The 72,089-nt window shown below is 32.7% G+C and overlaps 3 protein-coding genes and 1 long non-coding RNA gene across 4 annotated transcripts; all 4 read left to right on the plus strand.

Moving 5' to 3' along the window:
• Positions 1 to 9,664: 9,664 nt before the first annotated feature.
• LOC120082168 (transcription factor PRE6-like) lies at positions 9,665 to 11,541 on the plus strand. Its single transcript, XM_039037423.2, has 2 exons — positions 9,665 to 9,846; positions 11,099 to 11,541. The coding sequence occupies exons 1-2, from the start codon at positions 9,712 to 9,714 to the stop codon at positions 11,249 to 11,251; spliced, it is 288 nt and encodes a 95-aa protein (XP_038893351.1). The 5' UTR covers positions 9,665 to 9,711; the 3' UTR covers positions 11,252 to 11,541.
• A 19,681-nt stretch (positions 11,542 to 31,222) lies between these two features.
• On the plus strand, positions 31,223 to 34,454 carry LOC120081345 (RNA-binding (RRM/RBD/RNP motifs) family protein). Its single transcript, XM_039036114.2, has 4 exons — positions 31,223 to 31,484; positions 31,755 to 31,830; positions 33,586 to 33,699; positions 33,850 to 34,454. Exons 1-4 carry the CDS (start codon positions 31,369 to 31,371, stop codon positions 34,276 to 34,278), a joined length of 735 nt encoding a protein of 244 aa, XP_038892042.1. The 5' UTR covers positions 31,223 to 31,368; the 3' UTR covers positions 34,279 to 34,454.
• A 76-nt stretch (positions 34,455 to 34,530) lies between these two features.
• On the plus strand, positions 34,531 to 43,692 carry ATHB13 (Homeobox-leucine zipper protein family). Its single transcript, XM_039036113.2, has 5 exons — positions 34,531 to 34,623; positions 34,716 to 34,870; positions 41,799 to 42,403; positions 42,483 to 42,862; positions 43,125 to 43,692. Exons 3-5 carry the CDS (start codon positions 42,262 to 42,264, stop codon positions 43,506 to 43,508), a joined length of 906 nt encoding a protein of 301 aa, XP_038892041.1. The 5' UTR covers positions 34,531 to 34,623; positions 34,716 to 34,870; positions 41,799 to 42,261; the 3' UTR covers positions 43,509 to 43,692.
• Positions 43,693 to 50,165: 6,473 nt separating this feature from the next.
• LOC120081978 (uncharacterized) lies at positions 50,166 to 52,916 on the plus strand. The gene is made up of 2 exons (XR_005483005.2): positions 50,166 to 50,607; positions 52,311 to 52,916. It is a non-coding gene; the product is annotated as an uncharacterized LOC120081978 (long non-coding RNA).
• Positions 52,917 to 72,089: the final 19,173 nt, after the last annotated feature.

The raw sequence follows: 72,089 nt of genomic DNA on the forward strand, positions 1-72,089 counted from the left end.
CAGCCAAGTGTATCAAGTTTATCAGTAGTATGAACGAGTGCATGGTTGACAATGATATCAAATATATCAGTCAAGCGCATTATTATCAAGTATATCAAGTATATCAATCAAGTGTATCAACTGAATCACCTATATATATATATATATATCAATAGCAAGAGTATTTGCGATAATTTACATCTTTTTGTAGTTGGATTTTGTTTTGTCATTTTTACAAACAATAACATGTGGGCTATGGGCCTAATTAATGTATTTTATTTACCTTTTCTGCAGGTGTCTTTTTTTTTACTACATTCATGTATTTGCATGTGAGACTTTCCTATTTAACATTTTGTCCGACAATTGCTTTAGTTTTTAATTTATAAAATAGTACTTCAAATGAGAATTATTGTAAAAACAAATGGTGAGAAATTGAGTACAATTTTCAAAAATCGAAAACCAAATGAGATAATGGTTTTTATTTTTTTAACCTTCAAAAATAAAGAGCAATTGGGATGGATGACTAAAAGGGTGGATTCATTTTGAACAATAACTATTTTAGATTTTAATGATAAATGTCACACCAACAAAACAAATTAATTTAGACCCTTCAATTTCGTTTTATTATAGTTTTTTTTTTTAAATACAAATTGGAGGGAGGAGATTTGAATCATGGATCTCTTGATCCTCAATACATATAAATATCAGTTGAGCTAAACTCTTGTTGGCTCAATTATGTATTTCTATCCAATCCTTTTATGGTTGATTTTTTTTTTAAAAAAGCTTATTTTATTATTATTTAATAGTCTTTTGACTCTATGTAAATTTGATAAAAATTGGTTTTGGTGAACAAAATTTAAGATTTATTGATAGTACTGAAACTAAAATTGGATATTTAAAAAGTAAAAAAAAATGAATTGGTAAAAGGTAAAGCCCAAGTCAAGTTCTAGAATGTCAATTTTTACTCTCTATTTTTTGTTGTGTACCCACTCGTGTATTTTTGCCTTTTTTTTAATACACAAGCGAGAGAATATGAAACCAATGATATATCTTTATTATTATAAATATATATATATTTTCAATAAAACACAAAAATTGAAATATACATACACATATAATGATCCATTGATAATTAGCAATCAAATTCACGTCCCAAATATTTATGCTAAGTTTCTAATGCGGTAGAGATTTATTTATAAGTGAGATCAGCAAGTAATGATGTAAAGATTATATTTTATTAATTTAAGGACTTCTAGACATAATCCACATGAAGTTTTGCAAAATTGCGTGTACCATAAGAATAATTATAACTAACTCATAAGATCTAATTTATTCAAACTTAATTAGCCCAATTTTGTTTCCTTCCTCTTTTCTTTTTGTCTACGTACATGCACTTTAAATCTCACTCTAATTATTTCATTTCAAAATAACTACATACAAATATATATTAGTGTAAATATATCGAGCCAAAAATCACACCTAACCTCTTCTACTTAATCACGACTCTAATTTATTTTCTAAAAAAATAATATATATTATATAAAATAGATTAAATTATATTAAAATTCTAAAACAAAAAGTATTTCAAATGTTGTTTGAATATAGACATTTCAAAAATTTCCACCATAAATTGAACACGTGTATCAAAATACGATTCTCTATTTATTATTAGAAATAAATAACTTGTGAAAGTAGGTTGAGAAAAAGGGCAAATAAATTATATATATGCATATAGTGTAATTAATTAGAAAGAAGCAACCAAAAAAGCAAAGCACGACAAATTCTTTCCTCTCTAGCTAGGAGAGCCAACTTTATTCTAGCACAAAAATATTTATATATGATTAAATTTGAAGTTGCTGTTGTTGGTTAATGGTGTATTTTAATTTTAGAATTACTTAAAAGAAAAAAGAAAAAAACTTTACGTGAAATAGAATCCATTCCAAAATGTGCACCTAACTGGACAAAGTTGAGGAGATGTATTATTTTTGTTTATCTTGTCTCAACCCCTTTTTTTGGGGTTTTCAGTTGCATCCATCTACACTTGAATTATTGGACCCATCTTTTTTTGGTTTACACTCATTTTATTATTATATATTAAACTGTCAGTAACGGGGCTACCTATCTATCATATTTTTCCCCTTTTAATATATTATATTCTATAGTTTAATTTCTCTTCATATATATTATATATATGAGTGCTTTTAATTAGTTGACAACAAAGACTTTAGCTTTCTTTCTTTAACGCTAATTCTGTAATCAGATCTCATCAATATTATGGAATCTTGTTTTAATTTGTTTGGTTTAAATCCTATTTTGGTCATCAATTTTTTAATCTTGTTCTATTTTGGTTTTTAAGACCCTGTTTGGTAACTATTTTATTTTTTAAAATTAAGTCTATTTCTTCTCTATTTCTTATAATGAATTGCATATTTCTTACTTAAAAATGACTGAATTCTTAGCCAAATTTCAAAGACAAAATCAAGTTTTTAAAATCTACATTTTTTAGTTTTCAAAATTTGGCTTAGTTCTTTAAACCATTGATAAGAAGTAGATAACAAAAGAAAAATTTTGGAGGTAAAAGTAGTGTTTATATGGTTGATTTTAAAAAACAAAAAATTAAAAAGTCAAAGTCAAATGGTTACTAAACATGATCTAAATTTTAAAAGTGCATACTTTGGTCTATGCTATTAAGATTATGTTAACTTGCTTGTATTTTTTGTATGACTAAACTGCCAAATAAGGAAGTCATATTTTATCTTTAAAGAGTTCATATAATGTTTACCAATTTTCTAAAAGTTTAGAGATGGAAATAGAAGAAGATTAAAAATAGAGGGAAGAAAATAGGATTTAAAGGTAATTGGTTTAAAATGAAGAAGACAATCTAGAAATATTAAATAAAATTAAGCTGAAGTTGAAACTCTCGTGGATCATGATTGAGAAAGAGAAAGGTGGAGGAAGAGGATGGGAAAGCCAATGATATAAAAAGAAAAAAATTAAAAGGAGAAAGAAAATGAGAGAAACGGAAGCAACTTTTTTGAGCCGCAAAAGAAAGGGATATATTTATTATATATGTATATTTGGTGAATGGGAAAGATTGAGTAATTGATATTTAGTTTTTGTTGGGTCGAAAAAGAAAGGCAATTTTGAATAGGTCTCTGCCTCTTGGAGTTAGTAGAGAGTTGAAAAAAATACCCTCTCTTTTTTGATAGCTATAGTTTTTTCTTTCCATGTGTCATTGTTTTATAATATATTTTTTTGTATATTAAATTTGACCAATCTGACTATTCTTACACCTCCAAATCTATAAACCCCTATTCTCTAGATAAGGAGATAGGGAGAAAATACATTTTCTTTTTCGGTAAGAGTCACATTTGTATGTTTTCGATATGATTATTTCTGACCAAACTTTGGCTCTTTTTTTATTTGTTTGGGAGAAAAAGCAATTCATAAGAAGGGGGGGGGGGGGGGGGGGGGGGGGGGGGGAATAATGTTCTTTTTAACCAATTGAAAGGTTGAGGACAAGGTGTTTGTTAAAAGTCCCGATCGAGATTTTTGGTTTTAGATTAAAGTGAAGAAGCAAAGAATATTGGGAGTGGAATATGGTTCTTGAAGAATAGTTTGATTTTGATTGAAAATGAATCTGAATATGGTGCAAATTAATGATGGAGAGAAGCCCAATGTTGTAGAATAATTTCATACTGCAAAAATGTGTCAATCTATGGCCCAAACACAACTCCCTTTTTCATATGCCTAAGGAATTGAAGCACATATGCGCATTATTTCATATTCCAAAACGCCACCTATGTACTTACTTCTCTTCATATTCACTATTAAATGCAACACAAATGGTAGATTAGTGGTTAAACAACTGCGTATGGTTGAAGTAGCCATTTTATAAAAAGAGATTTTTGTAAATGTATTTCATATAACTATATTCACGTTTCCTTCTAAAACTTTTCATAATGTTGAAAATACAATCAAAGTCTCATACTGATGGTGTAGGCTAGCTATGTAGAGGTTCATTGTCCCTACACACATATTTAAAAGTGATTTTAGAGTTAAGATTACTAAAAAAAATTGTATCTTGTATTTGATGATTATGTTAAATATCTATTTTTGTTAAATGACTGATATGTGAGTAAGAAAAACGTGTATGGTAAACATCGAATGAAAATTCAAAATATAGATCTCAGCCAATTTAGTCGTTTTATTATTACGATACTTAAATTGTTAGTATTAGCCAATCTTTGTATATCATCTGTTGGTCAAGGATTTAAATTTTTAAAAAATGGCTTCATGGATAACTAACCAAACAATGTTTTATTAACATTGAATTATATAGCTAGTTTAGGATAGATTCTTGGTCAATCACCTCAACAAAAATCACATATCAACTAATAATCCTTCCAAAATCAATCTAAAACGATTTTAGCTAGATATAAAATCTTATGCCAAACATTATCCTTTTAAGGAAAAGTGATTTTGGCAAGAGAAAATGTGATTTTGACTATTTCTTCCAAATCTAACCACTTCCACCTCTCTACCATAATTACAACCAAAATATATACAACACCATATTCTCCCTAATCTAGCAACTAATCCAATTCCGACTCATACAGAAATGCACCAAGATTTTCAAATTCCAAAGCTTAGGACACTGTTTAATTTCTAATATCTAGACTTAGTATTAAACAGTAGTAGTAATGTCCAGTGGTAGGGCGGGACCAAGCTAAGGATTTTGGTAGAGAAAAATTAAAAAAAAAAAAAAAAAGGTCCTAATTAAGTGGCCCATTGGCAGAAAGAAAAGGGTAGTTGGATTTTATTTGTAGGTGAATCAGAGTGGGCTGCCCATAAAAGAATCAAATATTGGGCTGTATTACTTGGATATGGTTGGCTCGAGGATGGACCTGTAATTACTAATTAAAATAGAGAGAGAGAGAGAGAGAAGTTAGAAGAAAGCATTAAGACAGTGATTGAGATGGTTGGTGGGCAAATATGTTTTAAGGTGACAATTGGAGGAAACCTTAAGATTGGGAAAGAGGAAAAAACAAGTTAAGGACATTGAAGGGAAATTGATTGAATGGACGGTCCAATCAAATATCAATGAGAGTGTTTATTTTTGAGGTTTTGAGTTGTCTTAAGCAAAGCCCAGGGAACATGGGCACATGCCTTATTATACTACTGTTCTAACCACATACTTACTTACATGGATTGTTACCTTTTATTTTGTTGCCTTTCTCCATATAATTACATCAACTACTTTTCTATCATTCAGTTTTTAATATTTTCATACCCAAAAAAAAAAAAAAAAAAAACCCAACACATGATTTTTCTTCTTAACTCTAAACATATACCCTTCCTTTCCCTTTTCTTTTTTTTTCCCTCTAATTTCTCATCAATTTTAATCTTCATCTCATTTTCTATTACCCCTCTTGGGATATGGGAATTATTCATGTATCCATATAATTGCTTACTTTTTGCAACTCTTAATCAGGAAATGCCCAAAAATCTTAATGCTTTTTATTCACTCAATTATCTTTTACACGTGTCAAACAAGTTTTTTTTTTTCTTTCTTTTTTTTTATTTAAGTTTCAAATGGCAACTTTTTTTGTGTTCAACAAAAGGTTTTAGTTTTTTTTTTTTTTCTTTTTTGGTCTAATATGTTCTCATGGATCTTATTCTTTGGATCTAGGAATATATGTTTGACCAATGATGGAGAGATGTTTTTAGAGTTGACAAATTTGAGTTAAAGTGGTATATGTGTTAATTATTTTGATAATATTGGAAAAGATCAATGAAATAATTTTAAAAATTCATATTTTGTAATCTATGCCTTTGGTAATTTAAAAATTATATCTATTTCATATTTGATTTTTTAATTTTTTTTTGTTTAATATAGATGCATGACAAATTCAATTTTCGTAAAAAAAAAAAAAAAAAAAAAAAAAAAACATTAACTGATTCATGACTAATGAAACTATAAATTAAAATATTTGGATACACCTTTTAGATATTTTTTTGTTTAAAGAAAATGAATCTCTAAACTCAAATTTATGTTGTCTATCCTATAAGTATACTATATTGTTTCTATCATTTATTGTTAATTTTTATTTCTCTTAAAAAAAAGAAAAGCAGAAAAGAAATTGTTTCCAAGATCTATTATAATGATAATATTTTGTTCTTTACAAAATAATAAATTTCATATAAATTCCAGCGATATGTGTAATGTTGAAGTTTAATAATTAAGCCCATTTATATGGTATATCCTGCAATATATGTAAGCGATTTCATGCTTTCCTTGTCTCTAATGTGGACTGGAGTCCCCACCCTAGGAGAAAAATATAATCAAATTAATAAATACGTTACATCTATATTTGTAATACTATTACAGATAGTAACTACATACTTTATAATAAAATAATGCAGTTAATTATTTTTCTTATTCTTTCAAAAAAAAAAAGAAAAAAAACCATATGCTTAAACTTATTAGAATTTAATGACTATATAGACATCATGCTTAAAAAGTGAGATCATACTAAATCTATAACTCAATGATGTTCTATTTCTTAATACAGAATTTTCTAGGTATAAACAAACAATGATACTTAAATTAAGGAAGGGTAGCAATCATATAATAATAATAATGATAATAATAGGAGTATGATGAGATTGTTAGAGATGATGGAAAGAAGAAGGGGAACAGCCGTAAACGGCTTATGACAGGCAATGTCCTTTGTTTACAAAGTTGTGTGCAGATGAAAGTTGGCTGGCGGGCCTCGCGGCACAACCATTAACCAACTTTCACTCCGATGACACCCATGTCGGAAACTTTTCTTAGTATTAACGGATTCCTATCAAATCGACAGATAAAGAACGCACAAAACATATAAAAATATAGTATCAACGTATAGATTTACGTGATTCACTAATAGTATGTTAATTACATCTATAAGACAAAGGAAGAATAATTTTATTAGAGAGAATAATACATAATTACCCAATGACGGCACATCTAGAGCTTAGAGAGTTTATATAACGCACTTCTCTAAATCCTTGGATTATAAATATAAATAATATTAAGATGACAAATATGTAAATAACAGATTCAAGATATTTCAACCGGTATTATAAATTTTTTTTTCATATTACCAACATTTAAAAATTATGTGAGACTCATATAAAATAATATATTGTTTAATGATGTGTTGTCAAATGCTAAGTGGAAGGAGTATATACTAATTGTTGGAAAAAACACCTCCCACTACTATTGCTATAATAAACAAAAAAAATAACAAAGAAATTAAAATAAAGCAATAAAATTGGAAACATATAAATTAATGTGGTAAAACTCCAAACTAAAGAAAAAACCAAGAACCAAAAAGAAATTTCGCTATATGTGAAAATTTATCATGATCATACAAAAGTATTTTCTCGATCCCAATTACATGAACACTGATCTCTTAAAGCATTATATCGTTCCTAAACTAGTATACCAAATTTAATGTGTTTTAAATAAGAATGATTAAAAATTAAAGTGCTTAGAATCTCTCCCTTTCCTGAATATTTCAGATATGTTACAATGACGTCATTTGTAGTATTTGGTTAAAAATACAACGCTATGATACTTAAAATCTCTATTTTTCACTCATTAACTGCATTACATTTAATTTAAATATTCTCTCTCTCATGATCTCCCATTTTAAGCGATCTTCTTTTTGTTCAAACCCTACTTTCAAGTTTCACCTATCCCACCCATCAAAATATTTAATTCCTTTCCTTCTGACCCATTTGTAATTTTGGTATATAACACAAAAATCCCCAATCCTCCACATGCGTTTCCAGTTATTAATTGCATGTGCCAAATTTATTTTTTATTTTTTTTTAAAAAAATATGTATTTTATTAACCTTAGTCAAATGATCTAAAGTTCGGCCTTCATATTTAATTTCAGGTGGTGGGGATATGGGGATGAAAAGATGAAACTATTATTATTATTATTATTATTATAGGAGATATTTAACAGACAAGCCCTCTTTCAATGATAGCAAACACTCAAAAGGGCAAAATAACCATAGAATAAGAAAATCATAAAACATAAAGTTAAAGACCATAGACATATAAATAAAGTTTCATCTCTCAAAACCAATTGCAATGGATAATGAGTGGAGTTATACATGTGGTATAGAAAATTTATGAAGTCTCTCCCTCTTTTTTAATATGGAATCCTCAATAATTTATATATCCCTTTAATTGCCATGTAATATAGATTCAAGATATTCTTAAGCTGCAAAATCAATTGACAACACGTGTTAAAAGGTTGATATAATTAAATCTATGATAATCGATGGACTTAATGTTATGAGTTAGTTAATTGTTAGAATGTTTTGAATTTGTTATTTGATCAAATATGAAACCTATTTAGAATTTATATTGAACGTATTTGATTATTTATGGTTATTCACAATTATGAAATACAGTATATAGAATCTCTGTTTACCTTTTTTATTATTTAGTAAACCACGTATACTCCACGAACATAGTTAAGAAATTGTTAGTAAACGAGGTGTGTGAATGTTTTATATTCTTTAGGAATCTGAACTTGTGTTAGAATATATATATATATATATATATATATATAATTAAATATTGAAAATCACTGGTAAGTTTTAAACATAGTATGAAGTGGAAGCTAGTGGGGGGTCTGTAGGAAAGAGAAAAGGGGAAAAAGAAGATTAAAAATAGGAAAATATAGGTTAGGGGATATTAATGAAGAGAGGTTAGAAGCGCTAGGCACGTGGTGTGTGAGGGGGGAATGAATCAAAGGGTAAGGCGGAATGTATGGATAATGCATCGCTAATCATGCTCAAAATTTGACCCTTCATCCTTCTCCTTTCATATCTCTTCTTCCATGTCGGACTAAACCTTCCATTTTAACCTCTGATTCTGACATTTTATTTTTATTTTTAATTTTAATTCCTCCAAAATAAAATATAAAAAAGGAAAAAAGGTAGTAGTAGTAATTAATTTCATAACATGGGTGTGCAGTACTCTGAAGCTGACACAGTGAGGCCCGCTTACACTTAGTAGATATATATACATACATTCGTAAATAATAAAACCCGTAAAACAAGTTGAAAGTTTTAGCCCCAGTTTGGAGACATAACGAGCAGGGACGGTATGGCTATGGCCTTATGCAGCTTTTTTATTCATTTTTTTTTATTATTATTATATAAATTATTTATATAAACGGTTATTATTTAATAAAGCAGTATTAGAGCATTGGGTAGAGTTGTCCGGTTCGACCCCAACAAATAGTGGATTACCAAATTCTAAAAACACTTGCCCTTCCTTTTCATGCCCTCCCATATCTCTCTGTCCAATAACATTACTATTATTTTTGGAGTGTCTCGTATCAAATTAACACCTACTTTCTTCTTAATACTATAAATTCCTCTCTTTTCAAATTTTTTTCAATCATTATAAAATTTTAATTCATGCTTTCTCTCTCTCTGTTTCCCTTTCCCCCATAATATAAATTGGTTATTTCTACCCTTGCCTTTCTCCAACAAAAGACATTATACTTCTTCTTCTTCTTCTCCTCTCTCAAATTCCCAGAGCTTACTTTATTATTATTATTAATATTTTATATAATAAAAAGAAAAGAAGGGGGGGCGCTAGGGGGGGGGGAATCTGACAAAGATTTATCTGGTTAATTTTGAAAGAAACAAAAACAATGTCCGGCAGAAGCTCGCGTTCTAGACGGTCGGGTGTTCCTTCTAGGAACATTTCTGACGACCAAATTGCTGATTTGATCTCTAAATTACAACAGCTCATCCCTGAGATTCGCAATGGACGTTCCTCCTCCAGGGTATTACTTTCTTCTTCTTCTTCTCTCTCTCTCTCTCTCTTTTCATTTTTATTATTTCAAATATATATATATACATACATTTATCTTACTTCATTAATATTATTGAATGAATTCAACATTGATTTTACCTAATTAAATCTCTGTTTCTGCTTGTCTGGACATTAGTTTGGATAGTCAAGTGTTGTGTGCTACTTTACGAGCTCCCAAGAGGAAGGAGAGAGTGATTAAGAAGGATGGTTATTATTGGACTTTCAATCCAAATTTATCCTACATTAATATTCTCAATTATTTCTCCTTCAAATAATGAAAACCAACGTGTTTAACGGCCTCTTCTTTTAATCACTTCTTAAAGTCAATTCAAAACATTGTTCTATTTAAAACTATTTCCAGGAACTGTTCTTTTTTCATTTCATTTTACAAAAGCGAACACGTGAATTCAAAAGTAAAGTACGAAACTAGAGATAGAATTAGTGTTTTTATAAGATTAATAAAAAAAAAAATGTGTTGAAATGAATTAAATCCGTTATTTGACGCTCTAAATGACTAATCTCATCTTAATGGGAGTTGTAACCTTAATTGTATACACATTTACGATTTTGGGCTAGGGTTTAGAGGAATGTCATATATATAAACCCTATAATTTTTATTGGTTTATAATATTCTCCTCTATTACAAAATGTATCTTTCCATGCTGATAGATGTAATTAACACATTGTTAGTGAACCACATCTATACTATTTATATGCGTGATTGTCAATTTTATTTCAACCACAAATTTTTTTATATCAAAATAAATAGAGCATCAATTAACTAGTCAGTCCAAAATATAACAATTAATTCCAAAAAAATAGCATATATAGCCCAATGCAAAAGAATTTGTAGATTTAGCAAAATTTATATCCAGCTCTTGAAGTGTATCAACAATAGAGGGTAATTGGTTGTTTGGATTGACTTGAGAAAAAAAGTGTTTTTCAAATACACTTTTGATAAAAACTTATTAAAATACACTTGAAAAGTTATCTTGAGTGGTTGTTAAGCACTTCAATTTCTTCCAAAAAGAAAAAGACTTATTTTTTTAAAATTAAACACTTGAGAATGTATTCGAAACACATTCATAGTCTATCACAGATAGATTTTGCTATATTTGAAAATTTTTAAAATTGTTGTTATTTAGTTAATTATTAGTTCTAAAAGTGTTACCCATTACAAATACCGTAATTAAAATTTGTGAATATGTATGGGGTTTGTTTAGGTATCAGCTTCAAAGGTTCTACAAGAGACATGTAACTACATAAGAAGCTTACAAAGAGAGGTGGATGATTTAAGCGATCGATTATCAGAGCTATTGGCATCAACAGATCCTGAAAGTGCTCAAGCAGCCATTATTAGAAGCTTACTTATGTAATATGAATCATTCCAAATTCCCCAACTCCGTTTCTTTTTCTATATACACAATTTGCTCTTCACCAAGCACACCTCTACCCACGCATGCAATTAAATTAATATAAAATATTATAAAGTCGTATAATAAAAGGGATTGTCTAGAGTTAATTACTTTAATTACTTTCATAATATAGTATATAATTAAATTTAGTTGCTAATGGTGAGAAGAAATTTTGTGTACGTATGAAAGCTGGGCGAATATCATATTATATTTGTTCCATAATATATATTATAATGTTAATTAATTTTGCATGTACTTGAGGTTTATTTTATTATCCTTTCTTGGTGCAAAACGTGGAACCTATTATTGTTGCTTTTTAAAGAAAGTCTATGTGTGAGCTTTAAAACCCTCAGTTTTGTTGCTGCCCACCAGGCCAAAATTTTGACTCTTGACGCCACATAACATGATCTGGACTTAACTTTCTTTCCCTTCAAAACAAAAATCAAGCATAATTACAATTTGAAACCAATCGAACACCAAAACCAAGGATAAGCCAAACTTGGGAGAGCCTACAAGAGGAAGCCAAAAAAAACTAAATTATGTAATTTTCCAAGCATGTGAAATTTTTTTTGCACGTGCTGATTATTGTTATATGCAATTTACATTCCTAATTCCTGCAGTTTTCTGAGTAATTTATTGGGAGTGACAGGGCCGGACGGCCATCTATTTAAGAAACTTTTTTCTACCTACCATCCTTTTGTTTTGAAACTGTGTTGAACCTGAAGCCTTTTCATTAGAGTTTTGGATTATATATAAAATTAAACGATGAAGAAAAAACAATATCTGTTTTTGGCATGAATGAAAAAAAGGATGTATAAACCCTTCAAGAGAAATGCAGCCTTGGAGGCAGTGTGACTTTTAAAGTATTTAAACAACTGTTTTAAAGTGCTTAAAAACTCACATTTGAAAACTGACCTTTTATTACTAAGTTGTTCTTTGATGATCATACCGATATATTCTTCTTCTCCTTATTATTTGATTTCTTCCCCTTGGCTTCCGCAAGAAATTTACAGAAAAAGGTTAGAGTACGACTTCCTCTTTTAGATAAGAAAGACAGACTTATAATTGCAAGCATGGGATTTTGCTGAATTCGTTCTAGGGTATTTATGTTGTTTACGTTATTTACGATTTTAACACTAGAGTCTATAAGATTGCGTGTTATACAATACTCTCTAATTCTTTTGGTGCATTTGAACATGTAATTTGATACTAACGTAGCTAACACATTGTTAGTGAACTACATAAATCTCCACGTCGATTCTCTATTGTTTACGTTTTTCTATTTATCTTTTGATTATCGATTTCTTAACATGTATAAACCAAAATTAAAAGCAACTGGTCCTATGGATGATTTGATCTGAAGCATAGATTATCTAGTTGATCTGGTCTCGATAGCCATTTGTTGTTTCCTTACTAGTATAATTCTATTAGTAAGTTATGAAAGACAAAACAATCCATTCCAAGGCTCATTAGTTTATCCCACATATATTCGAATGATTGGTCTCAACTAAAGAGGAAAAATAGGTAACAGATATAAAACCATCCATCTATATTAGTTCAAATAAAATGTTGAGTTAATTTCATATGTCTAACTAAAAAAGCTTCTATTCTTGAGACTTTCAATCTTTTTGTTCATTATACACGTTGGTCCTTCTTCATCTAATGCTTTTTATTTTACACGTGAATAGTCTATAATAAATCGCAAATTCAAATTAACGAATTGTTCTCACCTACTCCGGTAAAAATTTCTTGTAACAATGTCAACAATATATAGTCAACAAGATTCTTTATGCCAATGCATTAATTCATACAAATGGTTGAATATAAAGTTAATGGAACTCCTTTATTTAATGCGCAAAAATTGGATAGGAGCTGGAAAGAAGTCTCATGCAAAAATCATCAGTCAAAAGGAAACCCAATTAGTGTTACAAAGAAAATAATTTCACATGTGCTGCCAACTTTATAATTCCATAAGAAGAAACTACTACTTTCATCGATGAAAATTCAATAAAACTCCCATTTATTTTGGCACAATTGGAATGTGCTGGGTTTGCTTGATCTATATATCTTCCTCACGAGTCTATATCCAATTGGCTTAAACATTACAGCTAAACAAATTCCTTAATTAACGGAAAAAAAAAGGTGAAACTAAACAGCCTTGCTTAATCATAATCCACATGATTAACGTAAGTTAAACAGCGTGGGATGGAATTAATGATAAGAGGTAGCACAAATAATTGAGATGTAGATATATATAATATAAAGTAAGTTACTTTATGGCATATAGAAACGTCTAGACGATGGTAATAACAAACTTCAGATGATGTTCTAAGTCAAAGCGTCAGAGTGGAAGAAGCTCTCGTAAGTCGTGAAAGTTTGTAGCAGCGACAGAAAATCCCCACTGGCCACTAACTTAAGAGAGAAAAAGAAAAAACTACACTATTTTGTCCCTATAGTTTCTAAATAAAACCTAAAGTCTATTCTTCAAAATTCAGCTTTGCCATTATTAATTTTTTTTTTTTATGTCTTATTGCCCATCTTTTTCTTTCATTAAGTCATGTTTTATAAACTAAAAAAACAAAATAGTTTTCAAATGTTTGGTTTTTTTTTTTTTTTTTTTTTTTTTTTTTTTTTTTTTTTTTTTTTTTTTTTTTTTTGAAAAGATATCGTGAGAGCTTCATTAAATGAAAAAATGTATAAAATAATTATTTCAGAGAGTAGATTATTAATTATTAGCGAGAATAATATCATATTACCGATCAAGAGATGTCTCTAGGGTTAGAGAGTTTATATAATGCACTACTCTAGACCCTAGAGTCAAAATCGTAAATAATGTAAATAGGATAAGTATGAGTAATATCAAATTATGGATTAAGAAGCGACTCTAGCAAGACTTCGTACTTCACCATTTGATGCACTAGACAATAAAATAAAGGCATTCCAATGCAGAGAGGTTAGGGTTTAAAGTTTAGGAGTTTGTATCAAGTAGTTAGAATAATATTTCTGTTAAGTCTTCTGTTAGTTTGTTAATAAGGAAGTTGAGCTCATTCCTTTCCCACTTTACTCTTTTCTGCTCTGTATATAAAGAGCTCACATAATGAGAGATGATCAAAGATAAATCAATGGAGAAACACTCTGTTTTATTTAATGCGTGATATGGTATCAGATAGAATTTTTTTTTTCACATTCTCGCATTGAATTTTTTTTCTCCCTTCGATTGATCCTCTTTTAGATCAATTTCGATCGTGAGCTAGTCCTCGCCATGACTACAAAAGATGACTTAACACCTGTAAATTCGAGGAATCCATCTCCCACGAACATTGATCTGGAAGTGCAATTGAATCCATATCTTGTGCACCATTCGATTATTCCAACTGCTAATCCTGTATCTCAACCACTTGTTGAATCAAGCAATTACTCATCATGGAGTAAAACAATACGTCTGACACTCTCTGGTAAGAACTGAAGGAAATCAGACATGAAGATTTCCATGAGCAGTGGAATGATCGTTCCAAATTCCATTTGAAATTGAACACTTACAATTACAGTCAAGAAACGAAAACTAACTAGTCATGCACAATACGAAATTACTGCATGCTTTACCAGATAATCAAGGGAAAGATTAAACATACCTTTGAAGACTCATCTTCAAACTCCTTCGATCACGAACGGTCGTTCAATCTCCAAGACTGCAATACACGAACGCTTAAACACAACGACCACAACACAAAACAATCAAACAGCAACCACGAACTCAACGAACGACCTCCAAAACCTCGACCTCAATCGAGTTGAGTAAGACACCACCACAGTGGCTACCTTGGTATTTTCAGTGTGGGAATCCAGAAGTGTGGGCTCTGTGTGGAGTTGGTTAGAGGAAGAGACCGGACGAGTAACAATCGTATAAACGATTGAGCAAGTGGGAGATGAAAAAAGTCTATTGTATAGACGAATGCCCAATCGTTTAGAAGATGGCGAACTATCGTATAGCAAAAGCCCCACGATCGTTTAGAAGACAACCAACTGAGTGAACTATTGTGTAGTGTCACTCCACGATCGTTTAATCTCTCTTCAGTTATTGTTTAGTGAATCCTATTCACTTGATAGCAAACCGTGAGTGAGTTTCCGAGAATAGCAACTCTCACAACAACTACTAAAATTAGGAAAATATTTTTCCTTTTATCTCATGGTTACCATGAAACCACCAATAACCTCCCATTCAATTGGTTATTAGAGAAAAAAATAATTATCTAATAATTAATATTATTATAAATATATATGATAACCAAATTATCATATTATATTTATAACCTATAGTTTAATATTTCATCTCATTAAACATATAAACCATAGTTTTTTTTTCTATTTTATGGTACTTAATGTAAATCTCATTTACATTAATCCTCCACTTGATGTATCTCATACATCACACCGATCATATCATATATAATCGAATTTCCTCTTGTCAATTTGAACATTTCAAATCAACACCAAGAACTGATTTTCAACTTGAATCCATTGAGCTACCAAGGGGATCTTATAGACTTGTAGTTTGAAGCTCCAACGGTACGTGAATAACTGACTAAACTTTTTAATCAGGGGATCCACCATCCATTAACTGTCAGACACTCCAGTAAAGACCGACAGCTGCACTCTCCTTACTACAAATATATTTTGTATCCATATCAACCAATCAACAGTGCGATAACCTTTCACAGATCACTCGTCAGTACAACTGGGCCAATAACCGTTATGCCCCTGTAGTTACATCTAACTCCTTAAGTACCATTGATCCCTTTAATGAACATAAGTTATAGTCCTACTATGACTGAGTCCTCTCTTCCAAAGAGAAGCTGTGGCTATTATGTTCAAGACCCGGAATCAGCCTTTAAGGGAGCAATCTATCTATTTACCCCTGCTTTGGGGAAGAAGTGAATTCCATCTTGTGTAACTGAGTTCCCAGCTCCCAAATCAGACAACTCCACAAAAAGGTAGACATGTTAAGTTGGCAATCTGGCCACTCTCACCCATACTATTCAAATAACCGCCTTCAAAGGAAGGAGTTCTCAAAACACTCGAGATTGATGTCATGTCACCTATGGTCATTTAGGTGAGATGTAAGTCTCAAGTATCAACGACGTTATATAAAGAGACTAGTCATCTCATGGTCCGGTCTTATACAAACTCTTTGTATAAGACACTCCCGCTCACATGTCTCCACATGAATGGTCAGGATCTACCATCTGTAGTAGTTCATGACACTTGCAAACCTCTACAAAGCGGGTCGTATCTGTTATGTCACCAGGATCAGGTATCCCTTCTTAATCCTTATACTACAGACCTTTTTAGGTTATCACTTAAGGCATAATCCATTTGTATATCTCATATACATGCTTAAGTTTACATACACTAACCATGCAGCTTTGTTTATTGGATATGAGTAAATGCCAAATAAAATAACTCTTATTTTATTCATAACAATGTGTACAGTTTACAAACTACGAGACTCCGGGAGAATTAGGATACCAATCCCAACAAGGATAAATTAGGGTTTATCACTGGAATGATTCAAAAACCAACAATGGACGGAAGTCTGATGTCTGCCTGGCAATGTAACAACGATGTCATTAACGTCGAATTTATCATGATATTTCTTATGGGACCGAATGAGTCGTAGAATCAAATTCGAGCTCAAATCCTCTTGATTGATCCTTTACCAACTATTAATAAAGTTTTTTCACCAATAATTCAAGAAGAAAGACAGAGATCTATTGGTCAGAATTCTTCATCAATTGAATCTGTTACTTTATTGGCCAATACTGATGGAAACAAAAGAAATGAATCTGATAAATTCAAGAAGAAAGATGGAAAACACCCAATATATTCTAACCATGGTATTATGGACAAATGCTATAAACTGCATGGATATCCACCAGGCCAAAAATTATATCATCTATTCATTAAAAGAGTACTACCTTAAATTCATCTTCATTTGCTTCGACTGCTTGAGAGAAAAACATTGCTGAAGGCAAATCTGACCAATCGGCATTCTTTGCAAGTCTCATTGGTGATCAATACTTACAATTTATGAATATGTTGCAATCTCATCTCTCAATTTCTTAGAATGAAGATATTATAAAAACTGAAACCACTCATGTAGGAGGCACATGTCATTCTTCCTTCACAGCTACATACAATGATAATATTCTTTGGGTTTTAGACTCAGGTGCATCAAGTCACATATCCCATAATTGATCACTGTTTGTTAATATGAAACCTGCTCATAACATATCAGTTATTTTGCCTAACCGAAATAGATTCATAGTCGAATTCATTGGTGATGTCATTTTACAGAAGGAGGCTTCATAATGTCCTTTTTGTTCCAGAATTTGCATATAATCTGTTATCTGTCAGTGCATTACTTAAGAATTAACGTTATTTCATTCAATTTTCTAAGGATCATTGTTCAATTTAGGACAAGTTAAACTTGAAAATGATTAAGAAGGCCGATCTTGTTGATGGTCTTTACTTGCTACCAAACTTACTGACAGAGATAAAGGTAATATGCAACACGTCCTATCTTGTAAAGTATTTACTTTTATATGGCATCAATGTTTGAGGCATCCTTCAACTGCTCGAATGAAGGATCTGTCAAATATCTTGTCATTTTCTGATTTTGTCTCAAACCATGATCATTGTCATATTTTTCCATTAGCAAAACAACGTAGACTTTCATTTCCTGCATTGAATAATGTTGCTATGAAGTTTTTGATCTAGTTCATTGTGACATATGGGGGCCATTTCAAAACCCCACACATGCTGGATTTTCTTACTTTGTCATCTTAGTTAATGATAAATCTCGCTATACATGGGTTTATCTTTTGAAACATAAAATTATGTTTTACATGTCATTCCTTGTTTTTTTAACTTGTTGAAACACAATTATCCAAAACTATTAAAGTTTTTCGGTTTGACAATGCACCCGAACTCAACTTTAAGGATTTATTTGCTACAACTGGAACAATTCATCAGTTCTCTTGTTCCTACACACCTCAATAGAATTCAATTGTTGAATGAAAGCATCAATATCTCTTGAATGTAGTACGAGCTTTGATGTTTCAGTCTAAAGTGCCAATTATTTTTTGGGGAGAATGTGTTCTCACTGCAACCCATTTGATAAATAGAATCCTTATGCCACAGTTATCTCATAAAGCCCCATTTTCTATATTATTTGGAAAAGATGTTGATTACTCTTTGTTAAAAGTCTTTGGTTGCTTGACATATGCTTCAACCTTATCAATTAAGAGATCTACATTTGATCCAAGAGCTCATCCATGTATCTTTATGGGATATCCAACGGGTATCAAAGGATACAAATTATATGACATAGTTAAGAAAAGTTTCTTCATCTTCCGAGATGTCTTATTTTTTGAAGATTTGTTTCTGTTTCACACCATAGCTGACAGTTCATCTAAGAAATCGGATCATTTTGTACTTCCTTTTCCAATCCTTGTTGATGTTCCTATAACAAATACAAATCCTATTACTGATGTATCTACTGATATACCTATTGGTATGCCTACTGATTAGCTGGTCGAAACAGAAGCTATTACTTCAGTACCTGATATATAGTCAGAGATTGCTTGTCCTACTAAACCAGCTCCAAGACAATCCAAGAGGCAACACAATCCACCTTCTTATTTAAAGGACTTCCATTGCAACATTATAACTAATACGCCTACTCACTCCATATCTCCATTCTTTTTTGGTAAATATCTTTCATATGATACTTACTCATTGGCTCATAAAGCATATTTGCTTAATGCTGCTACAGTCTATGAACCTACTTTCTATCATCAAGTAGTAAAATTTAAGGAATGGAGAGATACAATGGACAATGAAATTGCTGCTATGGAAAGGAACAAAACTTGGACAATTATGTCTTTACCAAAATGGCAACACATAGTTGGTAGCAAATGGATATATCGTGTGTGTAATACCCACACCTTACTTCCCTCCCCTCCCATTTAATTATGTTTAATATTTAAGTTAAGCAAAATGTTGGGTTAATTATCTAACTTAGATTAGATTTGTACATTATGAGTAAAGGATGAGTTTGAAGAAGGAAAATAGTTAAGTATGGAAACTTAGCTCTCAGTACTTATTATTCTGGCCTTATAAGAGAAATTCTGGCTAAGTGTTGATCGTGCTGAAGAGTGCTTGAGCATCGAGTGAGCGCAAGACAAGCATCGAGTAAATGTTGTCGAGCGTCGAGTATAAGTAATCGAAGAAGGGTTGAGCATCGAGTAAAGGCTACCGAGTGTCGAGTATAGGTGATCGAGGAAGGGTCGAGTGTTGAGGGTGAGCGAGGAAGGGTCGCGCATCGAGTATGAGCAACCAAGTAGGAGCGTGCATCGAGCGAGCTCCCAGCGCCGAGTTCCCCCATCGAGTATCGAGTTCTTCCATTGAGTATTTGACAAAAAGTCACATAATTCTCCATCGAGTAACAGCTCTCTCCATCGAGTTTTTCCAGCAAGGATCGAGTTGCTCGAAATGCTCGATTTTAATATTCTCTTTTAGTTACCCAGACAGATGGCTCAATCTTGGCCTTTAATCTCCATTAGTGTGTGAGGTGACTTTAGGAGATTTCATGTAAAGGGTTGGACAGTAGTATAAAAAGAAGAGAACTTCAAGGGCTTGTTTTGGACGATTTGCTCGAGCAAACTAGACGAACTTGGTACCATTAGAAAGCTCTACGAGTCTAGTTTCTGAAATTGAGCTTTGGAAGGGAGTTCTCACCAGAAAGATGGTCGGAGAAGGAAGTAAGAGTTAAAGGTTCATTTTCGAGCATTTTCGGTCACTCGACGAAGAAACGTAGATCTAGACCAAATCACTTGAATTTTCAAGCTGAAACTTTAAGGTATTATTGTGAACACATTTCAAGTAAGTTTGTAGAAGAACCTTGGCAAGAAAAGGTCTAGGGTTCGATTTAAACCTAGAATCTTTACTCAAGCAGGGAGTTTCGGTTAGGGATGTCGGGAAATATTTGAAGGCATAGGTTAAACCAGAAGAAGTTTCACACTAAAACCTTGAGGTAACATTGTTAACAAAATTTTGAACATGTTTGGAGAAGGAACTTTCTTAAAATGAGTTCTAGTTTTCATGTAATTTAGGTTAGAAATTGAATCTAGAAAATATTGGACGAATAGGCAATCCCTTGCTAAGTGTGAGCTTAATTAAAAGAGTAGTCTCTAAAGGGAGGCTGAAGTAGCAACTAAACTCTTATTCTTTTATGTGTAGGAGCTACGTCCATTGGGGAGACCTAAAAAGGTTAGGAAGAACCTAAATGTTTTCAAATATGTCCACGAAAGAGGCATACGTTCCAAATGAATTTCATGCTAACCTTCATGGGTTTTCCAAACAACTAAAGTTTATATTTATGTTTTAAATGAGTTTTACTAATCTTAGCATATGTTAAGAATTTATGAAAAAGTAATGCAACTACGTGTTATTAATTGTGAAGTATGCATGTTGAATGGTAATGATGCTCTTAGGGAAAAAGCTAAGTAAGTGCTAAGCCTAAAGCTTATGATGCTCGAATCGTTTATGAATGTTACGTTTACCGAAGGTGTAGAAGGTATCCGAGGAAGTACCTAAGGTGTTGACAATACTTAGTATACTCTATGTACACGTAAGAAATTCTTTATGAGAGGCCGAAGTATGGGTCTCCTGGCTACAGTCTTTAAATGGGACCGAAGTATGGGTCTTACGGCCATGAATGGACGTCAAGAGCTTGAGCTATGAATGCTATTCTCAACTAAGGTTTGATAGCATGATTGATTATAATGCTATGATTAATGTATGATACTATGGAAGTTGCTTGAGATTATTTTTCAGCATGTCATATATTTCTATGTGTCACTCATTGGGCAACCAACTCAAAGTTTTCATATGTTTTCCTTTTTTCCAGGTAGTGGTTGGTTCCCTCGCAGTCGAATCCACTGCAACCTACCACCCAAAGTTTGGTGATCTTAGGAAGAAGCTTAGGTAAAGCTTGTTTTGATGTACACACATTTGGAAAGAAGTCGGGGACTTGTGAAACTTATTTTGTTTTTGGACACATGTTTATTTTGACCATGTTATTTTATTGGACATATGTTTGTTTTTGGAACTGTAATTAAAACTTGCATTGTTTAGTTTCATGGATGTGTTTTCGCCAAGTCGTTTGCATATTAAGGTTTCAAACAATTTCACTTAAGTTAGGCAGTAAGTGTTGGCATCTAGATTGAAAACTGCTGCCGTCATATCCTCGATTTTAGAGGGTAAACCGGGAGGGGGTATGACAGTGTGTGTTGAGGTTAATGCCCTAAATCTCGTAGGGTCCTATAGTTTGTAAACCTTGTATGAACAAACTTGTATGTGATTAATAATATTTGATATTTTTATTCACTTTGTCTATGAAATATGTGATATTTTAGTTGCATTAACCACAAACCAATAAACTAATATCCAAGGTTATCATTGTAACTTAAATATGTATGTAGAGACATACAGGTGGATCTGTTTAAGTGATAACCTAAATGGTCTGTAGTATATAGATAAGGCTGGGTACCTTATCCTTGTGACACTACGTGTATGACCCGCTTTGTAGATGTTACAAATGTTGTAAAGTGTTACAAATGATCTGATCATGATCATTCATGTATTAGACATGCAAGGGGGGGATATTTTATACACATTTGTATAAGATCGGACCACGAAAATACTTAATCTCATTACATAACACCGTTCATAATAGAGGCTTTAATTTCACTAGGATGAACATAGGTAACATGACTTTAATCCTGAGTGAGTTGTGAACTCCTGCCTATGAGGGTGGTCCTTTGATTTGTATAGGTGAAAGTGGCCAGATCGTCGACTCAACAAGTCTACCATTTTGGGGATTCCTCTGATTGGAGAACTAGGAACTCAGATACATAAGATGGAATTCACTACTTCCTTGAAGCAGAGGTAAGTAGATAAATTTCTTTTTTAAGGGCTGATTCCGGGTCTTGAACAATGTGGCGTCACACCATCTCCTGGCCCAAGAGGGGTTTAATCATAGTGGGACTATGATCTATTGTTCTTTAGAGAGATCGATGGTACTTAAAGAGTTAGAGGTAACTACAGGGGCAAAACGGTAATTTTGTCTAACTGTACTTATGACCAATTTGTGAAGGGTTATCGTACTGTTGATTGGTTATATCCAATAGACACAGAAATATATATGTAGTGTGAAGAGTACAGTTGTCGGTCTTTAGTGGAGTGCCCGACAGTTGACGGATGGTGGATAATGTAATTAAAGAGTTTAATTAATTATTCACGTACTGTTGGAGCTTCAACCTACAGGTCCATAAGATCGTCTTGGTAGCTCAAAAGGATTTAGTTGAGAATCAGTTTTTGGGTTAATTCAAATTGTTCAAATTAATAAGAGGGATTCAATTATATATGATATAATTGACATAATGTATTTGATATAATATAGTTTAATTGGAGGAATAAATATTTGAATGTGATTCAAATATATTTTTTATGAATGAAATTCATAGTTGTTAAATTTAATATAAATATGATTTATATTAAATGTCATAAAATAGAGAAAAAGAACTATAGTTTATATTGTATATGATGCAATATTAAAACGATAAACTATAAATATAATATGATACGTTGGTTATCATATTTATTTATATTATTTAATTATTTGGATAATTAATCCATTTTTCTCTCTAACCACTTTAGTGGGAGGTTGGTTGGTTTTTATGGCAAAATGGAATAAATAAAATATGATTTTATTATTTCATATCTAAGTTACAGGAATTGTGGAGAATCTATGATTTTATTATTCCATATCTAAGTTACAGGAATTGTGGAGAATCTACATGATCGATCAACAAAGAATATACGATAGAGCTTTTGTCTACACGATTGAAGACTTTCTCTATACAATAGTGTATTCTTCCTTAATCGTCTTCTTCCTCTAAACTCACAAACTCCCTCCTAACCAAAATAGTCAGAGCCCACCACTCATGGGTTCTCAGCCTAAGAATACCAAGATCTCTAAGTGGTAGTGTCCTCTCCTTTTGGTTCAAGTTTTGTTGTTGTTCGAGGAGTTCGTGAAAGTTCGAAGGATTTAAGTGAATAAGTGTTCTTCAAAGGTATAATCTCTAGACTATTTTTCTAGTTTAAAAGCTTACTGCAATTTTTATTAAGATGCATAATTTGAATGTTTACTGTAAATGTTTGTTTTCAATCAAAATGGAATTTGGACGATCCGCTTCCGCTTATGGATCTTGTAAATCAAGTCCTTTTATTGTGAAATACACTTTTGATGGTGCATTTGATCGCTACAAAGCTAGACTTGTGACCAAAGGATATAGTCAACAAGAAGGTATTAATTTCATTGATACCTTTTCAGTAGTAGCCAAAATTGTTACAATGAAAGAAGTTCTTACTTTGGCCACTCCATATAATTGGTCCTTGGCTCAAATGGACATCAACAATGCATTCTTAAATTGAGATCTATTTGAAGAAGTCTACGTGACCTTACCTTTAGGATACAAGACTTCTGAAGTACCAAAAGAGTGGGAGAACATTGTTTGCCAATTAAAGAAATCCATTTATGGATTTAAACCGGCTTCGAGACAATGGTTCATCAAATTTTCAAGTGCTTTGTCATCACATGGATTCAAACAGTCAAAATCTGATTATTCTCTGTTTACTAGAGGTAGTGATGATACTTTTATTGCATTATTAGTATACGTTGATGAAAATATCGGGTATGAGATACTTAATGGTAAAACTATGGGTATGGGATGCCCTAGTTTATTGTATTTCTTTGTAAAACTCAAAAACTCAATCTTTTATATCGGATATATAAGTTACCACTAGAGTTTTAGTCCAAATAAGAGTTTGTTTGGTTTTATGTCCTAAAACTTGTGGTTTGTAAACAATAGAACTTATTCTAAAAATTCAATAAAATAGTTATTGAATATATTGTTTTTTTAGAAATCTAGTAAACTAAAGTCCTTTGACTATTACATTAGTACTTGAACTTTATGTGGAGACATACAAGTGGATCAGGTTTAAGTAAATAATCAAAATGATCTATAGTATATGAATAAGATTGGGTGTCTTATTCTAGAAATACTATTAGATGCGGTCTACTCTGTAGTTGTTACATATAGTTGTAAAGTGCTACAAACGTAGTGGTCCTAATTTGTTCATTTTAAGACATGAGGAGTGGGGGTGTCCTGTGCAAATGAGTTTTGTGAAAGATCGGATCATAAAACCAGTCACTCTTACTTTATAACGTCGTTTACTGTTTAAGACTGACTATTTCAAAGCGATGACCTAGGTAAGTTGACCTTAATCCTGAGCTAACTACGAACTCCTGTTTGTTCGGGATTATCCTTTGATTTGCAAATGGTGAGAGTAGACCAACTGCCTCTATTCAATAAGCTTACCATTTTGGGGATAAGATCGGATGAATAGCTGGGAACATAGGGTGCAGGATGGAATTCACTCTACCCGATTAAGGTTAGTAGAGAGGTTGTTCCCTTCAAGTGCTGATTATGGGTCTTGAACAAGAGGCCTCACCCTCTCATTAGCATGAGAGGGGTTCGATTTGTTGATTGGATCATAAATCAATTGTTAATTAGAGGATAAGTGGGATTTAAGGAAAAAAAAGGTAATTTTCGAAGTAAAACAGAGATTCGACCCAACCGTTATTACGAGCAACATGTGAAGGGTTAACTTACTAACCATAGTTATATCGAGTGGACATAATATATCTACAGTGAGGGGAGTTCAGTTATGGGCTTTAGTAGAATCACCCATTAGTTAACGAATGGGGGTTAGATCGGTCTAATGAGTTTAGCCGATTAATCTCGGATCGTTGGAGCCCATGATCTGTAGGTTGCGAGGTCCCCTACTAGTTCGTAAATGGTTTAGCTCTAGAATAGCGTGATAAGTTAATTTGAAGTGTTCAGATTAAAATTAAATGAAATTAGAGAAGCAATATTTAAATATGATTTAAATATTTGAAGATGGAATTGTGTAAAAATTAATTTAATATTTGAAATTAAATTAATTAGAATTATTTAAATTGTTTAAATAATTATTTATTAATTTTATTAAGAAAATTAATTTATGAAATTAATTTTGTACAATTAATAATATTTTCAGGTTTATTAAATAAAATTTATTTATGAAATCAATTTATTAAAATTGAAAAAGAAGAAAAATCATAAAGTTGGAAAATGGGTTTTTCCATTATCTTCATGTAGTAGCTCACAAACAACCCATTTTAAGTCTTCATTAACTCCAAGCATGAGCTGCATCTCATGCAGCAAATCTCTTTGCATGAGTTTCTGCATTATGTTGAAGGGATTGGATTGTTTTGAAGAGAAGGCAATCGAACAATTTTTCTGAAAAAATTCGTGAGAGAAGAAGTTGTTCTTCTGCAAGGTTGTTACTATGAGTTTCTCCAAATTCCCTTAATTCAAGCTTATTTTGAGTCTCTCTACTCAATCTAGAGCACCAAGAGGATACTAGGGAAGATCTTGGGGTGGTCTACAACAAGATTGAGAGGAGATTTGTAGCTGAATTCAAGCTTAGAGGAAGTTCTTCAAAGATATATCATGAAACCCATTTATTTCTATTGAAGCATGTTTTCTTTTCTGCCAAAATTAATGATTTAGAGTACTTATGGATCCTGGTAACTTCCGCTGCGCATTGGTACCTTCCAACAACAAATAATTCTAATTAATTTAATATCAAATATTATATTAATTTTTACACAATTCTATCTTCAAATATTTAAATCATATTTAAATATTATTTCTCCAATTTAATTTAATTCTAATTTGAACACTTCAAATTAACTTATCACGCTATTCTAGAGTCAATCCATTTACAAACTAGTTGGGGGACCTCGCGGACTTACAGAACATGGACTCAAACGATCCGAGATTAATCGGCTAAACTCATTAGACTGATCTAACCCCATTCACTAACTAATGGGTGGTTCCACTAAAGCCCATAGCTAAACTCCCCTCATTGTAGATATATTATGTCCACTCGATATAACCGTGATTAGTAAGTTAACCCTTCACAGGTTGCTCGTAATAACGGCAGGGTCGATCTCTGTTTTACCCCCAAAATTACCTCTTGTTCTTTAAGTCCCACTGATCCCCTAATGAACAATTGATTTGTGATCCAATCAACAAACCGAATCCCTCTCAGGCCAATGAGAGGGTGACCTATTGTTCAAGACCCAGAATTAGCACTTGAAAGGAATAACCTCTCTACTAACCCTAATTGGGTAGAAGTGAATTCCGTCTTGCACCCTATGTTTCAGATATTCATCCGATCTTTTTCCCAAAATGGTAAGCTTATTGAACAGAGACAGTTGGTCTACTCTCACCGTTTTCAGATCAAAGGATAATCCCGAACAAACAAGAGTTCATAGTTAGCTCAGGATTAAGGTCAAGTTACCTAGGTCATTGCTTTGAAATAGTCAGTCTTAAACAGTATACAACGTTATAAAGTAAGAATGATTGGTTTCGTAGTCCGATCTTGCACATAACTCATTTGCACAGGACACTCTCACTCGTCATGTCCCAACATGAACGAATTAGGATCACTTCGTTTGTAGCACTTTACAACTTTTTGTTACAACTACAGAGTAGGCCGCATCCAATAGTGTTACCAGAATAAGGCACCCAACCTTATTCATATACTATAGATCATTTTGACTATTTACTTGAACCTGACCCACTTGTATGTCTCCACATAAAGTTCAAGTACTTATGTAATAGTCAAGGGACTTTGATTTATTAGATTTCTAAAAAAAACAATATATTCAATAACAACTTTATTGAATTTTTAGAATAAGTTCTATTGTTTACAAATCATGAGTTTTAGAACATAAAACCCAGCAGATGATATGATCATCACAAGTCCTTCATCTGATGAAATTGCCATAGTAAAAAACATAATTAAGATGCATTTCCTATTGAAAGACTTAGGGCAAGTGAAATACTTTATAGGTTTAGAACTATCTCATTCTAACCAAGGTCTGTTGTTGTCTCAAAGGCAATATTGTTTTCAAATCCTTGAAGATATAAGTTTTCTTGATGCCAAACCACTTTATTACATATGGATTCAAATCTTAAGCTTTCCAAAGATAATACTCCAAACAACATTGCCAAATATGCTGTGCACAGATTGAGTCAGTTCCTACAAAGTCCCACTACAGCTCATATAAATGCTATTCATCATCTATTGAAATATTTAAAACGATCATCGAGACAAGGAATTCTGATTAAACACATTTCTACTTTTCACCTTCAAACCTTTGTTGATGCTGATTGAGGGGCTTGTTTAGATACAAAACGATCTGTTTCTGGATTTTGCATCTTTTTGGAGACTCTTTGATCTCACGGAAATCCAAAAAGTAGCCAACTGTATCGAGGTCTTCTGCCAAAGTCGAATATAGAGCTTTAGCTTTTGTAACCAGTCAACTGATTTTGATTTCTTAGCTAATATTTGAAAGTTCAACAGTCACTTTCCTCTACTGTTTTTTTGTGACAATCAAGCTGCTATTTCAATTGTTTCCAATCCAACCTTCCATGAAAGAACGAAACATATTGAAATAGATTGTCACTTCGTCCATGATAAAATTGTTGATGACTTCCTTTAGGTGCTTCCAATTCGTTCCAATCTTTAACTAGCTGACATGTTCACGAAGGCCTTACCTTACTATGTTCGATAAGACGTCTTAGTCAAGTTGGGTGTCATCGATGTTCATCTTCCAACTTGAGGGCGAGTATATTAAGAAATTAGAATAATATTTCTATTATATGTTCTGTTAAGTCTTCTGTTAGTTTGTTAATAAGGAATGTGAGCTTATTCCTTTTCTACTTTACTCTTCTTTGCTCTGTATATAAAGAATACACATTGTATTTATAAAAGATGATCAAAGATCAATCAATGGAGAAACTTTATTTTATTCAATGCGTAATAGTTTCATCATCTATGTTTGTAATGTTTAAGCTAGTTAGATAGTCTTGTGAGGAAGATATAAACCCTATCTAATTTTAAATATCACATTTTTTGTAAGTATAATTCTCTACCATAGTTCTAAATTGAAAGACTTTCCTTTAACTTCTCCATGTTGATCTTTTGTATTCCTCATGTGCTTTTGCAACTCTCTTGTATATATTTTTTTTGTGGCAATTCAATCATTTTATTGAGACTGAGGTATGATGAGGGTGTTAAGAATATGTCAACTTAATTGAGATGTCTTGGTGCATTTACTAATCCCTCTATGTTCTAGTATTTTTTTTTTTTTTTAAAAAAAAGAATTAAGAACAAACAAGTATAATTTTTTTTTTTTAAAAAAAAAGAGACATTAACCAATCATACATAGGAACAAAGAAAATGAATGGAAATATAAATAAGAACAATCTTGATGATATAAAAGTAAGGATATTATAATGTTAATACAAACGTGAGTTTATGATTTAGTTGAAAGGATATCAATTAATTAAATGCCCACAAATGATCCTATTGAATCAATCATTTCGATCTTTTGAAGCATTGAGAATAATTTAATGGTTATTGTCTACTCAAGAGCATGGTCTAGATATGTGACGATTTTGGCTGCATCAAAAGTTGTCTTTTAAGAAACAATTCTACTTTATTCAATGTTAATATTGTCTCTCTGGAATAAAGAAATATTATTATTTATTTTTCAGATGTGTCGTTATGATATATAATGCTGCATGAATGACTCTTGAATCTCATCTACTCAAAAGAAGACATCTTACCACTACATTTAATTTCACATATTAATTATTCGTCATGACGACACTTAATTTATGCCAACCATATTTATGCTATATCTTTCAAATATATTCGAAAACTACTATACAACAAAGAATAAATTTAAAGTTTACGTTACGTACAAATTTTCAAGCAATTTGGTATTTAAGACTCCAACTACTCACTTATTATTGTAAACAGTGAACACAAGAGGATATCATTCTACAGAGAATTGTTGTTATTTAATAATTCAAATTAATTTAACTTTACCTTCAATCTAATGCCCGGCCCATGTTGTCCTTCAACCAATTAACGTCAAACTTCAACATGTTTTGTCCCTCTCACCCATGTACTTTCACAAACATTTGTTAAGACATTAGATGTACAACCGTTCCACATTTAAACGGTTCAAAAAAGTGATAGACTTTCAACACTATAAAAGGAGTCCATATCATTGATCTTTAGTCATCCAAATTTAAAATACTTTAAGCTTGATATACTAGTTCAGTGGTGTGAGTTATATAATACTTTAAGAGGGTGTTCTTACAATTGAGGTTAGAAAAAGATTTCCGTGTGATTGTAATAATTTCTCACATGGTGGAATTTTTATAGTCCATGATGTTTTCTTCAATTTGGAGTTTTTCAACGTTAATTCTTATGTTTTCTTTTAATTTCTCTATTATTTTCTTGCTTATTCATGCGATAGTATTTAGAGGTTTTTCCCAACATGACTAATCACCAAAGAAAAAAGTTATTCTTAAGCCACAAGAACTTAATCGAAACCAGTTTGAATATGGTTCAAAACTTTCTATATCATTTGAGAAATCAGGCGTAATCAACTAAATCCAATATGGTATTCCTTATCATATTCATGATGCTCCTAATAATTGTGGTAATGCGCAAATATGGCACATCTCTCTTTCTCCTATCTATCAGTACTCTATGAATCAATCGAAATTCCCATATTGATTTTGATGCAAAATGTGGAAATCAGAGAAATTCCGTTTGGAAGAAAATAAAGTGATGTTATTTGTTCTTATTTTTCAATTAATCGGTACATTATATTTTTTATTTGGAAAATAAATGAAATAGTGGTTGTGAAACAATTTCAAAATTAATTAATTGCTACAATCAAACTTTAGGGGGAAAAAGTAGTATATCGGAAACTTAATTTAAAGTTTAGCATAAACTAAAACTTTTTCATTTATGCCATGTGTTAGTACCTCTATTTTATACATCATTATCTTTTCATTGTTTTAGTACAATTGTGAGATGAGGAATTGAACCTCTATCTTTAGAATGAAAGATTATGTCAATTATCGATGATTTAAATCTTTTGTTTTTATTTTATTGAAAAAGTTGACATAATAATACTGAAAAAGTTCAAAGGATAATCAACTTTGGTTTCAAATATATATATATATATATATATATATATTCTTTTTTGTTTTCTCCTTATTTTTGTCCTCCTCTATTAGCTTCCATAATGTTAATGTTGGTAAAAGATGAAAGATTTTAAATAGTTTTGGTAGTGTGCAGAAGCTACCTGCTTCCTACTTTGAACCCTTTTCATAAATATATACAAATATACATACACTTTTGATGCTAAAAGAAAGGGTTGACTTCACTTTCTTTTCAAGCTTTTACTTTCTCCTTTGCTACATTTCTTTGTCCAAAAGCATTCCCTTCTTTTCTTCTGAATACCAAGTTGAGCACTTTATCGTTTAATACTCCAAACAACATTGCCAAATATGCTTTAAAGAAAGGATTTATTATTATTATTATTATCATTATTATTTTGGTTTCGACCATATGTACTTTTAGAGGACATTTTCCACTAACAAAAAAATGTACGGAAACAATGAAGTTGAAAATTTATAAATTCAAAAAAAAAAAAAAAAAAAAAGTCCCTTTAGAAATGGGCTTCCAGCGTAATAGCTTCTTTTTGTAGCCCAAATATTTATAGGCCCAAATCACTCATCAAAGAAGGCCCATTTCTCAATCCGCATAATGGACGGGCCCGGCCCAATTAATCTCACTGTGGTCTATTCAGTCCGGCGGCGGAGGCGTTGGCGCCTCCTTTTTTCGGGAGTTTTCTCAAGTTTTCTTCAGAAGTTTCATTCTCTGGAAGTCAATTCCTTTGTCTTCCTCTGCAAGTTTCACATTTCTACGAACGAATTGGCGAATTAAGTTACTGTTGCTGGGAAAATATGAATCCTGGTGGTTATACGGTTGAAGTGACGGGCTTGTCTCCTAAAGCAACAGAGAAAGATGTCCTCGATTTCTTCGCTTTCTCTGGCGCAATCGACCTCGTTGAGATTATTAGGTATTCATTTTATTCCGTATAGAGTATTTGATTTCATGTCATCGAGTCTGTAATTTCACGAGCTTTACATCTTTTGTAGTGAACAAGTCCTTTATTTGAAAGATGTCAATCGATCTTTCTAAACGTGAATAGGTTTGAGTTTGATTTTGAAGAAGCTGTTTAGTGGTGGACACCTTAAGTTTATGGGCTTTTTGTTAGCGTTTATATTTTGGTTTATTATCATTTTTTCGAAACCGCTTGGTGTAAGGATTTCTGGTTTCATGAAAGCAGATCTGGTGATGATGCCTGCACTGCCTATGTAACATTCAAAGATGCTTATTCTCAAGAGACTGCTTGCTTGCTGAGTGTGAGTATTTCAATTCCAAATACGCTTCAGGCCTACAGGTGCTACAATACAGTATTTGATTCAATTCTTCCATTACTCTTTATTTGGAGCTAAAGGGTGTGCCAGCGCGCGCACTCTAATACTATATCGACATGTGATCTTTATATTCTTTTTTATTTTATTTATGTTATTAATTTCTCTGACTTTTCGTTTTTTTTTTGTTTTTTATGAAGACGAGAATCTTATGGATGCTCAAATTTAAAAGTACCTTTCAAATTATTAATTTTGCTGAATAATATATTTATATGGATTTAATGCATTGCATCGATAGAATAGTGAAAATCGTATTCTTGGCGATTCTGATTGTAGGAAGAATGACACAGTGGCAATCTTTCTTTCTTTCTTTATTTTTTATTTTTTATTTTTTTCGATTTAAAATGCTATTCAATTTGCTCTGGCTTCCTTGGAGGAAGGAACTCTTCATCTGCTTGTGGTGAAGGATCTCTCTGTCTTTCCTCAATGAAGCAGCCGATTGCCTATGTAGAGGATTGAGACCCTCTCTTACTGGACTCCTATTAATAGTGAAGGATAGTTCAGTTTCCTCCAGTAAGGCCCTTTGTTAGAGAAGAAAACCTGAGTGCGGTTAGATCTTTGCTAAATAATAGTAACAAAAAACAGCAATAACTATCAGAATCAAAATAATGGATGGGAGAGAGAGAGAGAAATTGGATTTCAAATAATGAAAATTGCTTCATGAGCATTGAACCATAAAAGTATGGTTTTGGCATCATCAAATCTGAAGAATAAGCTATAATAGGAATATACCATTGGAATGTTCTAAGAAACATGAACGTGGATATAACTACGCATTCTGTCATCATTGTATAGACATGGCATTTAAATGTTATAGGCATGTGACAAATCTGAATCTTCTTATACAAAAAAAGTAATTAAAAATAATAATAATGAAGGAATATAAGTTTGAACCATAGACATATCACATATGGCAGATCTGAATCTGTGATTAGAGGAACAATAACATTGTTGTTTTTGTTACTGCTGCTGCTGAGTCTGCGATTATAGATAATAACATTGTTGATTTTGTTGTTGAATTTGTGATAACTAGAAAGAAACACATTGTTGGTGTTGTTGAGTACACTGTGATTTGAGATAAATAACATTGTTGTTGTTTCTGAATCCATAGTTATGAGGGTGCTAAGGGAGTGTCAACCTAGTTGAGACGTCCGGGTGCATCTCCTGATCCTTTTACAAGCACTTGTATTCTCGCTTTGCTCTTTGTATAACTCTCTTGTATTTAGAGCTTTCGCTCCTCTCTATTTATTAATACAATGAATCGTTTCCTTTTAAAAAAAGATAATCTGCTAGATACATTTTTCTCTCCTTATTTTCTGTTGCTACAAATTTGTGGTGTTTTAGGTATGAACTATTAATCGATTTTCAACCATATCAGATGAATATCCTCTTGGATTCAAATGATAAAGGAATTTCTATACGGATAGTCGGATGCTAAATTTCAGTTTGTGAGTACCAACAGTTCTGGTTTGATTATCCTGTTTATGTTTTGGTCTACTATTAGGTTTTCAATCAACGTTCATTTCTGTTTATGTGCTTAATGATGGTGGACCTTTATCCACCTGATCGGACTTCATCATACCATTATTTTTCTCCAAGGATGGTGGTTGTTACTTTTCATCCTGTGTTTTCCACCTGATAATAATGATCACGCTTTTAGAGTTCAATATCTGATTCTTGCAGGGTGCAAAAATTATAGATCAAAGAGTATGTATAACACGGTGGGGATATTTTGATGACGAATTTGGTTTTTGGAGTAGGTCTTCCGGTCACCATGAAGAAGACAGTACTCCTGCTGTAAGTGTCAAAAATGATATTTATCGATATTTCCTACCTGTTGCAATGTGCAAATGTTTTCTTCCTAATAGATTTTTTGTTTATATATATATATATATATATATATATATATATATATTATTATTAATTGATGAGTTCTCCATCTTGCAGTCGGCACAAAGAAGTCAGTTTATTTCCAGTGCTGGTAACGCAGTGACCATGGCTCAGGAAGTAGTCAAAACCATGCTGGCCATGGGTTACGTGCTGGGTAAAGATACATTAACCAAAGCCAAAGCCCTTGATGAATCTCATCAGGTTTCAACAACGGCAGCAGCTAAGGTAGCAGACTTGAGTCATAGAATTGGCCTTACTGACATGATAGGTGCGGGCTTTGAAGCGGTTAAAACTATGGATGAGAAGTACCACGTATTGCAGACCACCAAATCAGCTATATCAGCCACAGGAAAAACAGCTGCTGCCGCTGCCGATACCGTGGTCAGGAGTAGCTACTTCTCTAGGGGAGCTCTTTTCATGTCTGATGCCTTGAATCGAGCAGCCAAAGTTGCAGCTGACTTGGGTAGCCGTGGTCTTGAACATTAGTGCGAGAGAGTGCTTCTACTCATCCGTTGTAAATAAAGAAATTTAAATGCATACCTTAAAATTTTCAAGTATTACGATATTTTATCAGAGCGTACATTCATCTAAAAGCTGTATGTATAAGTTTAAACTTTACATTTCATAGATTTCAATCACACGTACTAGTTCATTTGACCCCACAGGTTTGCTAAATTTTAACACCAAATTCGGTAAAATTCAATCAGAGATGGTCTTTATTGAGTCATTTGTCAGTTTGTAAATTCAGTATCCTTTGGAGTCAAATCTATTCTTTTAGCACTCTTGGAAACGTCTCCTAAATTGTACTTTTTACAATCCTTCCGCTCACAGGTTGTCTTTTCCTTCGTTAGTTGAAGACTTGAAGTTTCTCTCGAATTTGATAAACTTGATTTGGTTCATTTAGATTGTTGATTGTCTAATAGGGAGGCCATATGGATGGATGCTTGATTTGGGCGCAACAAGAATGAAGTGCCGCATGCAATTTCATGATGTTGCCGCCTTGGATGGTTCCGTCCAGCTGTAATTGTCTGAGACTTGCAACTCGCTCCAGCAGGCAGTAGCTCCCTGCAAGTTACAGGTCGGTCTAGTCTTCAATTTTGTGCTGTGGACTGCGGTCTCATCAACTAGACATAGAACATGCATTTTTATTGTATGATTCTTGGCATTTAGGCAACACAAGGAACAAACACGAATGTTATATCTAAGCTGTTAATTAAATGATTAACTTTCAGCCATAACATTTGAATCATGCATTGCACAATATTCCCACACACCATGGCTGTATTGTCGTGGTTGGAGTCAATCACATCGTCTGCTGCAAGTACATAAATAGTTTCAATAGAAATGATCAAGGACCCTTCTTTATTAAAAAGCATCTTCCCTGTATGGATCAACCATTTTCTAGTACGTTGAAAAGCATCCCATCCAACAAAATAGAAACTTGAATATTTTACTCGGATTGAAACAGCCATTACTGTTGATAAACTAAAACACGATCCGGGAAATATTGAACGTGAGTTAGTCGAGTCAAAACGTTATTAACTGAGAATTATGGAATTGGAAAAGGAAATAAACAACATAAAAAGAAAATAGAAGAAGGAGCTTGTGTATATTCTGACTTTTGCAGAAAATGATGATAGAAAGGACCAATTATGTTGGGGCAATTGTAGTGTACAAATTTTTGTTTTTGGGGGTATCTGAAATAATTGTCCTTTTGGAACTGTTTGGACCTTTTTGTTGCTGTGATGGGTTAAGAGACAGACCCCCTTTGAATGGTGGGTCAGTCATAGTGTGCGATTGTTGGTGTGGGTCTTAGCAAATAACAGTGTTTTTGAAACTGACTGAGCACGTAGGAGGGAAGTCATTGTTTCTCCAAAGGAAACTCCTTCATTTCCTACACTTCTTAACCAACACACAGCAGCTTTCTCTTCCTTTTATCCACTGCGCCTACCTTTACGTTTATCTTCCATAAACCATCAACTATCAAGGGAGATCTGACTTTAGACCTATGTTTTTAGATCTATAGATTTCAATTCTTTTGCAGCTTGTTACTTTAGTTTGTCTAGACTACTGATTTGGTTAATTAGTCAAAAATCCTGAAGTTATCTTAGCTTCTTAAATGAAATTAGTCTCTGTTTGGGTGATAAAAGTCCAAAGAATGCTGTGTCATGTGTATTTGTTTGTCGCTCTATTTTTCTGGAGATGAAAGAATCCCGAGGCCTAAGAGTGATTGATTCGTCTTCCTTTATGTTAGTGAAGGAAGGATATGACGTCCTTCATCACTATTGAGGACAAAATTTGAGGTTCACATCATACCTTATTTTAATATTTATTAGATATATACACATGTATTAATCAATCTTATCCTATCCTTCTTTTCTTTTCTATTCCCTCCCTCTCCTCTCTTACGTCTTACGTTATGTTTGTAAAGGATTCCAAATCCTTTGTCAAAGCAAAGGGCCCAACGGTATGTATGGCCATCTCTTCACAGATGGCCAGAGTGCAGCTGCCATCCGCTTTAAGGGATAGGAAGCTCTATTTAGATATCTCTTCACTATATCCACAAATTTAATCTAAATTTGGGTAGAATAAAATGTTTTGTATATGTGAGTTAATAATGGTTATTAGTTAAAATTCAAAATCTTACTAAAGATAGATGAAATTCACTTTTTCCAATTTCTCTACTAAGACATAATTTGAATCCAAGCAAGAATTTAGGTCACATCCATCATAGGTAAAACAATTAATCCAAGTGACACTACAATGACTTTGAGAATAAGATTTTGTGATAAAAACAACTTAAGTGGGAGAGGAGATTAAAAAGAAAAAAACTTAAAAGAGATTCCACTGATTGACTTCAATAACAAAGTCCCATGAACTATGATTGAGGCATGAATTAAAAATGATTAAACAACCTAGAAGGACGGTAGAATAAGCCACAATTTTGTGTAGGTGGACAAGGAATGAAAATCACAAGTTAAATCCAAAATCACACACACACACAACTATAATATATTGTAGTTGTGTGTTGTAATAAAACACCTCTCCTTTTCTACTAACAAACACTATAATTATGATATCCAAAAGGAAGGCACACCATTGGAAATGTCTTTGAAACATCCTAAAAGTTCTCTTTAACTAATTAAAACACTCTATTATAAAATAAATAAATTAATTAATTGAATTGAATTTGGGTATGATATCTCCAAAAAACTCACTGTTATATACCATGAAAAGAACCAGCCAAATTATCCCGATAACTTCCAGGACCGATGTGAATTATGACGTACAGTTAAAAAAGAAAACATACATATAAATATACAAATACAAAAGTGGACAAATCAGCTTCTTGGAGCATTCTTCAAAATTTAAAATTAGGTTTGATTTTTTAAAAGAAAAACAGCATCCTCTCCACTTGTTTGACAAAAGGGACACAAAACTTTTAAGATTTTTATTTCAATCTAAACAAGGTAGCAATGGTTAAAGCCACTTTCTTTTCCCTCCCTTTTCATATTATACAAATATAAATATACAACACTACGTTCATTTCAATCTGCAAAAGAAAATCTTTTTAGAAGACTTTTTGAATCCTAAACAAACTCACTGTTCATAAATGTTCAAACCAATCAGAAAATTGTCCCTACCAAACCAACGGCTGAGATTGCGAATATCACCTTAGCCATAAGTCATTATTATAATAATAACCTTTCTTTTTATAATTAAAGAAACCGTAAACTAAACCAGTTGTTGGGGAATCCCTATCGCTGCATATCTTCCTGAGTGGAAGGGGAAATGAATATATATTTATAGGAAACAAAGCATTCAGAAAACTTAATTTAAAAAATTACATTTATTTTTTAAAGAAAAAGAGAGAGAAAATCGAGTGACGTCAGAGAGAGGAAGCACATGGGATCAATCAGTGTCAGCTGAATACACCAGAAGCATGAACACATGTGGAGGAGAAGATTCAGATTACTAATTAAAAATTATTATTATTTTTTATATATAATAAAGAAATTTAATTTAAGTATTTGAAAAAAAAAATGTGCAACAGGGCAGGGGGAAGAACATGGATCCACCCCATTCCAATGGGGCAGTGCAAAGCTTCCAACTCATATGGCATGTGATGCAGCTGAGAATCCTTTGTCTCTGCCCAATTTCTTTTTTCAAAGTCACTATTTTCCTTTTCTTTTTTCTTTTTTATTTTCCCTCCTAAATGGGACCTCTTTTCAGTCTCGTCATCACCAATTCAAAGGACATCACCAGGGTCCCCTATTTTCTAACCTCTCTAGGCTTCATTTTGATGGAATCCCCCTCCATTTTTTTCTTTCAAACCCTAAACCCTCAAAAGAAAAGTAATTTAATTCATATTTATACCAATTTTGACTGTCTGAATTTATTAAACAAATCCACTGTTGAGGAAAAAAAGGAATCTCTGAAATATTTGGATGGAGTAGTGGATATATACAATTCCCAAAATCAAGGTGGATCATGTTCATGTGTGGCTGCTGATTAGTTTAGTTTTTATTGAATTTTTGATGTGTTATCTGGGAGGTTAAATCATGTGATGGAAGATTTGACAGAGGAAAAAAGAAAAAAAAAAAATGAAAAAGAAAAAGAAAGAAACTGTCGAAAGAAGTTAGATGATGAAATGTGCATACAAATCTGTGGCAGCAGAAGTCCACTAATATTGAGTTTATTTATGGGACCAATATGATGGCCTTTAAAATTGCTTTCATGGGTCCTATTTGGTCTCTGTTTCTTTCCATGTACGTTATGGAATCAATTCAACTTAGAAGAAAGAAGAAATATTGCTACAAAAGAGGCTTTGAGTTTTGAGAGTCGATGCCTTCCTGTTTAATTACCTATTCATTTTTGCATATTCACTGTACTCTCTGTTTCTGTGTGCGTTGCCTTAGCCCTTTAGCCTTATCCCTACTTCAACTAACTTGCTTTTTCCATGCATCCATTCTCTCTTTTCTTTCCTCTCCCCACAAAATCACTATGCCCCACCCTTTCATTTATCTCAATTATAAAACAATAGAAAAAGGCTATTTTTATGGCGAAATTTGCTTCTTGATCATTCCCCTTTATAACCTTAATCCCAATTCAATCAATATAATCTGTGATCTCAGATTACAAATGTTAAAATACACTTATTTCCTCTTAGAGATTGTATGATGGTTCAAATCTCTCTACTTTCAAATGCATAGCACTCGCCCATTGTTTTCGAGTCATTGAAATTTTTATATACCACTATTCAAATGCACATGTAAAATGGAGGAAAAATATTGTTTAGTACATTAAATTGTTGTGTTTAATATGGAGGTTGTAAAGTCTCAAACCATGATTTGAAATATATGGATTCAACACCTAGTAGCTCTGCATTCCCCCGACATCCCATGCGACACACTACTTGCTTGAGTTATGTTTCTTTCGGAGTGAAGATTGTTTTTACAAGCTAACACATGTACTTTAACATGTTTTATTCTTACTAGCACATTCCTTAAAAGAAGTATACAGTGACTTTCACTCATCATAACATTTCTCCAAACTAAATCATGTCTAACTTTTGAATTCTTGCAAACCTCATTTAACTTAATATCATATCTTGCATAGTTTCAGAATCTCTCTCATTCGAATGTAAAATTAATTCATTAACGTATCACATGCTCTTTATATGATAGTGACAATGGACCCTTCCACCGCAACTCCACATACATTATTGTTCACTTTGGGTATAAACTCTCGTGACTTTATTTTTTATTTCTCTTCGAAAGATTTTATACTGATCTTCACTTATATATCCATGATCTATGATCCTTCACTCTCGTCCAAACCAACTCCTTTTCTCTAGAGCGCACCTTCACCATGTCTATTTTATGAAGCTCAAAACTTTATTTAGCACTGAAGTATTCTACAAACATTGTTAAGGCATGACACTTAACATCAATTGTTAGAGGCAAATGGATCTAATATGATCCTATATTATCTACTTTTGATATAAACCTTTTATAGTTTTGTTTTTGATTTCATCTAAAATGTCTTGTATTAATGTAGATATATCCTATCCTTCACTTATATATTCACGATGTCTTTTCCTCTTATATAATCTATATAAAACTTTGATCGCATTCATAACCTTATACATTAAAAATGGTAATAGATACAGAATGTGCATGAAGTGAAAACTATGTATTAAAAGCTAAAAGAGATTTGCATGGGAGATGTAAGTGAAATAAATAAATAAAGGACAAAGTGAGAAGTATGATTATAAGTGAGAGAAAAGGACAAAAGGAGGCAGTGAGTGGGAATGAGTGAAAGGGGCAGAAAGATCAGCAAAGAGTATTGAAAATGGATTGGCAATGGACAAATATTAGACATCATATTGGGGAACGAAGACGTAATACCAGCTCCACTCCTCCCCTTCTTTTCTCTCTTATCAATCATCATCATCATCTTAGTTTCTAAAATTAAAAATAAAATAATAAAAAATAACCTCTACGGAGTTATTCAGACCCCCAACTTCTAATTGGTGTTTCCAACTATTATAACCTACAATTCATTATAGTATAATTATTTCAAATCATCATTTGTCCCAATATTTACTATTTGTTGCAATATTAATATTTTCTTTTCGTCATGTCTTCTTTTCTTTATTACAATGTTTAAGTGTTTACTAATTTTCACTCATCGTGTCTTTCCTTCTTCCTTGTAGTGCCTACTATTTCCTATTCGTTATGTTTTTTCTCTCTTTATTACAATAGTTACTATTTCTTTCTATATTAAAATAGTTTACATCATAAACACAGATTATTATAACTCAAATGAAAATAGTATGTACCTATAGATGGTAATAATTATGAACTATAATAACCAACTTAACGTCTTAAATGTCCCTTACATCACTACACACTGAACTCTTTTCACTTTCAAACTTGTAGAAAGAAAAAAAAAGAAAGAAAGAAGGAAAGAAAAATGAAAAAATTGATGATGGGAAAGAGGTTGGTCCTGGTGCACGATACCCTGTTGGTGGGTTAGGTAGCAACCCCTGCCCACCCTTTCTTCGGACCCATCCCTTAGATTCCTGCCCCCACCACTCTCTCTAAACCATCCTAGCCAACTCACTAACTTCTCTTTTTCCTTTTCTTAAGTTACCTCTTTTTTTTTTTTTTTTTTTTTTTTTTTTTTTTTTTTTTTTTTTTTCTTCAAACACTTCTTTTTTTACTTTACATTCTTCTTCTAAACAAACCACACACAAAAAGGAAAATAAAAAAAGATATTGCCTTTTTCACTGATTATATATCACCTATACCAAGTTTTCTTCTCTTCTTTTTCCCCCTTTCTCTCAAATCACCCTTTTCAATATTTGGTTGTTAAGGCTTAAGATTTTGGGATTGAAGAAAAAATAGACCCTTTTGGATTTTGAATCGTTGAAATTTTTTGAATTGTACATCTTACACTTAAATTGAAAATCCTCCCCTCATTTAAAGGCTTTAACAACTAAATTGAAATCTACCAACTTCAAAAGTACTTTACCTTCATCTTCATATTTATTTATATATATATATATATATATATATATATATTGTGTGTGTTTGTATGTGTTTTTTTTCTCTCTTTTTCATACAACTGTCATCCATATGATGATTTGTGGCAAAAGCGCCATTCGTTTTCTCCAAAAAGATCTCAAAAAAAGTTACCCATTAACACTAACTCTTTGATTAAAGCTAATGATGAAAAATTTTGACTTCAGCCATAATTATTACTTCCAACTTAATTTCCTCCTTGTAATTTCTTTTTTTATTTATTTACACAGCTGAGTACTTAAAATCAGAATTTTCAATTCTTTTAACGTGTTTAATTTATTGTTCGATGTAGATTTTGTGTTAATACATACTAAACATCTGAATTTAATGAAAACAATGTTTCAATATTACTGCAGCTGTTGTTTGGTTTCATTATTTAAATTATTAATAGCTTCTCTCCATTATATATCCGTACAGGATGAAAATTTGTAATTAAAAGCTGCCTGAATTATGCATTTTCCCAATAAAAATAAAAGGAAAAAAAAAAAAGAAAAAGAAAAAGAAGGAAAGAATCCTGCAGCTCAAATACGAAGCTAAGAAGAAGTGAGATCACACGTTCCCCCTCTTTGTTTCTCTCTCTCTTTCTACGTATCTATAGAGAGAAGAAATTAATGGAGGTGTTTGTAGAAGCTGATATGGTATACAACCCAATATTTCTCATATAAATGTCTCCCATCTCTCTTCTCTCCATTAATTGAACCAACCCAACTTGGCCTTTTCCAAAAAAAAAAAAAAAAAAAAATTGTGCTTCTACAAGTGAACCCACGAAAAGAAAAAAAAAAGAAAAAAAAGGGAAAACCCAATCCATATATTCAATCCCACTTCCATTAACAAGACAAGATTCCAGCCGCACACGGCGGCGATTGAAGCTCCGGCCACCATGACAAGCAATGGGATGGCTTTTTTCCCAGCAAATTTCATGCTACAAACTTCCCATGAAGATCATGATCATCATCACCACTCTAATTCTCCTCCATCTCTCAACCCAATTCTACCTTCTTGCACACCCCAAGATTTTCATGGTATTTCTCAATCATATATGTAGAAAAAGATTTAATCTTTGACATGGGTTTTTCATTAAAAATTGAATCTTTATTGCAGGAGTTGCATCTTTTCTAGGAAAACGATCTATGTCATTTTCAGGGGCGGAAATGGTGGAAGAAGGTAATAACGGTGAGGATGAATTTTCTGATGATGGGTCACAGGCAGGTGAGAAAAAGAGAAGACTTAACATGGAGCAAGTGAAAACACTTGAGAAAAACTTCGAATTGGGAAATAAGCTTGAACCTGAGAGAAAAATGCAGCTAGCTAGAGCCCTTGGTTTACAGCCAAGACAAATTGCTATTTGGTTTCAAAACAGAAGGGCTCGCTGGAAAACTAAGCAGCTTGAAAAAGACTATGATCTTCTCAAAAGACAATTTGAAGCTATCAAATCAGATAATGAAGCCCTCAAATCCCACAACCAAAAACTTCAAGCAGAGGTAATCCATCATCCCTTTTTCATAAACTTTAGATTTTGATATTAATATTAGTACATGATGAATAAATTTCTCTGTCTTGCCATGCATCTAAGTGTAAGGAATCATTATTCTTGAGATTGAAGGCAAAAATATGGTAATCATTAGTCCAAAAAGGTGCATAGGATTATTATTACAAATGGGTTCTTTTTTTTTTTTTTTTTTTTTTTTGGTAAATGGGAAATTATATTGAAGTTTATGAAATTGGTGAAATGTTGGGGGACAGATAATGGCACTAAAAAGTAGAGAGCCAACAGAATCAATCAATCTGAACAAAGAAACAGAGGGATCTTGCAGTAACAGAAGTGAAAACAGCTCTGATAATATAAAATTAGACATATCAAGAACACCAGCCATTGATAGCCCTCATCAGCATCAGCATCAACATCCAACAAATAGGCCTCTTTTTCCCACTTCTTCATTAAGGCCACCAGCTTTGGCTCAACTCTTTCAAACTTCCTCAAGATCATCAGATCATCCACCTAAGCAAATTGATAACAATCATCATCAAATCCCCAAAGAAGAAAGCAGCAGTTTGTCCAATATGTTCTGTGGAATGGATGATCATTCTGGTTTCTGGCCTTGGTTGGAGCAACAACATTTCAACTGATATCATCTTCATCATCATCATCATCATCATCATCCATATCCATCAAGTTCCCTACTTCTCTCTCTCTCTCTCTCTCTCTCTCTCCCCCCCCCCCCCCCCCCCAATATCAAAAAGAAAAAAAATTATATATTAATAATGTCATAATATTAATATGTTTAATTTAATTGGATTTTTCTCAGAGAAATATGATCAAGACTTCTCCCTTCCACCCCCCTCCCCACAATGAATTTGCAATTTGTCATGAGTTTTCTTCTCCATTCATATCTCAACTTAAAGGGCTGTGTTTTTTATTTCTTTTATTTCTTTTTCTTTTTGGTGTTAGATTATTTGTCATTGTATAAATTAGTGGAATATATATATATTTATATTTTCAGGTGGCGGTTATTGATAACCCCCTTATGGAGGAATAATAAAGATGTTCTTTTTTTGGGTTTTGAATTTGAAGTAACTAAACATATAAAGAGTATGGCAAACATATCTTGTTGAAGGAAGACATTAATGAAAAATATAATCAATGTTGAGAGATTGCATGAGAGAATTGCAAGACCTAATTCCATTAAAAATGAAAAGGTATTTGCTTAGTTTTCTGTGTCAAAGACAGTAAAGTGAATGCGATTGCAATGATTTTTTGTGGTGATTTGGCTGCATGGCCACTGTGAAGTGTGAACCAAAAGAAAGAAAAGAAAAAAATCTACCATGAAAAGCCAACAAGGCAGCTGCTAAATGGTCTCTAAAAATAACATTTAAGAGAGAGAGAGAAAAGGAGGAATCAAAACACACATCCCAAGATTGGAAAGAGGACAAAGAGATGGAAGAATGGTAGAAGAAAACAAAAGAAAGTTGGAGAAATGGTCACTCTCGTGAAATGGACGTATTCAGTGGCTGATTGTTTTTCTTTATAATGACAAATCATACCAAAGAAAAAAACATAAAAATGGGGTATCAAACTTATGAAACAAAATTGCACCTCTCTTTTTTTCTCTCTCTCTCTCTCAAGAGCTCTCATGTGAACCCCCCATCCTCAACCACTCCTCTACTCATCTCCACATCTTTCGTTTTCCTTCTACAATTTTATTCAATCAACTCCTCACAATATGATCGCATAATAGAAACCCTTTTCATTCTTAAACTTTCATATTAGTAAAAATTTACTTTATAAACTTTAGTTGAATATGATTTAATCTTCATCTGTATGCGTAAAAAATTTCATTAAATCTTAATAATTTTTTTCTTGAGACTAAAATGTTATAGATTGTACCATAACCAAATGGTTAGTTATCAAAATTAAAAAACTAAATTGTTGTTACCACCTAAAGATAAAGACTAAATTATTAGTTTCATGAAAATTTAAGGTTGTAATCTAAATTTTAAGTTTTTCTCGCAATTCTCTAATCCTATGTATTGCTTCCAAGTTTGTAACTTTCTTTTTACATGCAGTCCCAAATTTTGGTTATTCTTTTGTACTTATTTATCTAACATCAAAAGAAACAATCATATAATGTATACATCATGTGTTTTTCTTTTACCCAAGAGAGCTTCTTTTCCATAACTAATTTTGATTGTCATCTCAAAATTTTGAGCTATGAATGGAAGATGTAAAGAAACAAGTTTAAGTATGTTTTGTATTTGGGAAAAATGAAAGGTAAGTCTATGGCATAACGGTTGAATCATGATTCACAAGTATATAGTCCAAAAGTCAAAGTTTTGCGAAGAATCGGGTTGGTTTGGCCTAAAAGTCCAACCTTAGATTTACCTTTATTATCTGTATATCTATATCATAATATTAGTAGATGGGTTTATACATTTTAATTTGGCTATAAAATCCAAACTTCGTCCATCTTTAATTTATTACATATTTGTGATGCTCGAATGAGGGCCGCATGAATGAGTTGACCTGCATCCAAATAAGAGGGTTCTCAAACAAACACAAATATACTTATTAGCTTTTTCTAACTAATCTATTATTTTTCTTTTTGGTCTTTCGACCGTGTCTCAGTACATCTCTAAGAGATTATACCGAAATTCGAGAATTTTTCCAAAATATAGTGTGATCTTTCTAAATCTTATACCAAATTTTATATATTTTCAAATCTACTACGTATTTTTTTTTACATATACCAAATCTTATACGTAATTTTTTAAATCTTGAGTCCCATTTCCAATTTTCAAAACAATTTATCAATTACTCAAATGATTTTTTTAGATGGATCTTAGGTGATTTATTTTGGTTTTTAAATTTTTGGAAAAATTAAGTTTTTTTTTTTAAATGATAATAATAATAATAATAAAATATGAAAAATATATAAAATCTCGGTATGAATCTCAAGTAGATTAACACCGAGATCATGAATTTTCGGACAGATTAATACTGAGATTTTATATATTTTTCATATCTTACTTTTTTTTTTGGCAAAGTTTAATCTTTCCCAAAATTTAAAAAATCAAAATACAATCATCCCTCTAAAAAAATATAATTGGTAAATTGACCTAAAATTACATAATAATTGAATATAATATTTGGTAAAGATAATCGAATTTGGAGAAAATTTAAAAATATATAAGATTTGGTATAATATTTGGATAGACTATTTAATATTGGAAAAAAAAATACTAGAATCTCGATGTTTAATCTCTCCGAGATGTACCAAGAAAGGCCGCCAAAAGAAGTTAGAAAAAGTGATTTTTTAAACTAAATCTCGGTGGTCGATCTTGTCCTAGATCCACCAAGAAAAACTAGTTTGACGAATTTTTTAAAATCGTGCTAGTTTTGAAAGATGAAAAGTTGAGGGTGTTATTTCTGATAATTTCCTTATTTCCTGTATCTACAACGTTAGTGATTCAATTGTACGAAACTCTAAAATTAAGACCCTGTTTGGTAACCATTTGATTTTAAGTTTTGTTTTTTTTTTAAAAAAAAAATTAAGTCTATAAACACTCATTTCACCTCTAATTTTTTTGACTTGTTATTTAATATTTTTCAAATTTTTTTTAAAAAATTAATCAAAATTTGAAAACTAGAAATGTTAGATGATATAAGATTAAATTTGGACAATTGATGATTTTAGATTGTATGAGAGTAAGTGGTAAGAGAGGTCCTATGTTCAAACCTTCTTTAATGAATATCGATTTTCACACTTTTTAAGAAACGTGTAAATTAGAACAAAACATACTAAAAATATGTGTTCAGTCAATCAGTTAAAAGAATGATAATTAAAAAGTAAAAAAAAAAAAAAAAAATTTGTTTTCAGATCCGAAATTTTAAATTGAAATAATAGATAATATTTTCATTAGAATAAAATGTTTAAAATGAAATCCAAAAAAAAAAAAAAAAAAATTTTGATATACGAACCAAAAAGGCAAAATTCTTATTAGCTAAACTGGACAATAATATTACATTAGCATGATAGAAATATATAGAGAACTCTCTTATCCAACCATTTTGTTCTCCCAAAATTAGATAATAATCTTTTAGGGTAAGTAACGTGTTGAGTAAGCACTTACAAATTTTAACGTCAAATTGGAAAATACTTTCTCTAATATAACCTAATTTTTCGGGGTAAATTATCGAGAATAACACTATCAAGTTTTTACTTTCAAATTTAAAACGTTTTTTAAAAATTCATCAAACTAGTTCTTCCTAATACATACCAGACGATGACCATCGAGATTTAGATAAACAAATTGTTTTTTTTTTTAACCTATCAATTGCTTTGGGTCTTCTTGGTAAAATCTCAAGTAATGTTAATACCGAGATTCTACTTATTTCTCCAAATATTATATAATCTTTCCAAATCTTATACCAAATTTTATATTTTTTTAAATTTTTTCCAAATTCGATTATTTTTACCAAATCTTATATCATAAATGAGTCTACCGATTATGATTTTTCAAATGGATCTCAAGTGTACTATGATTTTTAAATTTTGTAAAAGATCAAATTTTGCAAATAAAAAATTAAAATTTGGGAAAACATAAATAATCCCGGTTTTAATTTTGCCTGAAATTTCACAAAGGCCATTATATAGAATCTCGGTGTTAATTTTGTCTAAGATTACACCAAGATTCTTTACATCTCCCAAAATAGCTGAACAATCGATAAGTTAGAAAAAATTAAATTTTTATGTAAATCTCGATTGTCAATCTCTGATAAGATGGACCGAGAAAAATTATTGTAACAAATTTTCAAAAGAGTACTAATTTTGAAAAATGAAAACTTGAAGAGGTTATTTTTGACCATTTCTTATTTTTCTTGTAAATATCTATCCTTTCATTTAAAATTATGTTATATAAATTATCGAGTCAAATTTAACAATCAATTAAATTGGGCCTGAAGAGGCTATTTCTTACCATTTCTTATTTTTCTTCTAAATATCTATCATTTCATTTTAAATTATGCTATTATAAATTATCGAGTCAAATTTAACAATCAATTAAATTGGGATAGTTTTTTTTTTTTCTTTTTTCTTCTTTTTTTTTTCTTTTGAAAGAGAAGAGAACTTATCACTAAAATGAAAATATAAGAAATTGTCATAAATAGATGGTTGAAGTTTTCATCTTACAAAACTTGTACCTTTTCTAAAACTTCAAATAAAAAAATTAACTTTTTTCTATGATTTTTTTAGCTTTCTCGATATGGTAGATTACATCGAAATTCTACTACTTTTTCAAAATATAATCTAATGTTTCCAAATCTTATGTCAAATCTTATATATTTTCAAATGTTCTCCAAATTCGTTATCTTGATCAAATATTATATCAAAATCTTAAGTAATTTTTCAAATATTTAACCCAATTTCTAATCACCAAGTCAATTTACCAATTATCCAAATCTTTAACATAAATTCTAATTTCCAAATTAATTTACCAATTACGTAAATTATTTTTTCAAGTGATTGCAGCCGATTATAAAATGAAATTTTATAAACAATATATTATAGAAGCTTAAATTGAAAAGACAGCCAATTATGGATGATCAAGATGGGCTCATAGGAGAGACAGTAGAGATGTTTGGATATAATTAGCAACTTTTAAAGTATTAAAGAAATTAAAAACTGATTTACATAATACAGTGGATGTAATTAGCAACTGGTAGAGTTTAAAGAAATTTAAAACTGACATTACATAATTTAAAGAAGACGACAAGTTCTGCATTTTCTTCTGGTCTGGGCATCCATTCTCTGTTCTATGCATATTTCAGTCTTCCATCTTCGATGCACCACATTTAGTTCTTGGAAAATACCTCTCTCTAAATTTATGTGGAAAAAAAATTCCAAAACGGAGAAGAAAAAAAAGACCAAAAAGATTCCATTACTGAAAACTTTTATTACAATTACACAATATAATTCATTACATACAGCATTCCCACAAAATTTTTATACTACTCGACACTCAGTCTTTTAGAGTGACACAATCCATACTATTCACAATACCTTTCAAGAATATGTGGAAGCTTAGGCAATAATATAACCACATAACATAATCAGAATTATATAAATTACGAACTTAAAGATCTGATACCACTTATCGGGAAAAATTTCTTAATATTATAGTAGGATAAACAGAAAAATGACATAGAATTTTTTTTTTTAAAAAAAAACTAGAAACACGAGAATTAAAAATTTTACTATACGTGATAGTTCTCTCTCTTGACCCAATTACAAGAATTTAACTAGAGTTAGTACACCCAAGCTCAAAGTATTTCTAACTAGAATGATTTGAAATCAAAGACATGAGATTGCTTGGATCCCATCACTTTTCCAATGTAGAACAACTACACTTCAAATATTTTGTCAAAACTCATCATTAGCTTCATACACTCTTTCGATAATTTTACTCACACATTTAAGAAAGTTTTAATATTTTATATCATTATAAATTCATGATTTAAATTGATACCTCTTCAAATTCAAAATTTAAGAGTGTAGATTATTTTTTTTTCAAAATTATTTAAAGTTTAAATAAGGATATAGAATACACGGTTCTTTAAATAATAAATAAAAAAAACCAACGTAAGTAAAATTTAGTGATAATTGACTTATACTTTTTCGATGTTGGAAGTTATTATCTTTGTGCTATACATTTATTTTGTGTTTTTTACTTTTTGAGTATTGTGCTCTACATTTATTGTATTAAAAAATACTAAATATTTAAGACATATTAACCTATAAGTTTAAAGACCAAATTATCTATCATAACTTAGTTTTTAGTGTTTAATCGTGAAAAAAAAAATCTTTATATATAATAAATAAATAAAATCAAAACAAGCCTATAACATATATAGGGCTCATTTGGATTGACTTGGGAAAGAAATATTTTTCAAAAAAATCATTTTTATTTAAATACTTTTTTAAAAAACTGATTAAAATATACTTAAAATTTGTTTTAATTGATTGTCAAACACCTCAATTTCTTCCAAAATGACTTTTTTTTTTTAATAAACGCTTGAAAATGTATTCCAAACACACGTATAATGTGTCAGAAACTAGAAAAGTTTGTGGCTTAAATTCTCTACCCTCTAGGCTCTATTGCACTAAAACTAATAATATATAAATAAATAAATAAGGTTAAGTTACAAGTTTAGTTTTAAAATTTTAAGTGTGTCTATTGGTCAATAAACTTAGTGTGTGTTTGGACACTTGGAACGACATTGTGTTCTAATGGAATGGGCTTACAAGCCCATGTTTGGTTGGCTTGTAATCTAGCTCGGTTTGGAATCCAAACCCTTTCCATTTCCCATTTCCCATCGGTTTCACACCCACTAGTCCCGGGTTTCACGTCACGCATTAATCATTCTATCTCTCTTTCCTCATCAGTCCCTTCCTCTCACAATGTCTAGTCTTCTTCAGATCTTCTTCCCCTTTTATCTTCTTCTCTTTGAAACCCTAATCTAATTTGCGTGTTTTCACCATGAATGACGTTCGGTCTACTTCCCTCTTCTATGAAATCATGATCTATGGAACTCCTAAGCGAAGGGAAAGTAGAAGTTTTCCATTACCACTCCAATGACAAAAAATCATGTCTCTTGCCACCATGAAGAGTTTGACATGAGGAGATCTTGTGACGGTTGAAAGCTTGGTAGGGGAGAGCTCCTTCCTGAGAGGTTATTTCCTTTCTTTTGAGGGCGATGATGATAGTTTTTTTTTTCATCTATGTGATTTTCAATCCCGATTTTCGCTTGCTTCAGATTCAATCTAATTCGATTTCAGTTTGAATGTTTCTGATCTATTATGCTTTAGTATTTTTTTTTTTGCATGTTCTGGATATATTCTTATTTGGTTTTAATTTGAGTGCTTCAATCCCGATTTTCATTACTTTTGATTCAGTTTTCGTTCACTTACTTTAGATCTGATCTAATTTGATTTTGGTTTGAATGTTTTCGTTCTATTGTACTTTATTATTTGTTTTGCATGTTCTAGATCTATTCTTATTAGGTTATAATTTGAATGCTTCAATTCCGATTTTCATTACTATTGATTTGGTTTTCATTCGATTGCTTCAGATCCGATCTGATTCGATTTTGGTTTGAATGTTTTTTATCTACTGTACTTTAATATCTGTTTGCATGTTCTGTATCTATTCTTATTTGGTTTTAATTTGAATGCTTCAATCTCGATTTTTGTTACTTTTAATTTAGTTTTTGTTTGCTTGCTTTAGATCTGATCGGATTCGAATTTAGTTTGAATGTTTTCGATCTATTGTGCTTTAGTATTTGTTTGTATGTTCTGGATCTATTCTTTTTAGTTTTAATTGAATGCTTCAATCTCGATTTTTTAGTCAGTAGCTATTATTCTTATTTGGTTTTCGTTCAAATCCTTCCCATATTATCAGGTCGATGATGATTACTTGTTTTTTCAAACTCTTTAATTAAGTGGCTTTATATTTTCCACATAAATTATTTGTTTTTCAATACTTACAATTTTGTTTTCATTCGTTGAATTGAGAATAGTTTTTTATTATTCATGTTTTATTTCATTGCCTCATTACTTTTTTAAAACTTAAAAATCAAATTTTCATTTATTACTTTCATTCTTTGTTAGATTTGTGTGTGTTTGTCAAATAAAACAGTTTTTATCATATATTCATTGGTTCATCTAACCTGAAGCCTCTTTATGCTCAAAAAAAATTATTTTTTTTTGTTTGGTTTATTATGTTTTTGTGTGATTATAACTTAAACATATTGTTTTTCTAATTTATTTCATTAATACTTGGAAAATTGATTTTGATTTTGTTGTTATTTTTACCATCCGAAGGTTTGTTTTCTGTATGAGTAAATCAAAATTCCATATCTAAGGCCAATATTTTGAGATTTCATTTTATCATTTATGATAGTTTCCAATTTATATTTGTGTTATGATTATTTTTTGTTTGAATCTATTGGTTGGACCATTAATTTGATTATAATCAATCAGGTTACTTTCATGTCTTTTCATGTAATAATGAAAAATTAGTATTAATTCTTGCATTTATTTTTTGGGTCATTAAGTTCTATGGTTGAACCCAAACTTGGATTTAAAGAGTTAGGACATTGAAGAACCAGCACAGTGCCATTTTAGAGATGTTAGGCTCAGGATGTAGCGGATCAGTTGGAATGCTGAGCAAAAATGCATTGATTGTGAACCGAAGATATTCAACACATGGGTTACCCAATTTGTGTGTCTGTAAAATATAATTTTGTTTATTTATTTTCAAAATTTTTTGTATGACACATAACAAATTTCATGTCATGCAAAGTCACCCCAATGCTAAGGGATTGAGACATAAGTCATTCCCATTGTATGACAGTTTGAAGATAATATTTGGCAGGGATAGAGCAAGAGGGGGGCTTGCCACTACACCAAATGATGTTGGAGCAGAACCTGATATGGACGAGGACAATGAAGGTTTAAACAACCAGTCCCCAGACTTCGAGAATTTCTACATTCTTGATCCACCATTGGTCGATCTGCCCATAGGGAGGACCTCTTGAACGCCAGAGTGGTAAATTGACTGGGACTGGAGCGACGCCAAGGAGTCGAAGATCTTGTTCATCCCCTATATATAACACAGATGTGATGCGAGAGACGTATCAGCTCACCACAAATGCTATTAATAGGATTTCACAGTGGCCATTTGTAAAGGATGAGATGGCAATGCGTAAACATCGAGAATTGTACGCAGAGCTACAATAAATTCCTGGACTATCACCGCAAGATGGCCTAACGATTGCCCGGTCATTGCTTGCAGATCCTATGTTGCTCACCTATTTCATGGACTTCCCAACAAAATGGAAGTTTAATAATTACATGCAAGTCCTTGAACGTGTTGAGATTGGTATCCTAATTCTCTTGGTAGTCTCGTAATTTATAAACACCTCTGTAAACATATTGTTAATTAATATAATAAATGTTATTTAATAAGCATTTACTCAAATCCAATAAACTAATATCCGTGGTTATTTCATGTAACTTAAGCATGTATGTAGAGACATACAACTGGATCATGTCTTAAGTAATAAACTAAATGATCTGTAGTATAATAATAAAGGAGGGATACCTTATCCTGATGACACTACGGATACGGCCTGCTTTGTAGATGTTACAAGTACTGTAAAGTGCTCCAAATGGTTTGATCCTGACAATTCATGTGGAGACATGCGAGCGGGGTATCCTATACAAAGAGTTTGTATAAGATCGGACCACGAGATGATTAGTCTCTTTATATAATATCGTTGATAATTGAGACTTACATTTCACTAAAATGACCATAGGTGACATGACTTTAATCCTGAGTGAGTTGGGAACTCTTGGCTATGAGGGCGATTCTTTGATTTGTATGGGTGAGAGTGGCCAGATTGCCAACTTAACAAGCCTACCTTTTTGGGGATTTGTCTGATTGGAAAGTTGGGAACTCAGCTACACAAGACAGAATTCACTCCTTCCCCGAAGTAGGGGTAGGTAGATAAATTGCTCACTTAAGGGCTGATTCTAGGTCTTGAACATAGTGGCCACACCCTCTCCTAGCCCGAGAGGACTTAGTCATAGTATGACTATGACTTATTGTTCATTAGAGAAATCAGTGGTACTTAAGGAGTTAGATGTAATTACACAGGGCAAAACGGTGAATTGGTCCAGTTGTACTTACGAGTGATTTGTGAAGGGTCGTCGCACTATTGATTGGTCATATGGACACAAAAATATATTTGTAGTGTGAATAATGCAATGTCAGCCTTTAGTTGAGTGACCAACAGTTAACAGATGGTAGATTTCGTGATTAAAGAGTTTAATCAGTTGGATGTTTAATTATATGTGATATAATTAAAATAATTCAATTATATGCGATATAATTGATTTGATGTATTCGATACATTAATTGGAGGAATTAATATAAATATGATTTATATTAAATACCATAAAATAGAAAAAGAACTATGATTTATATGTTTCATATGATGAAATATTAAAACTATAGGTTATAAATATAATATAATAAGTTGGTTATTATATTTATTTATAACATATTAATTATATGATAATTAATTATTCTTTTTCTTTGATAACCAAATTGAGTGGGAGGTTATTGGAAGTTTTATGGTAACTGTAAGATAAAAGGAAAATTGTTTTCCAAATCAGAGAGTTAATGATTCATTCAAAATATCTCACAAAAAAACTATTAAGTAAAAAGGTTTTACTAAGCAATAACATAAAGAAAGCATACACGATTGAGTTGACTATGCGATAGTTACTTGTTTACTCGTTGCTAAACGATTGAGTAGTATGATAGGCTTCATTTTCTAAACGATCGAGTATTTCATCTATATGATAGACAACATTCATCTCCCACTAACTCAATCGTCTACCTCCTGCTTTCCTCAATCCAAAATCATACAGAGCCACAACTCTTAGATTCTCACACCGAGAATACCAAGGCAACCATTGTGGTGGTGTTCTAATTCCATTCAAGGATTGAGTTAGACTCAATTGGGATCAAGGTTCATTCAGGCGTTCATTGAGATCGAGTTCTGATCGTTGTATTCGAGTTCATGCTGATTGAACAACTTGCTGAATGATCGAGGGATACTTGAAGAAGAGTTCTTCAAAGGTTTCCATACTCTATCTATTGTATCTTCATTTATAAGTAGCATCTGTAATTTCTGATTAAGCATAATCGTTTTTGTGTGGACTGTAATGGTTTGTGTTCTTTCTTAATGAGATTTGGAACGATTTGCTTTCGCCGCTCACATGGTGCTCTATTCAAAGTTCCTTCAATTAGTATCAAAGCCAGGTTGTTCTGATATTCCAAATTTCATTACTGTATTGAACTTATTTTACAGTCATGGAGGATTTTAAGTGTTGTACAATGCGTTTAAGAGTTAAATGTGTTTGTGGATGTGTTGATGGATGTTTACGGGATGATTGCCTTTGTTTAAAGCTTTCTTTAAGTTTACAAAATGTTAATTTGTAAGGGCCCCTATATTTTTTAGGCATAATTAACAAGAAATCGAGACTGTATTCAAAGTGTTTGAAGTTTTTTGAGTCGTTCGTGATGAAGTTTTGAAGCATAGAAATGTTGTTCTCATTGAGGAAGAAGATGAAAGGTTAGTCTCATCGTGTAGCCCAGGCTAAACAATCGTGTAGAAAAGTTCTACCTGATCGTATAGTATTTACTAAATGATCACATGCTCGATGCTAAACGATTGAGTAAAGAGTTTACTCTATCGTGTTGCGTTGGCTGCTCGATCGCGTGGACGCTTGGGGTAAACGATCGCATAGAGTTTATAATACTCGTCGCATGGTAGGCGTGCACACTAAACGATCATGTAGTACAACATACTTCATCACATAGTCACTGGCTACTCGATCACCCGATATACGATACTTGACGCTTGCTTCGCGATCGTTTAGACGATCATGCTTCACTATATAGTTGTCGTCTACTTGATTGTTTAGGCATGCGTTACACGATGTGCGCTGCACGATCGCATGACCTTCATGCTTCATCGCATAGTCATAGGCACTCGAACCATGCTAAACGATCGTTTATGCTCGTACAACGTTGCTAGACGATCATAAGGAAATGTTACATGATCAAGGAGACGAGGCTTTGCCCAGACGTTCAAGACCCAGTTCGCCTGTTTGAACCGGTGGACTCAATGTTCTTTGCAATAGGTAGCTTTATTCTTCCGGATTTGAGACTAATTATCTCGGTCCATCAATTTTTATCTAATGTATATGAGATGTATGTTTGTTTATATGCCATAATATATGACATATAGATTTAGAACCCACTTTAGGTTATACATTTATTCATGCATCATCTTTATATTATATGTATTATAATATAATAAATTGCATGATTAAATTACATTAAAGCATGCTCATATATCATATAATATAAGAGTTATATTTATACATGCATTAAGCATATTCATGCATCATCTTTATATTATAAGTGTTATAGTATAAGGGTATATGAGCGCATGTATGCTTGGTTCATTACTTTGTTATATAAGAGTTATATAAAAGTAGTAATGAATGAATAATGCATGGAGCATGACACTTAGGTTTATTTATAAAAGTTACAAATGCCTTGAGAATGTGTTGCTTCGCATTATGGTTGGTTTTAGTTGTTTCCTTTTATAAGAGTTATAATGGAAATTAGAACTAAAATCAATAAGAAAGAGTTGCATGCGAACTTGAATAAAATCATGTTTTAAAAGGGTTTTGAAATTTGATTGAGATAGACCTAAGTTCATGGTTCTAATGAGATTAGAAACCTAAGTTTAATCTTTTGAATTAGTTTAATAAGATTAAATTGATTTGAATAAAAGATTAAATTTGTAATAAATCTATCTATAAGAGACCTTTTGTCTAAGGCTAGTTCTAACTAGGCTGGGGTATTTAAGTTGACGGAAACGGAACACCCCTACCTAGGAACCTACCTGAAAAGGTGAATTAGATAAATTTACTACAAGCATGCAACAGTTGATCAAAGACTTCGTTAAAGTGTTTAATGAAGGATGATCAAAATTGTTTAACTTCCTAAAGTAAAAGTTACTTTTGGGCAAACCTAAACAGTCACTTAGTTAAAATAATTAGTCGTGTTTTTTCTAAGTAAACTAAACCCTAGGTTTTAAAATACTCAGTGGGAGGAAAAGATATATATGATATGTCAATTTCACTCACGTTTCTCCTTGTATTTTCACACCGTGAGATTCATGCTTGGCCTCGTGGTGCTCTGAAAGCATCCCCTTTTGGATGTGTTTGCATGAGTCAATATCAAGGTTGAAGGAAATCGGATATGAAGATTTTTATGAGCAGCAAAATGATCGTTCTAAATTTCATTTGTATATGAACATTAACAATTACAATCAAGAAACGGAAACATACAGTCTATGCACAAAACGAAATTACAACATGCTTTTCTATAAGATCAAGGGAAACAATAACATACCTTTGAAAATTCATCTTCAACACCCTTGATCACGAACACTCGTTCACAACAAGATGACAATCACAAATGCTCGAACACTTCGACCGCACCACAACGTGATCACAACGACCACGAACTTAGCAAACTCCAAGATCACGAACAGAACGAACGTCCTCTAATAAACCTCGACAATGTCGAGTTGAGCATGACACCACCACAATGGCTACCTTGGTATTCTCGGTGTGAGAATCTAGAAGTTTGGGCTCTGTGTGGACTTGGTTAGAGGACGAGACCGGTGGAACAATTGTGTAAACGATTGAGCAAGTGGGAGATGACAAGGTCTATCGTATAGACGATGTCCAATCGTTTAACAAATGTTATTCGATCATTTAGTAAAAGTTGCACGACCGTTTAGCTAAAGGCCAGCTGAGTGAATTATCGTATAGAATCACTCCACAATCGTCTAATCTCTCTTCAACTGTCATTTAGTAAATCTCATTCACTTGATAACCACCCTGAATACTTTCCGAGAATAAAAACTCTCAATTCCATCAACTAAATTTAGGGAAAAAAATTTTCTTTTATCTCACGGTTACCATGAAACTAACAATAACCTTCCACTCAATTGGTTATTAGAGAAAAAGAGATAATTATCCAACAATTAATATAATTATAAATATACATGATAATCAACTTACCATACTATATTTATAATCTATAGTTTTAATATTTCATATCATGAAACATATAAACCATATCTCTTTTTCTATTTCATTGTACTTAATGTAAACCTCATTTACATTAATCCTTCATTTGATGTATCTCATGCATCACATCGATCATATCATATATAATCGTCTTACCTCTTGTCTATTTGAACATTTCAAATCAATACTGAGAACTGATACTCAACTTGAATCCATTGAGCTACCAAGGGGACTTTATGGACCTATAGCTCGAAGCTCCAACGGTACGTGAATAACTGACTAAACTCTTTAGTCACGGAATCCACCGTTCGTTAACTGTCAGGCACTCCACTAAAGACCGATAGTTGAACTCTCCTTACCACAGATATATTATGTGTCCATATCAACCAATCAACAGTGTGATAACCCTTCACAGATCGCCTGTAAGTACAGCTGGGCCAATAACTATTATGCGCTTGTAGTTACATCTAATTCCTTAAGTACCACTGATCCCTCCAATGAACATAAGTTATAGTCCTACTATAACTAGGTCTTCTCTTCCAAAGAGAAGCTGTGGCCACTATGTTTAAGTCCCAGAATCAGCCCTTAAGGGTGCAATCTATCTACTTACCCCTGCTTCAGGGAAGAAGTGTATTCCATCTTGTGTAACTGAGTTCCCAACTCCCAAATCAGAAAAGTCCCCAAAAAGGTAGGCATGTTGAGTTGGCAATCAGGCCACTCTCACCCATACTAGTCAAAGGACCGCCCCAAAGGAAAAAATTCCCAAAACACTCAGGATTGAGGTCATGTCACCTATAGTCGTTTAAATGAGATGTAAGTCTCCAGTATCAACGACATTATATACAAAGACGAATCATCTCATGGTCCGGTCTTATACAAACTCTTTGTATAGAACACCTTCGCTCGCATGTCTCCACATGAATGGTCAGAATCTACCATGTGCAGTAGTTCACAACACTTGTAAACTTCTACAAAGTTGGTTGTATCCGTAGTGTCACAAGGATCAGAAATCCCTCCTTAATCCTTATACTACAGACCTATTTAGGTTATCACTTAAGGCATGATCTACTTGTATATCTCATATACTTGTTTAAGTTTACATACAATAACCATGGAGTTTTGTTTATTGGATATGAGTAAATGCTAAATAAAATAACTCTTATTTTATTCATAACAATGTGTATAAATTACAAACTATAAGACTTCGAGAGAATTAGGACACCAATCCCAACAATATCCCACTTTTCCTAATGCCTCGGAAAACTAATGTACAATACAAGATAAATACATGTACAATATACAATAAACTAGAGCATACCCCAGTATTATCTCCTACTTGCCCTAGACAAGAGGTTGTATGTCCCGCAGACCCAGACTTCAGGTGACCCTCGAACACTTTAGCCGTGAGAGCCTTTGTAAATGGATCAGCAGCAATATTATGCTCCGTCACGATCTTCGTGACTATCACATCACCGCGATACACAATCTTCCTAATAAAGTGATATTTTTTATTAATATGCTTATCCTAATGATGACTCCAAGGTTCCTTCGAATTTCTTACCGCCTCACTGTTATCACAATAAAGAGTGATAGGTAAATTCATATTTGGAAAAACTTCCAAATCTGAAAGGAATTTCCTCAGCCAAAAAGCCTTTTTAGTTGCTTCACAAGTGGCTATGTATTCGGCTTCCATAGCGGAGTCTGAAATGCATCATTGCTTGATGCTTCGTCACACTACAACCTCTCCATTTAGTGTGAACATTGACCCTGATGTCGATTTGCGAAAATCTCTATTAGTCTGAAAGTCAGATTTTGTGTATCCTGTAAGGATCAGATCCTTATCTCCATACACGAGCATGTAGTTCCTCGTTCTCTGAAGATACTTGAGGATCGTCTTAACTGTCGTCCACTGATCAAATCCTGGATTGGACTGATACCGACTGACAATCTCTACTACGTAAGAGATGTCAGGTCTGGAACACAACATTGCATACATTAAGCTTCCAACAGCTGAAGCATAGGGAATCTATCTCATCTCCTCAACTTCTTAAGGTGTCTTAGGACATTGATCCTTAGACAAAACGATTCTATGCCTGAAGGGTAACAAACCCCTCTTGAAATCCTACATCCTGTACCTGATCATCATTTGATCAATGTACGATGCCTGAGACAAAGCTAACCTTTTGTTCTTATGATCACGAATGATCTAGATCCCTAGAACGTACTCTGTCTCACCCAAATCTTTCATTTGGAACTAGGCACCTAGCCATTTCTTAATGTCAGTCAGATACCTATATCATTCCCAATGAGTAGGATATCATCCACATACAGTACCAGGAAAGCTACTGAGTTGTTGATGATATTCTTATAGACATAAGGCTCATCAACATTCTGATCAAAGCCAAACGACTTGAGCGCAATGTCAAATCTAATGTTCCACGATTGAGACGTTTGTTTCAGCCTATAAATGGACATATTAAGCTTGCAAACTCTTTGCTCTTGATCTGGAACTACGAACCCCTCTGGTTGAGTCATGTAGATGGTCTCCTCAAGATTACCATTAAGAAAGGCAGTCTTGACGTCCATTTTTCATATCTCATAATCATAAAATGTGGTTATAGACAAGAGTATCCTAATAGACTTCAGCATGACAATAGATAAGAAGGTTTCCTCATAGTTAACTCCCTCAACTTGGGTATAACCTTTTTCCATGAGTCTAGCCTTAAAGGTTTGCACCTTTCCATCTACACCTCTCTTTCGCTTATAGATCCACTTATATTCTATAGATCTTACCCCATCGGACAGATCCACAAGCTCCTGGACGTTATTGAAGTACATAGACTCCATCTCCTGGTTCATGGCTTTAATCTATTCATCCTTATCAACATTCTTCATTGCTTTCTTGAAAGACAATGGATCCTCGACCCCGACCCCATCATTAGAAATGACGTTATGGGCTTCAATCAAACCCATGTAGTGATCCAATGGGTTTATAACCCTCTCACTACGTTGAGGTAGTCTTAACTCTTGAGCTGGTTGACCAGATGTACCAAACTCAACAACTCTTGTTGACCTGCCGGCTTGTTCAACAACACTTGTTGAACCCTAGTAGTCTCAGTCTCACTAGAAACTCACGTAAAACAAGCTTACTTCGTGGCTTATGGTCCTGGATGTGGTATTCTTTCAAGAAGATGGTATTTGTTAAAACAAACACTTTGTTCTCACCCAGATCATAGAAGTATCTACCTCTCGTTTCCCTGGGGTAGCCTACAAAAAGACAAACTTTCAAACACAGTTCCAACTTCTTTGGGTTAGTCACAAGCACATGGGTCGAACACCCCCAAGTCTGGAAGTGACGTAAACTACCTTTACGGCCTCTCCACAACTCAAAAAGTGTTTCAGAAACACTTATCGAGGGAACAGAATGTGGCATGCAGTCTCCACTGCAATACCCTAAAACGAGTCTGGAAGATGAACATAACTCATCATAAACTGAACTATATCCAACAAGGTTCTGTTTCTTCTTTCTGATACACCATTCTACTGAGGTGTACCTGGGGGCGAGAGTTGGGACGCAATCCCATGTTCTATCATATAGTTATGGAATTGGAGGTCCATATACTCTCCACCACGATTAGATCGTAGTGTTTTTATCTTCTTACCTAACAAGTATTCATCTTCAACCTTATACTCCTTGAACTTGTCAAGGGCTTCAGACTTATGTTGCATTAGGTAAAGATATCCGTACCTTGAATTATCATTTATAAAAGAGATGAAATATTCATGCCCACCTCGAGCCCTAACACTCTTCGGACCACAGAGGTCAAAATGTATAAGCTCCAAGGCTTCCTTGGCTCATAACCTTTTCCAGTAAAAGGTCGTTTGGTCATCTTGCCTTCGAGGCATGATTCACACAATGACAAGGAGTTTTTTTTCTAAACTCTTTAGAAATCCACTTTTCACCAACTGCTCAATCATATTAAGGTTGATGTGACCTAACCTTAGATGCCAAAGATGGGCATTTTCTCTAGAAGAAACCTTTGGTCTTTTAGCTGTTGTCACTGCACTGAACATTTCAGTATTAAATAAGGCTTTTATGACTAACGACCTTAGTACATAGAAGTTACTTTCCATCAAACCAAAACCAATCTCCATTCCATTCTTGAAAATAAATGCTTTATTCTCAGAAAAGAAGATGATATAACCTTGTTCAATAAGACAAGAAACCGAGATTAAGTTTTGATAACTAGCTGAAAAGCCAGTTATTATAAGCCTTTTATTTAAGATTATGAGAGCTAACAAGTAGAAAATGTGGTGATAATACTTAGAATTTGTGAAAAAATGAATTTTGTGTCGATTAGCACCTAAATTCTCACTAACCCTAATATTATGCGTTATTCCGTGCCAAAGTGTCTATTTTTGTAGTTACCACAAGAATCAAACGCATGCAGTGGAAATAAGCAAGCCCAAAATCAAACGTATGTGCTGAAAATCGAGCTATCGCATAGACGAACACATGTGGTGATCGCATGCGTCCATCGCATGGAAGTTACGGTGATCGAATGCGTCCATCGTATGGAAGTTGCAGTCGCCAAGCGAATGCGGTAATCACTTGGAGATTGCGGCCACAGAGTGATAACCTTAAATAGAAAGGTGATTGCAAAATGGGTAGAATGCGTTGATACTTCAGTTGAATCAAGCTCGGACGCATACTTTGGGAGTATCAACAAGATAAGATGATGTGACATTGCCCATACCGCGACAAAGGCATCAGTGAGACATAACGCAATCATGATAGCTGTCGGCGTTTAAACTCTATAAATAGCCCCTTGGACCTTCATTTCAAAGCATCCGAACTTCTGCCTTAAGGCAGAGGTTTGCGATCACAGATGAGAGCATGAACGAGATTTTCTGTGAGGATTCTTCATCTCCACAAATCAGACCGAGTGACGACCGGAGCTTTCGCCAGAAATAGAACTCGAGAGAGACATCTCCACTATCCATCCATGGCACCAGCAACAGCCTTGATGCAGATTCTTTCATTTCTCCTCTAATCTCTGTATTGTATTACATTTTAGCTTAAGATATTAAGACATTTTGTAATCAATGCATATCTTGATTCCTTCAATACCATCTTCTTCATCGTCTTTATCTTTGTCATCATTTACCTTCATCATTTATTTATCAAAGGCGATCGCATACTTAATCGTGTAGCCTAGAGATAGGATACATGTAGCAACCCACCGAGAGGTGTGCGTTGTGTGAGTATAGTGAGTTAATCCTATTTTCTTGGTGAAAGCCTGTAGCAACGCTTGTCAATGGGTTGTTGCAATGCTTGTCTATGAGTTAATTAGTCGCATCTAACTTCCTGAGAATGTAAGAGATGGAACGCACTAAAGTAAAGTATGCATTGTTCCTAGAGATAGGCACGGTCTTATACTCAACGCACCCATGCACTATAGAGATATAATCATGCGGCTGACCATCGAGAGGTGTGCGATGCGTTAGTATGATGAGCTGGGATTACTCGAGCGATTTAAGATAATAAACATTACTATGTGTTAATAATTGTTGTGAATCTACCAATTCTCATCGCAAGTCTTCTATTGCTCAATATGTTTAGTTAGGAGTAGGAGTAGTGTGTAATCCATTAAACTTCTTATTTTTACTTTTATTCATTACCTCAAACACATTGCTTCACAAGCATTATTGAGTGACAAGTCCTTGTGTTCGAAAGTTTTCCTAGTTGTAGGTTACCCAAAAGAAACGAGGGATGGATACTTCTATGATCCAAGTGAGAACAAGGTGTTTGTGTCGACAAATGTTATCTTCTTGGAAGAAGACCATATCTGGGATCATAAACCACGAAGTAAGCTTGTTTTAAATGAGATTTCTAATGAGACTACTGAGAGTTCAATAAGAGTTGTTGAACAGACTGATCGATCAATAAGAGTTGTTGATGTGGGTTCATCTAATGAACCATCTCAAGAGTTGAGACTGCCTCAACATAGTGGGAGGGTTGCAAACCCACCGGAAAACTATATGGGCTTGACTGAAGCCCAAAACATCATGTCTAATGATGAAGTTGAGGATCCATTGTCTTATAAGTAAGCAATTGAGGATGTTGACAAAGATGAGTGGATTAAAGCCATGAATCAGGAAATGAAGTCTATGTACTTCAATTCCGTTTGCGAACTTGTGGATCAGCCTGATGGGGTAAAACCTATAGGTTGTAAATAGAGGAAAAGAGGTGTAAAATGAAAGGTGCAAACCTTCAAGGCTAAACTTGTGGCAAAGGGTTATACCCAGGTCGAGGGAATGGACTATGAGGAAACGTTCTCACCTGTTGTCATGTTGAAATTTATCCGGATTCTCCTATCTATGGCCACATTTTATGATTATGAGATATGGCAGATGGATGTCAAGACTACCTTTTTAAATGGTAATCTTGAGAGGACCATCTACATGGCTCAACCAGAAAGGTTCATTATTCCAGATCAAGAGCAAAACGTTTGCAAGCTTAATAGGTCCATTTACGTGCTGAAACAAGTATCTAGATCTTGGAACATTAGATTTGATAGTGCGATCAAATCATTTGGCTTTCATCAGAATGTTGATGAGCCTTGTGTTTACAAGAAAATCATCAACAGCTCAGTAGCTTTCCTGGTACTGCATGTGGATGATATCCTACTCATTGGGAATGATGTAGGTTTTCTAACTGACATTAAGAAGTGGCTAGCCGTCCAATTCTAAATGAAAGATTTGGGAGACGCACAGTTTGTTTTAAGGATCCAAATCATAAAAGATCGTAAGAACAAAAGGTTAGCCTTGTCTCGGGCATCATTCATTGACAAGATGTTGATCAGGTACTCAATGCAGAATTCCAAGAGAGGTTTATTATTGAATCGATATGGCAACCCTAGAGGGGGGTGAATAGGGTTTAATTAAACTTTTTTTTTCTAAATTAACCCAATTAAACTAATTAATACGCTTTTTATAAATAATAAGAAAAATTCAAATTATGCAACAAATAAGATGACAAAAAATGTGATAATTTAATTCTATAAAATTTTAGAAAATAAATAAGAACAAACTAAAACATACAATAAATTGCTTAAATTAATTGCAAAAATAAAAAGGAAAGAGTTAGAAAATAAGACACCGTAATTTTTATAGTGGTTTGGTCAAACTTGACCTACTCCACTCCCCAAGCGCCTCTTGGGAATTTGAATAAAATCTTTCTAACTCTTTCCACGGATAGAGCCCAACCGTTACACCACCGCTCCTTTTACGGGTTCAAGAGCAAACCTGATCCTTTCCACGATTTAGGATCAAACCGTTAAAAATGTTGGAATTTTTTAAGAATACAATACAACTCTCACTAGAGTGGATTTATAAGTTTAAGCACTCAACAAGTTTATCCTCACAATACAATAACAATCTCTCAAGACTAAGATGAAAAGAAAAAAAATGGGGAACTTAGAGAGTGTAACAATGGAACTTTTGAGTTTTGGAGGATTATGAAATGTAAAATTTGTTGGTTTAAAATTTGGAGAGGAAGATGGTTTATATAGAGATGGAAAAATTTTTAGTACCACAATTAATTTAGACCATTAAATTTTGGAAAGAAAAATCAATGGTGGAGATTTTAAATTAAACTAGTCGTTAGATACAAAAAAAATATAATATTAAATTCATTTTCTTTTTAAAATTAATCCAAAAAATAAAAAAAAAACATTCCATGTGTAAAAAACTAGGCGTTAGACACAAACATAAAATAATATTAAATTCATTTTCCTTTTAATTCATTTTCTTTTTAAATTCATTCTCTTTAAAGTCAATCCAAAAATAAAAAACATACCATGTGTAAAAAACTAGCCGTTAGACACAAACATAAAATAATATTAAATTATTTTCCTTTTAATTCATTTTCTTTTTAAATTCATTCTCTTTAAAGTCAATCCAAAAATAAAAACCATACCATGTGTAAAAAAACTAGCCGTTAGACACAAACATAAAATAATATTAAATTTATTTTCCTTTTAAATTTCTTTTTAATTTCAATTTTTTATTTTAAAATAATCCAAAAATAAAAAATCCATCATATGTTAATCTCTTAATGATCCACCATTCAACCAATATGCTGCCACATGTCTACATGCAAATAGTCTGGTTATGCCACGTCATCCACCACGGTATTTTCTCTATAGACTTGTTTCGGTCATATCGTCTTCGTTTTAGCTCCGATTTGAGTAATTCAAGAGGTGTTAGAATCGTTGTTCCGAGATCTACGCTATGGACATATTAAAACAATAAAATTTTTCTACAGGACCCAAATTATCAATAGGCTCTCCAAGCACGTTGAAAATTCGGCCGAGAGTCGCTCCATCAACTGGAACACTTAAAGGAGCTCTCGTGTCAATCACTTTCATTCCTCTCATTAGACCATCTATAGCACTCATAGCTACAGCTCTAGTAATTAAAAATTGAGTTTGTTATCATCAAATCATTGATTAATTAATTAATTAAAATAATTAATTTGAGATTAAGTGCCAAAAAGTCAACATTTATTACCGTTCAGGCATGGAATTATTTTGCCTAAGGAACAGTGTCCTAAGAAACCTCAAGAGATTAAGGAAATGAGATAGATTCCCTATGCATCGGCTGTTGGTAGCCTCATGTATGCAATGGTATGTACTAGACCTGACATTTGCTATGCAGTAGGGATTTCCAGTCGATATCAATCCAATCCAGGATTAGATCATTGGACGACGGTCAAAATGATCCTTAAGTATCTTCGAAGAACGAGGAACTATATGCTCATGTATGGAGATAAGGATTTGATCCTTACAGGATACACAGACTCTGACTCTCAGACTGATAGAGATCCTCAGAAATCGACATCAAGGTCAGTGTTCACTCTGAATTGAGGGGTTGTAGTTTGGCGAAGCATCAAACAAGGATGCATCGCGGACTCCACTATGGAAGCCTAATACCTAGTCGCTCGTGAAGCTGCTAAAGAGGCTATTTGGCTTAGGAAGTTCCTCACAGATTTGGAAGTTGTTCCAAATATATCTTTGTCGATCACTCTCTATTGTGATAACAACGGGGCTGTGGCAAATTCTAAGGAACCTTGGAGTCACCGAAGAGGCAAGCACATAGAACGGAAGTATCATTTGATCAAGGAAATTTTTCATCGCGGTGACGTGATAGTCACGAAGATCACATCGGAGCACAAACGTTGTTGATCAGTTTACAGAGGCTCTCACGGCTAAAGTGTTTGAGATTCATCTGGAGAGTCTAGGTTTACGGGACATGCGACACCTTGTCTAGAGCAAATAAGATATGCTACTAGGGTATAGAGTATGCCCTAGTTTATTGTATATTGTACTGTTTTATGTATTGTACATTAGTCTTCCGAGGCATTAGGACAAGTGGGAGATTATTGGGATTGGTGTCCTAATTCTCCTGATAGTCTTGTAGTTTGTCAACACCTCTGTAAACATATTGTTAATTAATAAAATAAATGTTATTTTATAAGTATTTACTCAAATCCAATAAACTAAGATCTGTGGTTATTTCATGTAACTTCAGCATATATGTTGAGACATACAAGTGGATCATGCCATAATTAATAACCTAAATGGTCTGTAGTATAAGGATAAAGAAGGGATACCTTATCCTAATGACACTATGGATACGACCCGCTTTACAGATGTTACAAATGTTGTAAAGTGCTACAAATGGTCTGATCCTGACCATTCATGTGGAGACATGTGAGCAGGAGTATCCTATACAAAGAGTTTGTATAAGATCAGACCACGAGATAATTAGTCTCTTTATATAACGCCGTTGATAATTGAGACTTACCTTTCACTAAAATGACCATAAGTGACATGGCCTTAATCTTGAGTGAGTTGGGAACTCTTTCTATAAGGGCGGTCCTTTGATTTGTATGGGTGAGAGTGATCAGATTGCCAACTCAACAAGCCTACCATTTTGGAATCAATGGTACTTAAGGAGTTAGATGTAACTACATAGGGTAAAATAGTGAAACTTAGAGCGATTTGTGAAGGTTCATCGCACTGTTGATTGGTCATATGGACACAGAAATATATTTGTAGTGCGAAGAATATAGCTATTGGTCTTTAGTGGACTGACCAACAGTTAATGGATGATAGATCTCGTGATTGAAGAATTTAAAGTTGTTCACGTACCGTTGGAGCTTCAAGCTATAGGTCCATGAGGTTTCCTTGGTAGCTCAATGGGTTCAAGTTAAGAATCATATTTTAGGTTGGTTTGAAGTGTTCAAATTAACAAGAGGAAGTTTAATTATATGTGATATAATTAAATTAATTCAAGTATATGTGATATAATTGATTTGATGTATTAGATACATTAATTGGAGGAATTTATATAAATCAAATACCATAAAATAGAAAAAGAACTATGGTTTATATGTTGCATATGATGAAATAATAAAACTATAGGTTATAAATATAATATAATAAGTTGGTTATTATATTTATTTATAACATATTAATTATATGATAATTAATTATTCCTTTTCTCTAATAACCAAATTAAGTGAAAGGTTATTGGAATTTTTATGGTAACTGTGAGATAAAAGGAAAATTGTTTTCCAAATCAGAGAGTTGATGATTAATTCAGAATATCTCACAAAAAGGCTATTAAGTAAAAAGGTTTTACTAAACGATAGCATAGAGAGAGCATACACGATCGAGTTGACTATGCGATAGTTACTCGTTTACTCGTTGCTGAACGATCGAGTAGTAAAGTCTATACGATAGGCTTCATTTTCTAAACGATCAAGTATTTCATCTATACGATAGACAACATTCATCTCCTACTTACTCAATCGTCTACCTCCTACTTTCCTCAATCCAAAATCATACGGAGCCCACAACTCCTAGATTCTCACACTGAGAATACCAAGGTAACTATTGTGGTGGTGTTCTAATTCTGTTCGAGGATCGAGTTGGACTTGATTGAGATCGAGGTTTATTCAGACGTTCATGGAGATCGAGTTCTAATCGTTTTGTTCGAGTTTGTGCTGATTGAACAATTTGTTGAACGATCGAGGGATACTTGAAGAAGAGTTCTTCAAAAGTTTGCATACTTCATCCCTTGTATCTTCATTTATAAATTGCATGTTGTAATTTCTGATTATGCATAATCGTTTGTGTGTAGACTGTAATTGTTTGTGTTCTTTCTCAATGGGATTTGGAACGATCTGCTTCCGCCGCTCACATGGTGCTCTATTCAGAGTTCCTTCAGAACGTGTTTTGCATCAGGCACCTTAACCCTATTTCACTTAACTCCGCATTGTTCTGCTGCTTTTATAAACTTGTTAGAACTTATCTGTTTGTTTGTTGTATCAACAACTAAATCTATATTAACTTATGCTTGTATGAATTGTCTTAAATATAACTACTTATCTACTACCAAATTCTAAACACTATAATCAGGTTCCCAATAATCCAAATACAAGGCAACAAAACCTACCATAATCTAATTTCCAGTAATCTTGATTACATTTCAACTCTCCAAACACACTTTTAGGTCCCATTTGTTTCACAGGTTTTCTGGGATTTCAAATAGACATTTAATATCCTTATTTGTTTCACAGAATTTCACTTTTTAAAACCCAGAATATTATTATTCAGAGAACTTTAAAACCCATCTTGTTGGGAACGGTAATCTCCTGGTAGACTCATAGTTTGTAAACTCTATAAAAATATTGTTATTAATAAAATCAGTGTTATTTTATAAGCATTTACTTAATCCAATAAACTAAGATCCGAGGTTATTTTGTGTAAATTTAAACAAGCATGTAAAGACATACAAGTGGATCTTGTTTAAATTAATAACTTAAATGGTCTGTAGTATATGGATAAATGAGGGATACCTTATCTTGGTGACACTACGGATATAGCCCGCTTTGTAGATATTACAAGTGTTGTAAACTGCTATAAATGATTTGATCCTAATCATTCATATGGAGACATGTGAGCGAGTGTATCCTATACAAAGAGTTTATATAAGACCGAACCACGAAATGATTAGTCTTTTTATATAACACCGTTGATAATAGAGACTTACATTTCACTAGGATGACCATGGATGACATGACCTTAATCCTAAGTGAGTTAGGAACTCCTACCTATGAGGGCGGTTCTTTGATTTGTATGGGTGAGAGTGACCAGATTGTCAACTCAACAAGTCTACCATTTTGGGGATTCATCTGATTGAGAAGCTGAGAACTCAGCTACACAAGACGGAATTCACTCCTTCCCCAAAGCAGGGGTAAATAGATAGATTGCTCCTTTAAGGGCAGATTCCCAGGCTTGAACAATGTGGCGCCACACATTCTCATGAACCGAGAAGTTTTCACTCATAGTAAGACTATGATATATTGTTTATTAGAGGATTCAATGGTACTTAAGAAGTTAGATGTAACTACAGAAAAATTGGCTCAATTGTACTTATGAGCGATTTGTGAAGGGTCATCGCACTATTGATTAATTAAATCCAATGGACACAAAAATATATCTGTAGTACGAAGAGTACAACTGTCAGTCTTTAGTGGAGTGCCTGACAGTTAACGGATGGTAGATATCGTGATTAAAGAGTTTAGTCAGTTATTCATGTACCGTTAGAGCTTTAAGGTACAGGTTCATAAGGTCCCCTTGGTAGCTCAATGGGTTGAAGTTGAGAATCAAATTTTGGGTTAGTTTGAAGTGTTCAAATTAATAAGAGAGAATTTGATTATATATGATACAATTAAATTAATTCAATTATATGTGATATAATTGATATAATATATTTGATACATTATTTGATTGGAGGAATTAATATAAATATGATTTATATTAAATACCATAAAATAGATAAAGAATTATGGTTTATATGTTGCATATGATGCAATATTAAAACTATATGTTATTAATATAATATGATAAGTTAGTTATTGTATTTATTTATAATTTATTAACTATATGATAATTAATATTTCTTTTTCTCTATAACTGACTTGAGTGGGTGGTTATACACGGTTTTATGGTAACTTTGAGATAAAAAGAAAAAAAAAATTCAAATCATTCAGTCATATCATCTCACAAGAATTCACTATCGAGTAAAAAGGTTTTACTACACGATAGTATAACAGAGATTAAACGATCAAGCGTTGAGTTACTATACGATAGTACTCGTTTCTACACGATCGAGTATCAAGTCTATGTGATAGACTTCTTCTTCTACACGATCGTTTGATTGCATACTCGATCGTTTACCTCCTTCTTCCCTCTATCCAAAATCATACGGAACCCACAACTTCTGGATTCTCACACCGAGAAGACCAAGGTAACCTTGTGGTGGTGTCTTGTTCTGTTCGAGGATCGAGGACCGAGTTTTACTCGCAGGTGATCAAGGATCTTTCAATTGATCATTGTTTTCGTGCTGTTTGGACGCATTCGAGTTTGATCGAGGGAAATACATGAAGAAAGAGTTCTTCAAAAGTATTATGGTCGATCCCCTTGTATTTACTTAAGAAGCATGCTGTAATTTATCCTTTATGCATAATCGTTTCTGTTAGACTATAAATGTATATGTTCTTTTACAATGGAGTTTAGAACGATCCGCTTCCGCTTATTGGTTCTTTAGTTTTTTAGTTCATTCACATCTGACATGAGTTTTTTAATACCCTGCAAAATTGTGGGATTTTTATGCCTGAGAGATGAACAGTAAAAATATAGCTTAATTAATTAATTAATTAATATCAAGTATTCATTATTATTAATTCTAATTAGTTATTAAATATAAATATATTATTTACATTTAATAAATTTCAACTAATATATTTACTATTAATATTTTATGCTATTTTAACTATTTAATATAAATTATTATTGTTAATTATCAATGATGCGGTTGACAATCAACATGCGGAAGCAACTAAGGATCTAAGCACTCTAATTGCGTCAATTTTAAAGAAAAAATATGCATATTCAAAAGAAAACCAGAAATAGTGTTTTAGTATACAACCTTTGTAGATCCCTCCGAATTGCTTGAATCCTCCCTGATTTCTTCTTCAATTTCATAATAGACCACTACCAAAGTCTTTTCTACTAATCTCAAATCTTAGATTGAAGTGTGGTCTTCAAATTGAAGGAAATTTGAAGTGATTTTGATGGTTGAGCTAGAGAAAAAAATCTAATTTTTCTTATCTCTAATTTTTAGGTTGCATGGTCTTCCCAATCTGATCTAATACTTCATTATATGGAAGAAGATCATGCAGTTGAGATTAAACGCGAAGTAGCCACTTCATATTCCATTTAACTTAGTGACTTGAGGTGTTAATCAAAGTGGAATAAGTGGGATTATCCCACTTTTACCAATTTCCAATTTTTCATTTTATTAAAATGATTTATTTGAAAAAATAAAACTT

This window comes from Benincasa hispida, chromosome 7 (assembly GCF_027475165.1).
Source record: "Benincasa hispida cultivar pf3 chromosome 7, pf3_genome.v1.1, whole genome shotgun sequence".
NCBI lineage: Eukaryota > Viridiplantae > Streptophyta > Magnoliopsida > Cucurbitales > Cucurbitaceae > Benincasa > Benincasa hispida.

Excerpts from the sequence above, each read along its gene's own strand:
- LOC120081345 (XM_039036114.2), top strand. The coding sequence starts at position 31,369 with ATGAATCCTGGTGGTTATACGGTTGAAGTGACGGGCTTGTCTCCTAAA. Across the intron at positions 31,485-31,754 it reads GACCTCGTTGAGATTATTAG|ATCTGGTGATGATGCCTGCA; the intron begins GTATTCATTTTA and ends TCATGAAAGCAG. Across the intron at positions 33,700-33,849 it reads AAGAAGACAGTACTCCTGCT|TCGGCACAAAGAAGTCAGTT; the intron begins GTAAGTGTCAAA and ends TCCATCTTGCAG.
- LOC120082168 (XM_039037423.2), top strand. The coding sequence starts at position 9,712 with ATGTCCGGCAGAAGCTCGCGTTCTAGACGGTCGGGTGTTCCTTCTAGG. Across the intron at positions 9,847-11,098 it reads ATGGACGTTCCTCCTCCAGG|GTATCAGCTTCAAAGGTTCT; the intron begins GTATTACTTTCT and ends GGGTTTGTTTAG.
- ATHB13 (XM_039036113.2), top strand. The coding sequence starts at position 42,262 with ATGACAAGCAATGGGATGGCTTTTTTCCCAGCAAATTTCATGCTACAA. Across the intron at positions 42,404-42,482 it reads CACACCCCAAGATTTTCATG|GAGTTGCATCTTTTCTAGGA; the intron begins GTATTTCTCAAT and ends TCTTTATTGCAG. Across the intron at positions 42,863-43,124 it reads ACCAAAAACTTCAAGCAGAG|ATAATGGCACTAAAAAGTAG; the intron begins GTAATCCATCAT and ends GTTGGGGGACAG.